This window comes from Cervus elaphus, chromosome 22, assembly GCF_910594005.1.
Source record: "Cervus elaphus chromosome 22, mCerEla1.1, whole genome shotgun sequence".
In the NCBI taxonomy this organism is placed as follows: Eukaryota; Metazoa; Chordata; class Mammalia; order Artiodactyla; family Cervidae; genus Cervus; species Cervus elaphus.
Genome location: NC_057836.1, coordinates 57,180,489 through 57,252,577, shown reverse-complemented (window position 1 = coordinate 57,252,577; position 72,089 = coordinate 57,180,489). Strand labels below are relative to the sequence as shown.

The following is a 72,089-nucleotide window of genomic DNA, read 5'->3' as shown; positions in this document are numbered from 1 at the left end:
CTCTCTCTCTGATTTTTCAAGATGGTCCACATTCTGTCTGTGGAGTGCATGTCTCTCTAAATAAATCCACTTCTTACCTGTCATTTCATCTCCGAATTCTTTCCAATGAAGCAAAAACCTCAAATTCACCAGCAACAACACCTTGGGCAGACTACTTATACTTAGAGCCTTGGTGTCTTTATGTGAAAAAGTAAAATATTGCTACCTGTTTAGAGCCAGACATTTTGGAGTGTGAAGTCAAGTGGGCCTTAGGAAGCATCACTATGAACAAAGCTATGGAGGTGTTGGAATTCCAGCTGAACTATTTCAAATCCTAAAAGATGATGCTGTGAAAGTGCTGCACTCATTATGCCAGCAGATTTGGAAAACTCAGCAGTGGCCACAGGGCTGGAAAAAGTCAGCTTTCATTCCAATCCCAAAGAAGGGCAATGCCAAAGAATATTCAAACTACCACACAATCGCACTCATTTCACAAGTTAGGAAAGTAATACTCAAAATCCTCCAAGTTAGGCTTCAACAGTACGTGAACTGAGAACTTCTAGATGTTCAAGCTGGTTTTAGAAAAGGCAGAGGAACTAGAGATCAAATTGCCAACATCCACTGGATCATAGTAAAAGCAAGAGAATTGCAAAAAATCCCATATACTTCTGCTTCATTGACTACACTAAAGCCTTTGACTGTGGATCACAGCAAACTATGGAAAATTCTTAAAGAGACCACCTTACCTGCCTCCTGAGAAACCTGTATGCAAGTCAAGAGGCAACAGTTAGAACTGGACATGGAACAAAAGACTGGTTCCAAATTGGGAAAGAAGTATGTCAAGGCTATATATTGTCACCCTGCTTATTTAACTTACATGCAGATTATATCATGTGAAATGCTGGCCTGGATGAAGCACAAGCCAGAATCAAAGTTGCTGGGAGAAATATAAGTAACCTCAGATATGCAGAAGACACCACCATGATGGCAGAAAGCAAAGAACTAAAGAGCCTCTTGAGGAAGGTGAAAGAGGAGAATGAAAAACCTGGCTTAAAGCTCAAAATTCAAAAATCCAAGATCTTAGCATCCAGTCCCATCACTTCATGGCAAATAGATGGGGAAACAATGGAAACACAGTTCCTTCAGATTGTGACTGCAGCCATGAAGTTAAAAGATGCTTCCATGGCATGGAAGCAACCTAGATGCCCATCAGCAGATGAATGGATAAGAAAGCTGTGGTACATATACACTATGGAATATTACTCAGCCATTAAAAAGAATTCATTTTAATCAGTTCTAATGAGATGGATGAAACTGGAGCCCATTATACAGAGTGAAGTAAGCCAGAAAGATAAAGACCAATACAGTATACTAATGCATATATATGGAATTTTAAAAGATGGTAATGATAACCATATATGCAAAACAGAAAAAGAGACACAGATGGACAGAACAGACTTTGGGACTCTGTGGGAGAAGGCGAGCGTGGGATGTTTTCAGAGAACAGCATTGAAACATGTATATTATCTAGGGTGAAACAGATCACCAGCCCAGGTTGGATGCATGAGACAAGTGCTCGGGCCTGGTGCACTGGGAAGACCCAGAGGGATGGGATGGGGAGGGAGGTGGGAGGGGGGATCGGGATGGGGAACACATGTGAATCCATGGCTGATTCATGTCAATATATGACAAAAACCAGTACAATATTGTAAAGTAATTAGCCTCCAACTAATAAAAATAAATGGAAAAAAAGGCAAAAAAAAAAGCAAAAATATTAGTTTGCCAACAAAGGTCCATATAGTCAAAACTATGATGTTTCCAGTAGTCAGTTGTGGATGTGATAGTTGAACCATAAAGAAGGCTGAGTGCTGAAGAATTGATGCTTTTGAACTATGGTGCTGTAGAAGACTCTTGAGAGTCTCTTGTGTGCAAGGAGATCAAACCAGTCGATTCTAAAGGAAATCAACCCTGAATATTCATTGGAAGGACTGATATTTAAGCTGAAGCTCCGATATTTTGGCCACTTGATGCAAAAAGCTGACTCATTAGAAAAGACCCTGATGCTGGAAGAGACTGAAGGCAGGAGGAGAAGGGGATGACAGAGGACAAGATAGCTGGATGGCATCACTGACTCAATGGACATGAGTTTGAGCAAGCTCCTGGAGGTGAGGAAGGACAGGAAAGCCTGGCATGCTGCAGTCCATGGGGTCACAAAGAGTCGGACGTGACTGAGTGACTGAACAACAACAGCCCCTGTTTAATAGACAGATATTTTTTGGCACATTAATAAGCAGATAAATACATATCTAATAATAAAATACTTTACAGATAGCTATGAGGAGTACATGGTATGACAGTGCCTGGAGTATAAAACCTGTGTGCTAAATCTTAGTTTGCCTTCCTTTTCTGAAATTGGTGGAACTGCTCATCTCAAGTCAGCTTGGGTGACGTTTTGCTTTTCATCCTGCAGAGACAGACTTTTTGAGATTTCCTAGGGCAGACACCATTGGAAATATTTCATGTCAATGTTACGTGACATGGAACATGTACTGAGAATTTTTTTTTTTTGTACTGAGTATTTAAGTGGTTTCTAAAATGACCCCTATGGTGGTTGGTGCTGTAAGTGACAGGAAAATATGCATGCTCTTGTGATTGAAAATTGCTGCTTACTGGTACACGAAACTTTTGTTAATGTATTGATGGAAAATATTTGCATACTAGGTTTAAAGTTCTGTCAGTTTAATATATTTGACTATCAACGAGAAAACAACACATTTTTTTTGTAAAAACCAGCAAGTCAAATTCAGTCTGCCTCATGAAGCAGATTAAATTCTTCAGAAGGCCATTGCTACATGACACTTGAAGAATATATCACTTCAAGGTGAAAAATTGCTTCAGATTCTGGCTTTTTCTACTTAGAACCCTATGGCCTTGGGGATCAGCAATAGAATTTAGTGGGATAATTAACACTGTCTTGGGCTTCCCTCATAGTTCAGTTGGTAAAGAATCTTCTTGCAATGCACGAGACCCCAGTTTGATTCCTGGGTCAGGAAGATCTGCTGGAGAAGGGAGAGGCTACCCACTCCAGTATTCTTGGGCTTCCCTTGTGGCTCAGCTGGTAAAGAATCTGCCTGCAATGTGGGAGACCTGGGTTCAGTCCCTGGGTTGGGAGGATCCCCTGGAGAAGGGAAAGGCTACTGAGTCCAGTATTCTGGCCTGGAGAATTACATGGACTATATAGTCAATGGCATCACAAAGAGTCAGACACGGTTGAGGGACTTTCACTTCACTTCACTTCTTCAAGTTCCCAGAACCATGAAGAAAGAGTTGAATTATCTTCCACATGCCATATTGTTGTGGAAAAGCCATTGGACTAGAAACTCAGAATCTTGCATTTTCTCCTACCACTCTTTTTGTTGTTCAGTCGCTCAGTCATATCCAACTCTTTGTGACCCCAGGGACTGCAGCACACCAGGCTTCCCTGTCCTTCACCATCTCCTGGAACTTGCTTAAATTCATGTCCATGGCATTGGGCAAGACCACCTAACCTGTTTTGATCTCAGTTTCCTTTTTAATAAAGTTGTAGACCTGAAGTAAACTCTCAGTAAAGGAATATAATTCTGAGTCTGTCTCAGTTACTAGAAAGATATTTTCCCAAGAGCCATGGGGATCCAGAAACTGAGATTCCATTGTCCCAGAAGGGATCCTATGTTTACACCTCATTCTTTCCTATTCTGTGTATTCAGTGTTAGTCACTCAGTTGTGTCCAACTCTTGGCGATCCCATGGGCTGTAGCCCGCCAGGCTCCTCTGTCCATGGGATTTCCAAGGCAAGAATACTGGAGTGGGTTGCCATTCCCTTCTCCAGGGGATCTTCCTGACCCAGGGATTGAACCCGAGTCTCCAGCATTGCAAGCGGATTCTTTTACCACTGAGCCACCAGGGAAGCCTCCTTAAAGCTCTTAAGGATGACATTTTGTACTCCCTTCCCACTGTTGCCTTTTCTAGGCCAAATATCCTTATTACTCTACATATTGATGTGGTTTCAAGTTATTTTATCAACCTGGCTGTGTCATCTGGATGGGCCCCCACAGCTCACAGTCCCGTCATATGCTGGATCCCTTGACTTCAACATAACACTCTTTATAGAGTGTCTCCAGGGCTAAGGACAGAGGCCAAGATTTCTTAGCTACAGACCTATTTCAGGTTTCTCCATCTTATCTGCAAGAAGTCTTAGGACAATGATCTGCTAGTTTGGAAAACTCCTATCAAAAAAGGAAGTATATTTTGTTCAGGATTACTCATTTCTTAAAGAATCCAGGGGGCCTTCCAATTTATTCTGTTTCCTTTGCTAATTGCTCATAACATAGCTATTCAATTATTTCTAGTAGCATTTTCTCCAGTAGTTGATGTCAGACTCACTGATTTATAGGCTCATAAATCTAGAGGACAAAAAATGATCCTACCTGTTCATTGTATTTGTGACTTGAATTTTTTTCAAAGTCCCTAAATGCTCTTTTTTTTAATCATCTCACTTCTTATTCCTTCTAAGCCAAACTAGTGCTTCCAGAAGCCTGAATTTGAATGTCTTTGGGTTGGTCATCCACTCTCCTATCCACTCAGTCCTTACTAAGCTTTCTGTTTTAATCTCTCATTTTCACACATTTCTGGGACAGGACTGGTTCATGGAGGATTTTGAATCTACAGGCTATATTATTTCTGTCCTTTTTATCTTGAGGATTATTTCCCTTGGTAATGAATATGGAATCACAAAAAGAGTTGCTACCTTTGCTCACAGTGCATTCATTCTCTGTCCAGAATCTTCTCCACTTTTCCTACTTAGACTCTTTCAAGCTTTATCTCACTTGAGAGCAACAATAACAACTATTTATTATGCACCTACCATATCCTGGGTGCTGAGAAATGAAAGGGGATATGAAAATGAATGTGTCCTGACCCCGGGCTCAGATTCTTGGTCCTATGTGATGGAGTAATGTGTAAAGCTGGACTTACAGTGTGGTGTGAATGATGTGTTTTTGCATGTGAACTCAGGAGCCAGACTACCTAGCTTCAAACCTAGGCCCAAAACCTAGTGACTGTTTAGCCTGCAAAAAGTTTTCAACTACTCTGTGCCTCAGTTTCTTCATCTGTGAACTAGGGATAAAATTAGCACCCCCTTGTAGAGCTGTTGTGAGAATTAAAGGAGCTAATGCATATAAGATATTCAGAATAGTACCCAGCATGTGTAATATTTCAGTGTTTGCTATCATTTCCATCATTCTTAAAATATAAATATAGTAAGGAAACCATTCTCTGATCACCTTCCTTCACTCATATAACCACTTCCACGTATTAGATGTTTCTTCTCTTTGCTGTACTACTCTATGTATATGTATATATTTATAACAGCCAATGCTGAAATGATGTAATGGTCTCTCTCCAAGGTACTGGTGGTATTATATTGAAATCTTTCCTCTTGTTTGTTTTAAAAAGTTGTTATCTCAAGGTTACCTTTCCATCCACTGTTCTCATTCACTCTCTCTTGGCAGCCCCATGACTTATCTCTGATATTCTTTGACTTCCTTAAAATATAACAACTAAATGTAATCAACTAAAAGTTAAATCTTGACATGGAAGGGTCTTTAGGATCTCACCCCAATGCTAGTTTTCATTATTTCATTCTCATTGGTCAGTGCCCCAGCTATATGGTTGCTAAATACTTTGAATTTCACTTTTGTTTTATTCCTCTGCAATTTATATAGAATAGTTAGTTAATTAATTAGTGTTAGTCACTCAGTTTTGTCTGACTGTTTGCAACCCTATGACTATAGCCATCAGGCTCTTCTGTCCATGGGATTCTCCAGGAGTGGGCAGCCGTTCTCTTCTCCAGGGGATCTTCCCAACCCACAGCTTGAACTTAGGTCTCCTGCATCATAGGTAGCTTCTTTACAGTCTGAACCACCAGAGAAGCCTTTATACAGAATAGAGGTTGAAATTCTTTTATTGATGATCCCTAAATTAGAAAAGAACTGAAAACCAAGTTTTCTCCCTCCTTATTTCTCTCCAGCTTCTTTCTTCCTTCTTTTCTTTCTTTCCTTTTTCCTCTTCCTTCCTTTTTTTTTTTTCATCCTTTCTCAGAGATCTCTCTCTCCTTCAACTTATACGAAAATACATTTGACCACAAGTCTACACATGAACTGAGGGATGGAGTTTATAATCTTTATTTGTTATTCCATTTAGTATTAAACCAATATGTTTCACTAAAAGACTGTTAATAAATATATTACAACCACTGCTTCAGACTGTACTGGGGATTTTTTGAAATAGTGTATATATTATTTTATATTTCCCCACATTTTTGAATTCTAAAACATATCTGTCTCTAAGAGTTTCTGATAAGAGATTTGTGGATTTTACAGAATTTCCCTTGACTTTAAACCTTGGCCCTTCTGTATAAAGGGCTTCCCTGATAGCTCAATTGGTAAAGAATCCGCCTGCAATGCAGGAGACCCTGGTTTGATTCCTGGGTCAGGAAGATCTGCTGGGGAAGGGATAGGCTACCCACTGCAGTATTCTTGGTCTTCCCTTGTGGTTCAGCTGGTAAAGAATCGCCTGCAGTGAGGGAGACCTGGGTTCGATCCCTGGGTTGTGAAGATCCTCTGGAGAAGGGAAAGGCTTACCCATTCCAGTAATCTGGCCTGGAGAATTCCATGGACTGTATAGTCCATGGGGTTGCAAAGAGTCAGACACAATTGAGTGACTTTCACTTTCACTTCTTTCTTCTGTATAAATTGTGTGATTTTGAACAATTTGGTTAACCTTTCTCTATATCAGAAACTCTCATCTTAAAATGGAGATAGTATTAATATCTCTCCATGGAGTTCCTAATAGAACTCAATAGCTAACATATGGAAACTGCTTTAAACGTTCCTGTTTCATGGTAGGCACTCATTTATTAGTAACTAATACTTTTAAATTTGTTATTGTTGTTGTTGTTATTTGAGGACAAGGTGTGCTTTCCAACTTCATGCCTGTATAATACCTACTGCACAGTGAGAACTCTGTAAAAGTTTGCTGGATAGCTGCATGAATGAATGACTTCATTTCCCCTCAGGAGTGAATTGATCCCTTTCCAGTTTATTTTTATTCCTGAAAAACAGGTTAAACAGGTTAAAATGCTTGTTTCTTTTTTTTTTTTTTTAATGCTTTTCACACACCTCAGCTTAGACTAGTCTTTTCTTTCTGATAGCATCTTATATTAATAGCTCTTGGCCCTCCTATTCTTTCCATCCTTGGATATATGTTTTTCTTTCTATCTTTTTCATATGACTGTATTCAATCAAGCACTTTAAAAATGTACACTGTCAAGCAACACTGCTTTCTTCAAATTTTCCTTATTCGTATTTTTTTTTTTTTGCTAAAGTTGTTTTAAGAATTTCTCATCATCCTTGAGACCACTTCCCTCTTGAGTCCTTCCTGCACACGCAGAATTCCATCTATATTTCCTTGAAACTTTCTGAAATCCGCATAACATAGTACATATTTCTTTTCTGTGGCTACTACAAACCACAAGAAATAGACATGCTCTTCCTAGGCTGCTGCTGCTGCTGCTGCTAAGTCGCTTCAGTCATGTCCGACCCTGTGTGACCCCACAGATGGCAGCCCACCAGGCTCCTCCATCCCTGGGATTCTCCAGGCAAGAATACTGGAGTGGGTTGCCATTTCCTTCTCCACTTCCTAGGCTACCATCATTTTAACCCCAAGAAATATTGTCTTTTGTCCTTAGGGTCTACTTTTGGTTTCCAGCAAAACACATAACAACATCTCAGTACATTTTTGTTTTAAAAAAATTCAGTGCTCCCTTATTGGTCAAAATGAAGTTCAGTGAATCTGCCCCATGCATTGTGTATTCTATCGTCTGAGAGTCTAAACTGTTGCAAGGGCTGACTTGGAGGTGTCTGGCTGTTCCTTTGGAAGAGAAGGAAACTTTCTGAACAAGCGCAGATCATTGGAGTTACTCAACATTATCCTGTCTTTCTCCTATAGCTATTTATTTTATAAATTGTCTTTTCTAGTAGGGATATCTGCAGAACACCCCAGTGGCATGAGTCTCCTTATTCCTTTTCTCATTCATTTTTATTCAAGTTCTTTTTGTCTGCCTTTCTCTACTGGCATCCTCTTTTTAGGTGCACTGTGTTTTACTTCCACCACTTCCATTAAACATATTGATTTTGAGCAAAATACACATTTTCATTGTCATAGTCTTATCATGACTCCTGTCATTTCAAACATCAGAAATACTTTAAGATCATACCTGTTTCTTTTGTTGACTGTCTCATTTCAATTTATTGTCCAAATATTGCTCATCCATAAATATGTATTGGAATGTACATTTATTATTTATGACACATTTCCTGTTACTTGAGAACTTATGCACCTTCTACCTACTGTTCACTAGTCATATGTACCTTCTTCTCTACAATTTTTGGGCCATTTTCCTTTCTCTCAAATGCAGTTTTATCACTCTTATGATCTAGTTGGAAAGTCTCTGCTAAGAATGTTCTTCTTAGAACACATTGTCTTTTACCAAGAGTTTTTTTATGCAGGAAATGCTTATCATGTTCTAGGAAGGCAACCCTGTTCCTTGACCCTATATAACTTTCAGGTCTTTAACTTCCTGTTATCAGTGGCCTGTTTCTTCGTTCAGTAGCAGTTATGTACTCTCATGGTCTTGATTGGAACTATTCTCCCTCTGATATCTCAGTTTCAGACTGCGGTCTCACATCTTTCCATCTCATTCATTCAGTCTTCAGCCTCATCAAGACCAACAGCCCATTAGCCCTCTCCATTCTCATTTGCGAGGAGAAAGGAAAGGCTTCTCTACCCTCCTTCTCAAGACATGATTCCATAGTCCATTAAAACAACACGACCTAGCAAATGTTTCTGATTCATTTTATCTAATATCTTTCTCATTTTTCTTGACAAAGTCCCAGACTGGTAACTTCTCAGATGAAACGGTTAAAGTTCATTGGGAAAAAAATCACACATGCATCCAGAATTTTATTTCATTTAAATTCAAGACTGTAAACCTCAAATCTGCCTGACAGCTCATCTATATTTATCTAGTAAACTCATATTTCTACCCCACCAATGACAAAGACTCTCAATGAATGACAAACTCTGGACAGGTTCCTCTGAGCCCTTTCATAATTAAGCCCTGACCTTGGGCTCTGTCCTTGGCTTGCTTAGGCCAGTTTTAGCAAAAATCCTGCTGAGTCAGTTTAGAAAAATCTACCATCCTTGGAATCTGATTAGCCTTTTTTGTTGTTCAATTGCTCGGTCGTGTCCGACTCTTTACAACCCCATGGACTGCAGCACGCTAGTCCCTGTCCTTCACCATCTCCTGGAGCTTGCTCAAACTCATGCCCATTGAGTCAGTGATACCATCCAACCATCTTGTCCTCTGTCATCCCCTTCTCCTTCCTCCTTTAATCTTTCCCAGCATCAGGGGCTTTTCCAATGAGTCGGCTTTTCGCATCAGGTGGCCGAAGTATTGGAGCTTCAGCTTCAGCATCAGTCCCTCCAGAAAATATTCAGGACTGATCTCCTTTAGGATTGCCTGGTTTGATCTCCTTGCAGTCCAAGACTCTCAAGAGTCTTCTCCAACACCACTTCAAAAGCATTAATTCTTCAGTGCTCAGCCTTCTTTATGGTCCAACTCTCACATCCATACTGGTAAAACCATGGCTTTGGCTAGATGGACCTTTGTCAGCAAAGTAATGTCTCTACTTTTTAATACACTGTCTAGGTTTGTCATAGCTTTTCTTCCAAGGAACAAGCATCTTTTAATTTCATGGCTGCAGTCACCACCTGCAGTGATTTGGGGCCCCAAGAACATAAAGTCTCTCACTTTTCCCTCTATTTTCTGATCAAATCCCTTATCCCCTCAACTCTTGGTATCTTATCACCCTGGTCTCCCTTCAGCAAGAATCCTGTCAAGTTGGTTTAGCTAGAATCCTCCTTACCCTTGATGTTTCTTTTGTCTTAAAAATTTACCACCCATTAACATCCACCATTCTCCTTGGCTATAAATTTCCACTTGTCCTTGTTGTATTGTGAGGTAAGTTGATCTCTCTTCCCTACTGCAAACCCCCCAATTGCAGTGGTCTCTCTCAAATAAAGTCTTCCTACTGTCTTTCATGGGCTTCCCTGGTGGCTCAGATAGTGTCTTTAAGAAGTGTTATGAATAATTTAACACAAAATGACATATTTCATGCTTTCTTTTCAAACTTCCAAATCTTTTCTTCTCCCCTTGCTCTTAGCTGATCACCTTGACTCACACTTTGTTCTCTTGATCTATGAGGAATGTCCTCCTCTTTTCAGCACCAAATCTACACACCTACATGCTTCTTCTTAGATCTTCCTTTTATTGCCTCCTGTGGTACTGGTAGAGCCGTGCCTTCTCTAGAAAGTTTCACTCTTCCACTTGCTCTAAATTCTACCCTTCTTGCCTTGTCAAAGGCTTCAGTTCTTCCCTCATTCTCTCTTTCTCCTCAATCAATAAACTCTTCTTTATACAGGGATGAATCCATCATGGTTAACATGCTCCAGACTCCTCCATATTGAACGTGTAGAAGGAAGCCTCCCTCAACTTCATCTCCTCCCCAACAGTTATTATACCGTCTGCTTCCTTTCATGACCAAACTTCCCAAAGATTTGTCTAAATGTGAGATCTCCACTTCCTTACCTCCCAGTCATCCCTTGACCCATTTCAGTATAGTTTTTACCTCCGGCATTGCATAATGTCACCAATGAACATTTAATTTCAAAGTAGTCTTTTTCATTCCTGTATTCCTTGACCTCTTCATAATATTCTGCCCAGATGGCCATTCCATCCCTCTTGAAATGGCTTCTTCCTTACCTTCTGGGGCCCGATGTCTCCTTGTTTTTTCCTCATCTCTTCAGTTGTTCCTTTTCTCCTTTTGTCATACCTTCTGATGTTGACATTTCCAGATCTCTAGCTTAGGACTCATTTTCTTTTCTTTTTTCTGTACAGATTTTTCCTAGATGACTTTTTCCCCTGGAAATTAAGTATCTTTAAATATTACCTATATGCTGAAAATTCACAGTTTTATGTTTCCAACCCAAACCATATCTCTGAGACATCCAAAGATGTTTCAATCTAATGTGTCCAAAAGTAAACTTTTACTCTTCCCACCCCATCAATTATGTCCCTTTACTGTATCCCCCTTCCCATAGTTGTCATTCACAAACCTAGAAATTGTTACCTCTCACTTCTGACTCACCACCCACACCAGCCTATCCATCTCCATGTGTTAACAATTCTGCCCCCTCCGTCTACTCAAATCCATCTTCATTTTCCCATCTTGACAGCATCTCCCTACTTTAGGGCATCAGCATCTCTTTACTGGGTCTCTACAATTTATTTGCTTGTCTCTACATTTGTGTAATTCTAATCTATTTGAAACATGGCATCCAGAATGATCTTTAAAAATGAACTTTGATCATGTCACTTCTCTGTTTAAACTCTTCAGTGATACCCTTATATGTTTAGGACTAATTGACTTGAAGCCACATTCTGTGCATGCTCTAATGAACTTATAAACCACCATCAACCTCACTCATCCTGCTGCATTCACATTGGTCTTATCTTCATCTTCTCCAAACAAGAATGCTCTATCTTTGTCTGGAACACTCATCCCACACAAGTGGTCTGTGGTAGCTTCATTCTTCAGTTCTTGCATTACAGATGTCGTTCTTGGAGGCACTATGATTTTATTTAATACCATATATATTTTATTTGCTTGTTAACCCTTTTTTCCCTCTATCTCCTCCTGATTAGAAGCTCCATGAAGGCAAAGATAATGGCTCTTATTTACAAATGTGTACCAGACATCTACCAAAGTGTCTGGTATGTGATGTGTTCAGTAAAAATTTGTTCAATGACTGAACCCAAGATTCTAGCCCTCAAGGTCTTTAGTGCTTCCTTGACTCCCGTTTCATTCTCTGTGAGGTCAGTAGTATGGTTCAGTAGATCAATAGGGGATTTCTTCATTTATTACTACTCTGTGTCTTGTCATACTCAACCATGCCACTAGCCAGGATAAGTCAAGGGAATCCCTATTCCTTGATCCTCAAAGAACTTGACTAAAGTAGCAGTGTCTACCTTGTTAATGTCTACTTTAACAATGTCACCTACCTTCCCACCTTTTAGAATTCTCACCGTATCAGTCAACTCATGGGGCTTCCTTGCTGGCTCAGTCAGTAACGAGTCTGCTTGCAATGTAAGAGTTTGATCCCTTTGATGAGAAGATTCCCTGGAGAAGGAAATGACAACCCACTCCAGTATTCTTGCCTGGGAAATCTCATGGACAGAGAAGCCTGGTGAGTTACAGTCCACGGGGTCATGAGAGTCAGATACAACTTAGTGACTAAGCCATTACCACTACCAAGTCAACTTACACTTTTCTCTTTCAAAATCCATATTGTAGCTACTTTATCTGATGAAAGTGGAATGAAAAGAAGAAGAAATCTAATTATGGCATATAATTTTGTTCACACTGAATAAAAGTTCAGAATAGCTAGCCTATTTAGGCTCTATGCTCTTTGGATATTTAAAAAAAAAAATCCTGAGATGGAATATAGTATTTGTTGTAATAACCATAGGGAAAAGTCCATAGATTTCTACATCTTATGGAAATTCAAAGGTTTTTAATATGAAATATACAAAAATATATTATGTAGCTTAAGTACTTTGATAGAAACATTTTTTTTTTCTAAAACGACTATATATTTACTGTCATTTCAATAGTTTAATATATATAAATAGAATATACACTTCTGTGGTAATTAACAATGGTGCTATTTTCATCATAATCTTAAAAACATATTTAAAGCTTAAAGTTTACTTGTAAAGCATCTATAGCATTGTGACGAATTCAATATATTTAATAAGTAGTTAGAGAGCAGACATTTGTCTTAGGAGTATAGCAACCTATAAGTAGGATTATTCAGGTGCCAACATTATTAAAATAACATGAAAGCTGAAAGAAAAATCAGTTTAACATTTAAAATTCATTTAAATGCTCAGTTTTAATAGGAAGAAGAAGTACATAAATAACAGTGTACAACCAGATTAAGTACTGAGCCATTACTTTATCAAGGCTAGAAAGAAATGAACAAATTTCTTCCCCAGGTTTTTTACTGTTTTGCTAAGGACAGTCTAGATTAATTTGAAAATGCAGTGCACTTTTTCTTAACAGAAAAAAAATTGAATCAGCTGAGAGATAAGAAGAATAAACACTGAAGTAAACATTGCAGCCGAAACTAAAGTAACTGAAGTGAAAATGTTTTCATAATGAACTTTTATGTTTAACAAGCCCAGACACTTGGAACAGTGTAAGCTATATTAAACCCTTTTATGAAAGGATTATGTTTTGTATGATGAGTGTTTTAATATAAGTATGGTACACAGCGTAAAATACAACTACGTTTAACTCAAAGTAATTACGAGAATTCAGGCGAAATTATTTTCTCCTGTACTATCACACTGATACAGGAAAAAAAATTCTTCTGGAACCTTTCACCAACATGTCTCTGTTTCAATTATTTTTGGCAGTATATATATTGCGTCTCTGTCTCAGCTACCTTTTATATCGACAGTTGGTAGCACAAGCCTTTTAACGCACAAAGGGTAGCAGCTCTTCAGCCAATCTGTGATAAAAGGGAAAAAATGAAATCACTATGGAAACTGCAGGAAGGATCTAAAAGCTCTCTTTATAAAGTAAACGTCTGATGTTTGTGACTGCAGGGGTAAAAAATTCATAAATCTGTGTGATGCTATCATTTCTGATTTGTTATCACTGCAAATGCCAATTGGAAGCAGCCTGACCTTAGCTTCATTAAGTGTTGTCTGTTCAGAAATAGTTACTATTCAACAGGAGGAAGACGGGGGCCTGCAGAGAGGTCAGGGGTTTAAGCGGGTAGTGTGGGACAGAGGGAAGAAACTAATTTGCTTCGAATGTTTCTTTTCTCATTTGATTGTCTTTTTCTTTTAAATTACAGTGACTTGATGGAATCGGGCACAATGAATTTGTTCTGCTCTATGTTTTATTTTGGTTTGCGTTTCATTCAGAAATGGAATAAACCTCAGACCCAAATTCAACTTAGAAAACTATGTCGGTTTTTGCTTTTGAATTGAAAGAAAAAAGAAAAAAAAATACCAAAAAACTACTCACCTTCTCCTTTCAATCAAAAAGCGAATGAATACCAAGGAGAAGTCTTCTCACTTCAGCACCCTGGACCCTCAGGAGTCAAAAAGGAAGGATCCTGACTATACAAGCTGTGATGAATTTGATTTCACAACAGACAGAAACAAACACCTGTGTCCAGGAGGAAGTTTCCGAATATCTCATCAATGCTCAGAAGTTAAGTGACTTTTAAAAGAGTTGTATGGATGCTGAAATAATGAACTTTTTATTTAATAATAGTTCACCTGTGGTGGAGGGATTATGAGGTCAAGAGGACACTGAAAAATTCTCCAGTGTGAAATTCTGCAAATTCAATAGTAGTCTTAATTCAGAAGAAGATGAATATTCAAGTAAGTAAACCAGTTTCAGCATTACATATGCTACGATGCTTGTCTTTTCAATGTTTGCAATGGAATACTACTTCATTAGTCAGATTCTCAGGCAACAGAGACTGTGACTTTTTAAAAAAAAAAGTTTATGGCAACTTTATCACAGTTGTAATGCATTGAAATGAAATGTCAAAGATTGATGTGCATGGTAATTGATTTCAGATCGTCATGCTCTATTTAGACAATTATAAACATCGCTAATCTAATGTTTCAAGGTACTTATGAACAATTAGTGATTCTGCACCAGCATCTCAAACACACTTTTGATGATAATAATATACTGAGGTGAGTTCTATAAATCCTAAAAGGGCTGTTGTGTAAATTATGATTAGAAAAAAGTTAGTTTATTTTTTCCCAGTGAAATGATTAAGGCTTTGAAAATAAAAACAGGAGCATTCTAGTTGTAAGCATGTAAAAATTCAGCACAATTAGTAGAGAGAACACTTTGCTTTATAATAATATACTTATTTAAAATAAAAGAATATGACATCTACCATTTCAACTTTATATAACTTCTACAATTACTAATGACTAACTTGGCTGTTTGTGCAGCCTTTCCAATTTCCATGGTGCTCTCATATTAAAAGGGTGTCATTAAATGGTCAGTGATACAGAATCGAATGAAAGTGTGTGTTTGGGTAGCCAAACATAAATATATGCAGGCTTTCATTTGAAAATATTTAAATGCCTCATACACACTGACTTCACTGATGCTTTTTGTGCATATAATGAAAACCAATTATCTGTGGAGAAAACTTGACTGGGTGGAAGGAAATTAAATTGGTTTTTAAAGACTTCCTTAAACAGCAGTAGCTAGGGAAAGCTCCAATAACATTTTAGCTGAAGATCGTAATGACTTTGCCATATTAATAAATCATGCTTTATCCTGACTTTTATCAAAAGACTTGGATGGAAAGACTGCACATGGCAGAGTGAAGAGAGGAGAGCACTTTTAGCTGAAGCTGCGGGGCTGTCCGCCACTCTCCCACTTCCTGTGAAGCTCTGCAAACAGCTGATGGAAAAGTCAGGTAGGTCCTAACTCACCCGAAAAGCAGGATACAGGGTACTTTTAACAAAACTTCCAATTGTAATTTCTTGAAGGGAATATTCTGTGATTTTTAAAATGCTGTACAAAATAGATGTGAGGAAATCTTGACCAACTTTTCTGCCTAATTTCCTCTGGGAGTTTCCCAACTTCTTCACAATGTTTTTGTGCTGAATATCAACTCTCATCAATCAGCTCTATGTTAATTTTTTTTTTTCTCATTGTGCTGTAAGTCTGAGACCACTTAAGGAGAACATTTATGGAAACATGGAAAACATATTGTTTCCTTTACACATGGAACAATGCAAATGCTTTCCCTTTGTTACTATTCAAAATATTAGCATTCTGTTGTCTCTACCTATGTTCTCAGACGTGACTTCCAACAGCTCTTGGAGAATAAGGAAAACAGAAGACTTTACCCTTATCTCCAAATATCTGGTTGCTTACTAATTAATGAGTAAAATATAGCATGGAGTTTTTGTGAAACCAAATGTTTCCCTAATTTAAACTCTGTATTGGAAAGTTGATTATGGAGACTCCATAAAATATGTATTATTCTGCTGCAGTGAGGGGACTGTTAGGGAAAAATGCATACTTTTCCTTCTATTATTTACCAAATGGCTGAACTGTAAAATACTGCAGGTATTTGGTTGGTGTAAAGTAGTCTCTAATATTTTCCAACAAATTTTCACTAACTTTTCACAACAGTGCTCCTAGAAATAGTGTTTTTCACTTAGTGAATTAAATGGAAACATAAGTAGCATTTATCCCATCCTGGATCTTAAATGTTGAGAAGAAAATTTATATATTCCACCGTATGTTTTCTAGTCAGCCAGTTGCATGATCATATTTTTAAGATATTGGTTTTGAATATGGCAATACTTTCCTCTCACACAAGAGAAATTTTGTTTCTCATGTTTTTTTTCTCTCCGACTCTCAAGAAAATAAAGCTCTGTGGAATACGTCCACGGGGAGTCTCTTTATGGCACTAAATACCCAGGACTAAAGGAGGTTTCTGAAGTTGTTCATAGTTTTGTATTTTTTCTTCCTATTAGAAATGCTTCGTGGTCCTGCCACACATTGCCAACTCGCAGCTGTTAGTGATCTCAAGCCCACCTGAGCTTTCACTCTGAACCAGAATTTACTCTCCAATCTCACATCAGCCAACTGAGATAAGACAAAAACTTTTAATTAGAATTTTAATATGTAATCCAAGCCATTTATAGATTATGCACAGAGGTAATCTTCTATGTATTTAAATAACTGTGTGGAGAAGTTAGATAATATTTAATTTGGTGGGGAGACTATTTTTAACTTTGCTGGAGTCTGGTTACCTGCGATGTTCCCGGAGAGTCACTTAGAAGTTCTATCAGCATGAGGTTTATTGTGTGAATGAGTAACTGAATGTGTCTATAACAAGTCCTGGGGGCAGCTTATAAAAATTGGACTATTCTGTAATATAATGAAGATATTCTGTTTTCCTTTCACATTTCTTCTGAGGAGCCTAATTTCACGTCTCCATGTTCGAGTGATGTGGATGAAAAGAGGGAGACACGGAGCCGGAGCCGAGAGCCAGGGAATTAGCCTACCCCTTGCTACTGTTAATGAGGGTGCCCCTCACCTCATGGGTTTATTCCTCAAAAACCCAGCACATGAAACAGTTTTTTCCCCTTTCCTTTCAAGAAACAGTTGGCACTTTATGGTGGACTTCTGCTTGACATGAATTATTTGGCAAATTGGGGACTGAAGTTGAATTATAAACTTAGGACTGTGTAACAGGCTCCAGGGGTGTTCTAGGGACAAAGTCTTCCTAGTCGAGTTTTCACAAATAACTTTGTTGAGAGAAAAAAGTGATCTTTTCCCTCACTCATAAAAGAACAACAACAAAAATGTATACCTTGCTCAAATACTGATTTCCATTTATACACACACACACACACACACACACTTCGCAGGAGTGCATCCTCGGGTTCTTTTATTTCCATGTGCACAGACTCTCATTAATGTTGATAACCTCTGCACATGCTTCCAGAAAATAATGGACCCCGACTGTGAGAACTGTCAATATTCAAACATGGTAAGAGCGGAATATTTAAAATCTGTTTGGCACACCAAGCTTGGTTTTTTGAAGACAACAGAAGTTGGACGGAAAGATCAAAAGAGAAAAAAAAAAAAAACCACCATAAAAGATAATGACATCTGGATGGGGCCTGGGTAATGCTCTAATTAAATGTACTTACACCTAAGTCTTATCACATGCTCAGGAGCAGAGCTTAGATGCCCCTTTTAAACTGCTGCATTAGAGGCAGTCGTGGGAGCCTTGCCTGCTAGCTGTCACCTCCTCTGTGATCCAGTTCTGTTCTATATGTGTACCTATAATCTTTCTTTCACTGAATGGCCTTCTGCTATTTTGCTGTTAAGACAGTCATGATAAATTGGATTATCCCTTAAGCTTACAAAGATATGCATGTTCTTTAAAATGGGTTTGAAAAATATGTTTCTTCCACCTAGCAAAAGCAGGCTACAGGATTCTCTTGTTCCGTTGCTGTCTCATAGGTGAAGATGAGTTTAGTAAGAGGCCTTGCATATTTTCCTTCCTGTTCAGGTAAGGTCTTGACATCCTTTTCCTTCTACGCATAATAGAAGTTCTCCCTGAAGACCATACAAGAGGTAGACTTCCAGAGGTCACCACATCGAGCAATTTTAACTTCTTAAAAGAGTTCTCTGTTAATTGCACAGAGTTCTAGGTAAATTGGCATAACTTGAACTGGTTTCAAAATGCTGGCATTTAGGCTGTGAGACAGTGTGAAAGGAGGGAACTGCGTTTGTTAGGTCTTTTTTCTCCCTTTTTTTTAATAGTCTTGAAACATCATGATGCAATCTCTTATTTGGTTCTTAAAAAAATAAAACAACCCTGGATATTTAGAAGAAGCTGCTGGGCAGCATGTAAACATGTATAGCATATCTCATTACCATTAACAGCCATGCATGATTTAACCTCCCCCTATAGCTTTGAGTATTTTCCCCCTGGCTTTGTAAAGTGATGCTTGAGTGTGGGTCTTACCAAGGAATTTCATAGCCATTTTATAGACCCGGCAGCACATTTGCTATATCAGAATATGCATACTGTTTCTTGTGCAAATGTTAACAATTAATAAAATTAGTGTTCTTTCTGGGAAAAAGTCCAAAGTGCTTGTGGATTAAGGCTTTGTGGGGTGCATAAGTCTATCTCTTATTTTAACTCAGTGAGAAGCTACTTTTTCTATTACCTGCCTGCTAATAGTGCTAAACAATCAAATGCAAGGGATTTTGCCTTCTCTGACTTTGCAGAAGAAAATTATTCAGTTGATACAGAAGATGAAGGTTAGAAACCCACTGTCATCTAGAAGGTCCAGGAATTTAGAGAATCAGAGGTACTCCCTGGATCTCAGGATCCATCAGGGGAAATAGAGCCAAAGTTATTTTTCTCTGAGCTTCCTTAATTTTGTTTTACTGCCTGGGGCATAATTAGGACAATGGTGAGGCTTTGAGGAGGGGAGATGTTTGGGGGTTGCTTGAGATGTCTAATGGGGTCTCCAAATGTCTAGTCTTTCTGGAGACCAGAAAGACTCCAACCCCTAGGAAAACAGAGGTCTCCTGAGCAGCTTTTTGTGCGGAAGGAATTTCGTGCGCCACACCCCTCTGCAAAATGTTGGGACCCCTTTGGCTCAGGTAACCCCCTTCACATTCTAGGCTGCTTTCCAGAGCCACAATTGCTCCCCTCCTTTTAAGACTGGCTGTTCTGTTCATCTTGGGTGCCAAGATTTTCTTTTACTCGCTAAGTCTTCCCCATATAATCTAATGCTTCATTTCTTCCCAGAAAAAAATAAGATAGTTGCTTCAAATTCAGCATTTCCATAATACTAGTAAAAAGTCCTTCTTTGTAAAAGGTACAGGGTCAGTTCCTGCCACAGAGCTCATTTGCATCATCTCTGTTTCTCTCTCGTGGGTGAGGAGAAGACCTTTGCATTTGACCAAAAAGCACTAGTAAATAAGGAGTTAAAATGAAGGCAGGCTCACTGGTTTGCTGAGATCTGTCAGAGTCTGACTGGCTGGCTACATATCTGTCTCTGGAACAATAGGTACCTGTATTCTGCACGGACTGCTGGGCAGCGCTGACACTCTGGAGAAGGTCTGCCTCCTCACTCTCCTGGTGAGAATCCCCAATGACAGTTCCACTTTTCAGTGGAGGAGAAAAAAATATCTGTCTGCTCTCCTGATGGAGGGCAGAGCTTTGATCATTTTTATTCAGGCTTGTCTTGGCCGGAGGTTTCAGGTTCTTAGTCTCAAGTCAGCAGTCTCTCTCTCTCTCTCTCTCTCTCTCTCACACACACACACACACACACGCACACACATCCACTCCCTCCCTCTCTCTTACTCTCTCTCATTTCCCCTCACAGGTTGTACGAAGGCAGATGAGTAGCCACAGCTGTAACTGAGGCACACGGCAATAAACACAGTGGAGCCGGTTTCTGCGATGGCAAGAGAGGGAGCATCAGAGTTGACAGCAACGACAAGGACCCAAGGACCGTCCTTCTGACAAGTTTCAGGTAAGAAAATATTTATGCCCCGATTCTGGCATTTTGCATCCTTGTGGCTGAGAGAGACATTGAGCTAAAAGCAGGAGTCTCGGTAGGGAAATATTTGTCTGAGAGTATCATCTGCTGGCACTTGCCTGCAAACCTGTGTTCTCAGAGCTTTGTGTTACTAGAATCATCGGAGGTGAGGTGTGAGCGGGGCTGGGCAGAAGGGTGAGTTGCTTTTTAATGTCTGTCTGGTGACATTTATCGTGCTGTTTAAATTCATATCTGGAAAAAATGCTGTTTGATGATAGTTAGCAATGTTTTGAGTAACATAGAACATATGGCCGTGTAGAATTCAAGGATGCTCTCTCATTCTTAATTTGTAATTATTTTTACACGCAACTGTACTGAGGTCAGAGAGTTTTAAAAATTAATGAGATTCCCTGTGGAGTTCAAATAGTAATGCCTACGTGAGCTGTTACAGAAAGATAGGATTATGCGGGTATATTTTTAACATAGATTTAACTGTCTTTTTTGAATGTACTCCATTTGAAATATTTGAATTGTACAGTAGTTTATGGAAGCTTAAGTATTTAGAGATTTTAGTCCTTAATTTTTGTTGTTGTTGTTGTTAATGATCTGGAGAAATTTTGTCAAAATTAGACTGTGGAAGATGAACATTTTCTGTGGAGTTATTACTAAAACTTAACAGATATTATTGTTATGACAATGGAGAATACCTTATACTTTCGAGGAAATGACAAATAATGAATGAGACAGATGCTAAGAAAATCTGCAAATTGCTTTCATCTTAAGTAATAGAAAAAAATTCAGGAGATGGGGTAAAAACTGCTGGCACGAACAAAGAAGCGAGTGTATACAGAGATGAGAATTCTTTGTCACAAAAATGAACCCAGGGCATGGATTTAGGAGGTTAAGTGATTTCTACATTCTTGGTGCCCCACAAAATGGGTGAGTCCAGGCATTTGAAAATGTACCGAAAACTTTCATTTCCCACAATTTAAAAACATTGTTTGTGTTCCTGATACAACACATTGTTTAAAAAGAGGGGAATTGGAAAGCAGTCTGAGTATACAGTAATCGGGGCTAAAGATGCTTTTTATCCCGAGTTCCCCATTTACAAGCCCCATTCTGAGCTTCCTGTGATATATTGTTATGTAAATACTGAGCAGCCAGGGAAAGCAGTGCTATGGAGATTCAATTTACTTTGAAAGTTGTTCATTATAGCGGGGATGAATGTTATTTATTTGATGTGATTCAAAGGCTGGAAATGACTTTTTCATTGTGGCGCCTTTTGTAATGGGTGCAGGGTGATCTAATCTTTTTAATTTTGGCTTTCACACCAGTGGAGATGAAAAGAGATCTGAACTCATTTATCGGTTGCTAGGTCCTTCTAGAGACCCAAGTCCTGTTCTTGGTTGCTATGGCCAGTCTGACCTCAATCTCTGTGGTTTTGGGGACTTAAGCAGTCTTTTTTTTTTTTTTTTTATTGAGGAGCATGTACCTTGATTTATGTCCAAAATTGTGGCTGAACGTCTTTGTCTGCGAGTGATAGATGGTGGCGAACCATTCATCAGTTCTTACAAGTAAACACTGCTGTCCCACTAAAAATATGTTTTGTTCTGAGTTAATGGTATGGAACAAGGCAGCCTCCACACTCAGCTATCTTTTATTGTGGAGGGGCCTCGGAAACTTGGAGCAAAGTGGAGGAAATTGGCATTCATTTTCTTGTCTGTTAGCATTTCATTCCTGATTCGGATGATGCGGCTGTAGGTGGATGGAGGATGAGAGGGTAAACCTTCCATTTCTTTACTTTCTCTTTAGTTGGGGCTGCTTATGAAACAGGCCTTCTTCAGATGCCAGGATTCTGCTGGGGCACTAAGAAGTCAGGAGTAGTTTCTACAACGGGGTTGGCCTCCGCTTGGCAACTGCCAGGAAGAGCCGAGGCGTAGACAGGCTGGTGTGCTGCGACAGGCTGCCTTCATCTTCATGCCGGCTGTTTGAGGGAAAGTTGTATCCACTGTTGGTGGCTCCTAGGAACGCTCTGCCTCCATGCTTACTTAATGGGCCCCGGACGTCCTTGCATTCTAGAACCTTGTTAAAGGGAGCCTTGGTGATTAAAGAGGCTGTGGAGTATACAGCCCGTGCTTAGCAGATGAGCCTGCGTGCATTTCCCCATTTCCTTAAAAACTGATTAATTGATGCTGCGGGGAGCACCCGGTCTGCTAATAAGATGAAGATAACAAAAAGGTATCAGGAAAGGCTTATAACTGCCGTCCGATTCCTTCCAAGAGAGATTGCGGCTTTGTAGTGTAGTTTTCTCTTTTAATAGTGCTATGCTAATGGTTTTTATTCTAAATCGGCCAACACTGAGTATCTCCAGGAAAAATGGGTTCCATAAGAAGTGGCATCCTCCTGGAATGGAAAGGTAAAAATTAAACATTCTTTAAAGTGCAATTTTCAAACCGTTTCCGTGTACTTCTTACCAGTAACATTAGAAAACTGCTTTCTAAATGAGTGTTTAAAATTTAAACCCTTGGTCTAAACATAAAAGGTTTAAAGAAGAAACTATCTTAGGGAATTTTATTGTTAGTCATTTGCTAAAGATTGCCTAGGTTTTATTAACAAAAAACAGCCAGACACTTTGTATGTTTACGTTCAGCCTTGAGAATAAGTAGATTTTTATATTTTAGAGAAAATGGTCATTTTGAGGATCAATTAAAATAATCTTTATCTGTTTTATGTATACTTTATTTCTAGAACTGGTTAGAGAAAACAGGATTTGGTGATATGGATGGTCTCTTCCAGCTTAAAAATTCTTCACAGTGTGTTAGTTTTCTGGAAATACACACAAGGATGCCTTTACTAGTGTAATTGGACTAATTCAACTAATGTTTAGCTCTTTAGTTGAACAACAATTAAAAGTTCTATGTTCTGTTGTACAGGCAATAATTTTGGTGGAGGTAATTTAAGAAAAATTGATTTTTGAAGATATTTTTACTTAACTGCTACTTTAGCGCTTTAATAAGAGTGAGGTTTTGCAAAGCTTAATTGTGGCTTCTTAACTTGGGTTTCTTACTTAGGTCTTCTTGAAGGTAATGCATTGTATGAGTGGTTAATTTCACGAGGAATATTGAATTCCAGGTATCTGAAGGCAAGTATTCCCCGGGATGTGGTATGTATGTATGTATGTGTGTATATGGACACATTTTAATATAAAATGTCTTATAAATTTGACATTGTGTTTTGCTTTACTGTTATTTCAAAAGATTTAAGTAAATGTCGAATAGCGCTCAATTTCCTGAAATGATTAAATTCAGTCTCTGAAGAATCTGGGGAACAGGCCTGTAATGACATTTTGATGACTTTCATTTTAAGGTGTAATAGAAATTGAGTAAAATATTTTAATAGCTATTGTCTAATATCTCATTCAAATACAATGTTTTTATTGCTCATTCTAGCTTACAATTTTCTGGTGATAATAACATTGGCTGGTGATTGTTTCTTACATAGAAATCATTTTATCCTTACGTAGAAGTATTTTAGAAATGTCTTTATGAATTTATCTCAGCTGAAGCAATTGTACTAAACTCTTGAGACAAAATAGTATTTCCCGATTCCTCCCATTTTAATTTGGTACTTCCTTAAAATATTTAGGTGTATCTTAAAGGTACATATTAAATATTAAATATTACATATGATAGTTTGTGGTTTAAAGAGGAAAAAACAATCATTCATATAAGTCAGGGAGGGCTGAGAAAAGAGAAGGAATAAATATTGTTACTAGCCACTATCACAAAATTGATTTGATTTTTCTTCCAGATATCATGTATTTTTAAAAAAATTTTAAATGGGCTAATAAATAAAAACTATGTGTAAAATACACAGTTATTATATCTCTTTATCGAATAGGTAAGTGCAGATATATAAACATATTGATTGCACCTAATGTTACCAGAAACATCTTTGCACCTCAATTCTTTCAGGAGATGTAGACACAAGTTAAGTTAAGCATATGGCTTTTAAAGAAATATTTTGAGAACTGGAGTTGTGACACATTAGATCAATTTCATGTTAAGTCAAAATGAAATCCTTAAATCAGTTTTTCTGTGTATGTTACACAAAGCCATTAGCTTTCAAATTGCATTGTTCTAAATGCTAATTAGAAAAAAATTATGTAATTTAACTTGATTGTAGTGAATAAAGTCAGAATATAATATTATTGCTGAATTAACATGCCATAAGTACATTTTTTAAAATGAAAATAAAGTTATGCTCTAGTATGAGATTATTATCCTCTTCTAATGTGTTTATTGAATTTCCCCAAGTTTGGTTTCTTCTTGTAATTAATATTCCTTTCCACACATCAGTGTTGCAGGGTTATTGGTTCCTCTTAGCTGCTTTCTGCCTCCTATAGTTTTGGGTTTTGTCTTTTTGGTATAATATTATCCTGTCACCTAGAAAGTTGTATTGACTTTGAAGGTATCTGTCTGAGTTTGGGGTAAAAAAAAAAAAAAGTAAAACACTAAACTTGTTTTATTAGAAATTGTGTATAAAGTGCTGAAAGATTTGAGATGGCCTTGGGATGTTGTTCAAGGGGTTGATTTTAGGATATAGGATTTTCTCAGTAGTGGCAAGTTACTTGTATAATTCAATAAAATCTTTCCTTCAGCTACATGAGTTTATTTTCCACAAAATAGTTTGCCAGGCGATAAACCTCAAATTACACTGACCATCAGCAGGAAATTTTATTATAGAGAAAGAACTGGGAAGGGAGGGGGCCTTTTAGACAGCTAACGGGTTTGCCCCAACTTACCATCCAAGCATGGTGGCAAGGACACATGGTAAGGTTTTATCTATTGATTAATCACCTCTGAGATCCAACAGCAGATTTTAATTTGCACAGCCAACAATCAGATATTTTTGTTTAAATGATATCAGGATGATTTGAGAAAATAAAAGTTTTTCTAAAAAGCCGAATTTCATACTCTAGCACTAATAATTAACTGAAACATTTAAAATTTGTTCAGATTTTAAAATGTGAAAATTGTAATTTACTTAATGGTGTTTATAATTTTTTAATAAAAAATGGCCTATATAGACTCATAGTGACCCCAATTCCTTCTAAAGGCTTTGGACTTTATGATCTTACACCATATAGTAAACAGAACCTTTTTCCATTTTTAATTATGTCTCTAAGCCATTATTTGTATTCTTAATGGTGTTTGGCATTATTTAATCATAATGATTCATAAATCCTTGAATTTCCTACATTTTTCTGACAATTGAGTTTACAGTCCAGAAGTAAAGACTAAAATATACCATAAGGCTGGGAGTGTCCTTAGAGAAAGGAAGACAAGGTGACTTGCCATGGTCAGGGACATATGGTGTATAGTTGAATTTTAACATAATTTACTACAGACATCTTTAAAAGTATTGGATTTTTAGGAAATGTTTGAAGACAAACTCAGTTTGCTAGAAGTTTGAAAGATAGGTATCTAGTAAATTATACCAATATCTTTCCATAAGGATTTAGAAAATATTCATTCATTCATTCATTCATTCCACCAACACTGATTCAGGGCCTACCCTGTATCAGACACTGTCTTTGTAGCTCTTAATTTAATATTCTCCATTGATTCAATATTCATTATTTGCCTGATTTTGCAGATGATAGCAGGCTCACCAGTTATTCATACATCATCAATCAATCACATCACAATCCATATCATTTTGGAACTTGTATTTCTCTTGCCTCTTCTTTAGCTGGCTTAAAGTAAATTCTAGGCATATATACCAGTTTAGAAGAATATATTGGCAAAACAGTCACAGTGAGTTTTAATAAGCTGTCTTATTGATATTCAGGCCCATGATGCAGCAAACAAGTTGGTTTTATTGCTTTTTATGCTTCCTTCCAATGCCTCTGATTCTATTTTAAGGGACCTCTAATTCTAATTCTTAGTGGCTAACGTTTCTTTTCCATTTGCCTGTCAATTTCCTAAGCTCTTTACCTTTGTTCTTTCCATTACATTATGAGAAAGGTGGCGTCACTGACCCTCCTTGCAGATGAGGAAAATGAGGCTCTAAGAAGTAACTGCCTGGGCGTCACCAAGCTAGTAAGCAGCCAAGATGACTTAAACCCCAGGTCGTTCAGCCTCTATTCATTCTTCTAGTCGCTAGGCAAATATTACTGAGCATTTATGATGGCCTTGGCTACTCAAGATGTTTAGAAAACAGAAGTGTCTGTACCAGGCAAACCTCTGCGTTAGAACAGATACCCACAAGCACCTTGATACTTCCATTATGTTATTTTCCTTTGCATCTATGGATTCCCCAGAACCAACTCCTTCAGAAATCTCACCATTTGGCTTAAGTCTTTTTTTTTTTCTTTTTCAATTGTATTATGGTCTATTTCTAGCCAGGAATTTTCTACACTGGAGGGTTAATCTGCTCATTGCCCCCACAAAGTTTGCCTTGCATTTTCTCCGATCATTCCTGCACCTGAAACACTTTCTGCTGCTTTCTCAATGCCTCCCATCCTTCAATGTCTGGGTCAAAGCCCATGGTTGCTACGAAGCCTGTCTTAGAAATGAAATCCTAAAATTCTTTTATCTGTGCTGATCATTTGACATGTAGCATTTGTAATAAGTAAAGTGACTTGTGGCTGGGCAACATCTCACATATTTCCTGTGTCCCAGTCACATCACTGTTTATAGATATGCCCAACTGACATGTTGGCAAAGAATTCAGAGAATCCTCAATAAAATCAGAAAGTAGAAAAGCTAAGAGTGGAAGGTTTGGAAGCAGAGGCCCCACTGCCCACTACAGTGCCAGGCATAGATCATACGGCTAATATACGTTTGAGGTGAGGAAATAGGGAAGAGAGACCAAAGGAGGGAGAGATGGACCACAGACAGAAAGCTCACAGGGAAAAACAAAATAATATTTCCAAATTTATAGCCCAGGGCGTTCAAAGAAGTTTAAATATTTAATAAGGATTGGGGATCCTGTTTAGGGTTATATAGCTATACACAATAATCTTTACTTTCATATATTTTTGCTTCTTCTGAGAATGAACTGTCACTTGTATCAATATATATCCATGAGACACATAATGAACTTTCTGATGTTTCTAAGAGAAAATACAATTGTGTCCTGCTTGTGCATGTTTTCACCACTATTAAGGCCCACAATACTGAAGTTGCTGGCCCTGCCTTTTGTTCCCCACCCCCACCCCACCACAAAACAGCCAGTCTCTTAACCAACATGAAGCTTTATTAGTTAATACTTCCTGTTGGAATTTTTTTAGCAAAATTCAAATTCAACATTCAAAATCCTAGCACAAATCTCTTATATCAACAAGCAGCTCTTGTGGTTAATCTTATTTATGTCTTTACTCAATTGTATTAAAAAATGTAGCCTTGAACTCTCAAGGAAAGTATTTATGTCTGTATTTTTATGGATTCTCAAACACAACTGCTTAAGTTAGGAAGTTTACTTCATAGGAAAATACAGGGGGATATTTCTTAAAGCAACTACTACATCTGACCTCTGCCATGGAGCTGTTTTACTGACTATGAGTCATGACCTGTGGACATAGATATGAATATAGGGCTTACTTCAAGAAGGTGTTATTAATACCTGGCACATACATAACATGTACTAATTTTCTTGGGTGAAGCGAGTTGGAAAGGTGGCATCCTGAGCCAGTGAACACGATAGCCAATGTGTGCCCTCTAATTTATGTGGAGGCCCTCTGCTGAAGCAGCCCCATTCTTTGGGCATCCCTACATGCTAATTGAGATAAGTGAGGGGGCAGCTTGGGCCATGAGGCTGTTAGCTTTATCCTGCTTTTAAGAAAGAAGAAACATTTCTGCAGTCAGTATTGTGACAGGAGCAGCTGAACTGTCAGTAAGAGTTCCAAATATGAAACTGTTCCAAAGGCTTATCTGTTTATCTCATGCTGTGTTGCTGTTGGTAAAATGCAGAGGATGAGCTTGCCTCCCTTTTAACCCTAACTTTCTTCGGTCCCTTCATTTTGACACTAATTTCAGGCATGAACCTTGGCACCCAGCTACAGTGTGTAATTGTTGGTATCCCGCTGCCACCTGGGTGCACAATGGAGAACAATATTTAGTCCCTGTGATTTGCCCGAAGAACACACCACATGCAGTTGGGAAGGGAAATATTTAATCACCCAGTTTTCTCCATGCAGTTTCAATCAGTTGAATCCTTTGAAGATTTTATTTTCTCTAAGTTAACTGGTTGTTTTGTTACCGCTCAGGTAAAACCTTTAGATCACTCTTGAATTTGGACTGGGTAAATTTGGGGATGTTACATATCAGTCTGAGTGGACAAACAAAGAGAAGATATTTTTAAATATGCTAAGTTAAGAATTCATTTTGGTCAGAAGAGTTTTTTAGAAAAGTTCCTTGAGTCCTCTGTTTCGTTGTTGGCTGTGGACTTAATATGTAAAATGCTCTAAGTGACACACGAATAATACCATTCCATTTTTAGGCATATTGTGTGATGATGCTGTTGATCTTTAGAGGAAATTCCATTTGGTGACATTTACAAAAATAGTTTCATGTTAGCAGCTTTTAATTTTAATTTTTTAAAAATAACAAGAATAGTATAACTTGCAAGTGACAAGAAAGTCACCCAAGAGGTATGTATAATTGCATAATGGAAATATGAAACATACCTTGTCAGCCACCTGATGTTGTGCTTATTTGCAGTCCAGGGAAATAGTTTTGACAAGTAGAAAAAATGGTATAAGAATGGAATTATCTGTGTAAACAGGCAGTGTGTCATCTTAAAGACTGAGATCTGTGTTTTTTTAATTTTTAGGGCTAGTGCTTTCAAAGTGCTAGAAAGATTTGAGTCCAGAGTTTAGTCTTCATTGTACTTTAGTCCTGCAAATTCAGTGCAATGCAATGCAATCCAATACATTTCAGTTCACCTCATTGCTTATTGAATTTCTAATATTTATGAAAATTTTACCTCCTCTAGACAGTTATCTCTTTAAATTTTTATTTAAATACATTAAATGCATTTATTAATACATGTATTAAGTACATTAATACATGTATTAAGTAAATACATTAGGGAATATCAGTACATATGGCGAAGAATTTGTGATTCTTCACTGCAAACAAAATATTTTTAAAGTTTGAGATTTCTACTGGTTTAGGGCATTTTATTTTTCCTATTCCAGGTTGAGTGAAAGTTGGCATAACATATGATCTTCCTAACTAAATCAGTCTCTCTTTTACTCAATAATCATAATTATGTCATAAATTTGGGAAGAATTCAAATCATTTATTTACTCAATTATTCAATTGGTTTTTCCCCCCTTAATTATCTTGTCTGACCAGTGTTGCTAAAGGCACTGTAGAGGATTTTATAAAAGGAGAAAATATGATCTTTCTCTCATCAACTATAGTATAATTGGAGAGAGAAAAAAGAACTCTAAAGAACTAATTGGATAATATAATAAAATTACTCCTAGTTATCATGCTTCAGTACTGTGAAGGGAGAAGCTATTTTCTCACAGGTGGAAAACAGTATTAACTATCAAATATAGCTTTTGGATTCAGAAGATTGCTTCAGATTATTTGTTGTGAGAACAATAATGAGAACATTTAGGATAAAGGCTAACTTCTTGAAAATAGATTATACATCTTTTAATTGATTTCATCAGCAAAAATTTTCCTTTCATGAAGATTTTAAAATATCAAGTGTGTTGCATGGTTAGTCAACTAATTCAACTGTCCAAAACTTTTAAATGCGTTACTTTAATCGATTATTTATAATAGAATATGTGTGTGGGGATTGGTAGAGTTTACCATTGCCTTATTTGCACTTCATGATAGTCTTCTGAAATTTGGACAGACATGTAAATTGAAGTGTTTTTTTTTTTTTCTAATACTTTAGCTTCCTTGCTATCTTGAGAAGACAGGCTAACATAATCTCTAAAATGGAAAACTTTTCAAAGCTGTCTTTAACAGCATCCCTGGTTGTTTAAAGCCCTGCCCATAGTTTTGCTCTCTTAACAGAAATATTACACCCATTCACCCACAATAAAATAAAAACACTATTCCAAATAAAATCTAACATTAAGCAAAGAGCTTAGGGATATGTTCAATTTTAGTTCCTATCTGGAATATAAATTTTTAAGATTGTAAGAAAAACCAACAGTTTTGCTTGCATATTGATTCTCATCTTCCAAAGCCAAAGACTAGTCAAAAAATTTTAAAACTTAACAAGCCTTGAAATGTTTATCCTTAGTTACATTGAGAACTGTGTTGAGAAACCCAGTAATAATGATTCTTTTATCTTGAGTAGTATATATCTTGTAGACATAGAGAGAAGAACCTTGACCTTTTCTGTTTTCTCAGGAAAGGAAAGAATTGGGGAGGAAAAAAATGCACTCCAATCCCAGCAGAACTCCCCGTGGACAGGGTGTGGCAGCCGCCAAGCAGGGGAAGGCACATGTCCTGTCCTAAGGGTTTAGGGGAGGCAGCAAAGAGCTGTTTCTCCTGGGGATCCTAGTGTGTGGATGGACTTATAGACACTCATCATGGGGCAGATCAGACAGAAGGACACTTAATGAGACCCACTTGGAGAGCAGACAGGAGCACCCTGTCTAGAATGCAGCAGTTCTCGGTTCTCGGCGTCTTTGGGAAGCAAGGCTCAGCATCTACCTGTCTAAACAGGGAAGGAGGGCAGAGACAGGACACGCCCCCTGTGACTTACAAATTCCTTCACTGCCCAAGTGAGGAACTCCCCTCACTGCTGTCTGCTCGGAGCTGTATTTCATCTTGATAGCTGTTGGCAGTAGAAACTTTTGAACTCCATGCAATGTAAAGTTATGGTTGAAAAATTCCTCAGTAGAATTTCTATTTCTCTCAGGACAATTTGGAACATGAAGATTAGAGAAGATTAGAGCCTTAGAGACAGTCTATCTAGTCTAAAACTATACATTTGGGCTCACACCATTTGAAGAAAAATGAAACAAATGAAAAAAAAAAACACTTGAGAAGGTCAAAGAATTCTACATCCAGGAATATGGAAAATGGTTAAATTTGTGAACCGGAAGAAATAAAAGAAAGTGTCTAGGGAAAAAGAGATCAAGTTTGTGCTGAGTTAGAGATTCACTGTTCTCAGTTTCATTTTCACTTGCTGGATCCTGATGGCTTACTGTCTTCTCCAGATGTAATTTTAGCATCACACTTCTCAAAGTAAATACGTTTGAGTGCGGACATTCTCACCTTGTTCATTCTTTCAGGGCTTGGCATGCCTCTTTGGTCCATCTCTGGCAGGCTCACACTTAATTTAACTTCGGCACAGCTTGCTCATCATCATACAGTTCTTTCCCCCAATAAAGTAGCCAAGGTGTTTTGATGGATGATGCTTCTAAGGCCAAATGCCACATTTTATGTTTCGTTTGGAAATATGAAAAGGCGAAATTGAAATTAGAGTGTCCCGTCCATGTCCAGGAGCACAGAACCTTTTTCCTTGCACCTGCAGTGAATTCACATCTTTCCAGTAATCTATGAGTATCAGATTTTTCAGGTTTATGTTCATTTTTTAGGCTATATTGACTGGCCATGGTTTTGGTCCTTTTTACTTTTGAGTTTAGAGCTCCATGATTTGAGGACCTTGAATAGTTTCTGAGAGTCTAATATTCCAGTGTTTGAATATACATTTTAGAAGAAAGGTGTATTAGAATGCAGGCTTCCTAGAATAATCATCAGGATGGCATGTAGAGGATCTTATCAGCTGATGTCTCCTCTTGTTCACTTCAGGGCTCTAAGTTAAGCAGCAGCCTTTGAGGCAGGAAGGGTAGAGACTTTGGAAGCAAATCAAATTAGATCCAATCCCAGACCTGCTGTAACCTTGGACCAATTGTTTAGCATCTTTGAAACACCATTTCTTCCTCTGCAAAATAAGGATTATAACACCCACTGGTGTTTCTTGGCCATTTCCCTCATTCCAGATATCATACCCACATGCCTATAAGGCAAGTACTATTATTATCCACAGTTTCCAAATTACCACACTGAGCTTGGAGAGGTAAAGAAAACCTACTTAAGCATACATGGTTGTTAAGTACTGGGGCCTCTTTTTGGTTCTTTTATTTCTGTAGTATTTGTTTTTAGGAAAGAACTTGCAGGATCAAAAGGTAGGCACAAAATAAATTTAGTTAATTTTCAAAAATATCATTTAGTTTCAAGTGCTTGACTCTGAGAAGCAGTGTTAAGGCTGTAATTTATATTTTGCCACGTTGCGGACCGAGGCTGTTTGAGAGTGGCTCTGTAAGTGGCCGTGGAGGGCTATATGCTATGAGAGCTGCTTTATGCTTTTCTTCTTGAAGATGGTGACGGTGCTTCTCATTCTGATGAGCACAACTCCTTCTCAGTAAAGATTCTGGATAAATGGCTGTTACCTGGAATTGAATGCCCGTCTACAAGGTAATTGTTGTGCCTCAGAGGAAGAGTGGATGCCATTTCCAGAAGAGCTTGACATTCTCAGGGAAGAGTTTTCTAGCCTTGAAGAATATTATATGTGTGATTTTTATGACCCTTGATAAAGAAAAAAATGAGTATTATTTACTAGAAATTTCAAGCTTTCATTCTGTTGTGGCTTCATCTGCTGCACGTTCCTCATTCAAAAGATACTTCTAACTTCAGCTTCTTCTCCTACTTCATCTGCAGGCCCTTGAAGTCTGTGGGAAGCCCAGGTGTGTGTAGAAACACGGAAATAGCACAGTCTCTTTGGTTGAGAATAACATGTCAGTTTTCTTTCCTTGCTTTTGTATGCTCTCTGGAGCTCACCCATGCATGATGTTCCAGTTGACTTCAAAGACAAGTCTGTGGTTGGATTAACTCCACAGGACTGGGAGTAAGGTTTAAAAGAAAAAAGCAGGCTTAGTGCTTTCCAAGCTCACCGAGGAGCTGACAGAGCTCTGTGGTTACTAAGAACACATAGCTTGTGGTTCATTATGTCCTCCTCGAGGAACAGGTAAATTGGCATACTAGTTTCTAGATTATTCTCACTATTAAAGTTATGTTTTAAATGATGATTGCACAGTACCAGAAAGGGTTGACTTACAACTATATAATACTTGCACTTGGGAGCTTAGTGTCTAATAAAGGAAATACAGATATAATACATTTGGAGTGGGAAAATACCACTGAAGTTATGAACATATAGGACATGCAGATCATAGGGTAATTTTAAGTGTTGAAAAAAAGGATGGTGTAGTGAGTGGTATGTGCTTGAGAAATTACAGTGAAGGTGTGTTTGCTTTCCAGACATTGCCAGCAAAGATAGACTTCTTACAGAAGGCTAAAGTCAGAAATTGCTGAGGGAAAAAGGGGAGAAGACTGAATGAGTTGAAGCCATCATCACAAAGTTGGGACACACTTTGGGAGAAGGCCTAGGAATGAAAGAGTAATGAGTAGATGGGTGGGCATCAGGATGGCTTGCTGGAGAAGAATATGGCCGACTAGAGAGGGTGAAGAGACAGGGCAGAGTGAGGTGCCGCTATGGACTGTGAAGCTAGGAGAGCCTATGAAATAAAGCATCCACATGAAACTTTGCCTATGCAGGAAGTAGAAGTGATGGGCTTCAGGGAAAATAGGGAAGCAGCCCTAGCAGTTCTGCTGTATATTGACCATAGGCTTGTTCGTGAAATTTGAAAGCCGTGTAAAGGTACATGAAGAGTTTTAATTTTAAGAAATCAGAGGACCAGATCAAAGAGGCCATAATAATTCAGGCAAGTGACTGCCAGGCTCTAGACTGTGTCTGTAGATGTGATGTGAAATAAAAGGGGGAAAATTTAGTAGACATGAGTTTGAGCAAGCTCTGGGAGTTGGTGATGGACAGGGAAGCCTGGTGTCCTGCAGTCTATGGGGTTGCAAAGAGTAGGACATGACTGAGCAACTGAACTGAAGGAAATAATCTTACAAAATAACATTAATGAAACCCAATACCACTGAAGGTGCACTCAGAAACAGTGAAGGACAGAAAGGAATTAAAAATTGTTCAAAGATTTTGCTTATTTGATGGAAAAATTACAAGTAGGGCGAGACTGAGTGAGGGTACATAATAAATTCCAGAAAGAGGACCCAACATACTCGCTGCATGTTTTTTCCTTCTGTCTCTGGAATGAAGAAGAAAGAGACTTAAGGCTATTTCTTTGCACTTTGGTTTATCCCATTTTAGATCCAGGATCACGAAGTATTAACATATACTCACATATTGAACGCTAAAACATTTTTTTATTCCCCAGCTCCCACACACCAGAGTTCCCCGAGGTCCTCTCATCCGGCATTGTCTAGGGAGACACGACAGAAACTGCAGCCTGTGTGGTAACCAAAGGCACAGCCTCTGTATTACTGAACCTCAGATTGAGTCTCAACTGTGGTTATGTTCTAGTGAATAGAGCGGAAAGAGAAACGAATCATTTGTCTCCAGAAATTGTCATTCTGACTCTGCCTTTGGAGACACTGGCATGTGTACTGTGGCTGGAACAATCCTGCTTTGATTTGTCATCAAACACTTGATATTGGACTTTGAAAGCAAAGAAAAATATTGTATGATTCAGATGAGCTTTTCATTAAAAAAAAAAAAAAAGACTATGTGTATAAACTCTCTTTTCTAATTCTTACCAGTAGGCATTTCTCTCCCACGATATACGCCATAATTTAATGACCTTGGAACTGTTGATTTACTTCAGAACATATTTGATGTGATTTCCTAAATCTTAGAAAATGTAACGGGAGTTTTGGTCATAATTTTCTTTGACCTGGAAATTCTGGATGAGGAAACCATCAGATTTAAGTGCCTTATTTCATAGTTAAAATGAAGACTGAACTTAGAGGGAGGACTTGCATAAGGTCACAGGTCTAGGTGGTGACAAAGCCAGGAGAATCTCAATTCTATTTATATCCAGATGAGCCTCTATTTATCCTGTGCTGGCCTTTCCCAGTGTAGGAGACTCTAAACTGTAGAAAACCAACAGCATGTATATTTGCCATCAACCAACAAAGCAGATCTTATTTTCTGTGTCTCATAATGTGCCTGCACATCTATCACAAAGGCATTATTATGAAGTATTATCACACTAGTAATAACTGACAGGGCTTAAATAGGAGTTAAGAAAGAGATTTTTTAAAACAATAATTATTTAAGAAAAAAAATCTCTGATTTCTTCAGGAAATATCATAAAAGAATTGTGGATCTGCCTCTATCTTATTTCATGCTTGCTTGCTAAAGAACCTTCAATCCCAGGACTAGGGTTGATTTTCCAGAAAGTTTCTCCGTGTGAATGTAGTAGAACAAAAAGGACAGTTGGAAGAGAAAAGGGAATGGGGTGGGACGGACGTTGATGGAGCCTCAGCTGAGTTTACTGTGGTCTGGGCTGGCACTCAGGCATCTAAGATGACTCAGGTCATCTGTTCAAGTGTACCCCTGTATTTTTCCTGTCCGAAACGTCCTTTCCTTTGCCCTGTCCATCTTCATTCCCATCTCTCTACTCCCCATCTTATTCAGACCTCTTGAAAATGTGACCTGTACGTGCTTTGCTCTTTGTCTTGTCTCTACTTTACAATTCCCAGCATCTAAACCTGCTTTAACTTCACAGTGGCGCTAACGATTCTTGGATTGCTACATCCCGTAGGCTTTGAGATCTTTCATGAATCTCTGAATTTCTTTCCCCCTCAAAGTTCCCTACTACCCTGGCTTCTATGGTGCCATTCCCACCAGATCATCTTGTTGTTCCTTCTCTGTCTCTTTCATGGCCTTCTCTTCTTTTTCTTCCCCAAGGTTCATCCTCAGCCCATTACTTTTCTCACCTACCACGCTTTCCTTTTATTTTATTATTTTTTTTTATATTTTATTATTTTTTTATTTTATTTTATTTTATTTTTGAATCAGCCATGGATTTACATGTATTCCCAATCCCGATCCCCCCTCCCACCTCCCTCTCCACCCGATTCCTCTGGGTCTTCCCAGTGCACCAGGCCCGAGCACTTGTCTCATGCATCCCACCTGGGCTGGTGATCTGTTTCACCATAGATAGTATACATGCTGTTCTTTTGAAATATCCCACCCTCACATTCTCCCACAGAGTTCAAAAGTCTGTTCTGTATTTCTGTGTCTCTTTTTCTGTTTTGCATATAGGGTTATCGTTCACGCTTTCCTTTTATACTCTTATTTACTGCCGTGATTTACGGTTACTCAGAAATTATAAATGTAATTTGAATTTCCTTACTGCAATTCAGACTTGAATATCCAACTGTCTGCCCTGTCCATTGGGAACCCTCCAACCAAACATGTGTAAACAAACCTCCTCATTGTTCCTGTAACCTGGTTTTTCCATCTGCGTTCTCTGCATAGTCTTGTTTCCACAAGACTTCTGTCTACTCATTCACCCAAACTACAGACCCCAGAGTCATGTTGACTTCTCATTTCCCATCTCTGTTGCTTTTCAAATCAAACCCATTACCAGGACCAGCTAACCTTCCATCCTAGATACTTCTTAAATCTGACTGTACTGACCATCCTTATTACCACTGTTGCAGGCCAGACCTGCCACCACTTGCTGTGGTTTATCTCTTGCTTGGGCATCTGTGCTGTTTAATGACTTTTCTTCCACCAGCCTTGGCACCATCATATCCATACAACCCAAAGTCAACCTGCCACTTGCAAGTTTAAAACCCTCCCATGTTTTCCTGCCATGCTGGATAAAGCCCCAAATAGTCGCATCTTAAACTCTATTCATAAATGTTCTATTTCCTGCCTCTTGAAAGTCTTATCTCTAATGATTTCCTGTTTTAAGCTTTGCTCTCAAGAAGCACACAATAGCTGCAGATTCTACATATAAACCACATCATTGCTTCATTTTTACAGACTCCTCGGCCTCTCAGTCACTTCTCACTCCCCTTCCCCAGCCCCGCCCCCCAATCTTCCTTCCACCAATACAAGTATGTCACCTCCTCCAACAACCTTCTCTTTACATGTCTTGTCACCCTCCACCTGTCTATTCTTATCAGTACCCTGTGCATATGCCAGTCATTGAATTAACTCTGATTTTCTAATTTGTATTTTTGTGAACTGTACAGTCCACCAGTAGCTGTGAACAACTTGTTAGTTACTTCCTTCCTTCAACTAAATTCAGATGTTCTTTGATAAGAATTCAGTACAGAAGCAGTTGGCCTCACTGCTGGCAACTAAGTCAGGAAGGTGAACATTTAATATATATGTGTGTGTGTATATCTTTGTATATGCATTGTGACTTTAATTTAATTTTACTTTTCCTTCTGAACAGTACCTGAGTCACAAATATACAAGTATCTTTAACCTCTCTCCCAGCATCCATACCTTACTTACATTTTACTCCCCCAGAAAAGCTGAAATTTAAAGGCTAAGTTTATTGACGTGCACAGAATACCACAATTCATTTAGAAGAGTCACAAGAGTCAGTTACAATGTCAGAGCAAGTATTTTGCAGGTTTATTTATCCACGTTTAGATATACATAGTTTTTGTACCAATAAGTAGCACACTGAGCTTTGCTGTCCCCAAAATATGACAAATGTTATTTTCTTAGGGAGAAGAGTAAGGTTTATTTTTTGTTAATGAAATGCCAGACAAGCCCAGCCAACTTGCGGGGCATAATTAAATTGGAGCATCTTTGGCAGTTAGCTATGTAGCTCCATCCATGCAAATGTTTTGCAAAAATTTATCTTAAGCAATTTTTTTTTTTTTTTTGCCAGATTCTTTTCAGGATAAAGTTGGGACATTCAGGAATTGGGGCAGTTCTCAAAGCATCATAAACATATCTAAAGACTGGTTAAATAAGCTCCATTATTGTCCTAATTATTCAACTCTAGCCTTTCTTCCTACTCCCCACTACAGACACCAGAAATTTAACACTCGGCGCATATGGGTGTGAATGAAGTGGCAAAGTTGAGATTTAAAAACTTTGCTTGTAAAGTCACTCCAATTTTAATTCATATTCTCTCTACCTATGTTTTACAATGCTACTTATTCACTGTAGCTTTTTGTTCTTCCTAGTATGAGAGAGGAAGCACACATTCCTTAAGAATTCACTCTTAGGAATATCCTACAGGAATAGATTTCCTAAAAGAACACATCAAAGACTTTTCTGTCAGTCCAGTGGTTAAGACTCTCTGCTCCCAGTACAGGGGACACAAGTTTGAACCTTAGCCAGGGAACTAAGATCCTGCCTGCACACTCAATGTAGCCAAAAAATACAGACACACACACACACATGCACCCCAAGTGGAAAATAGACAAATAAGTACATTCTGTTTTATAAGCACATGGTCGAATTTTAATTAACTTACTCTTTGTTCTAGCTATTCACCACTTCTGTTGTGGTGCAAAAGCAGCCATAGGTAATACATAAACAGATGAGCATGTGTGCCTTCCAGTGAAACTTTGCTCAAAGAGGGGGCAAGCGAGATTTGGCCCAGTGGTCCTATTTTACAAACTTCCCATTTAACCCACTGCTTCTGTTCGTAGCTCTTTTATTTTGATTTTCAAAGTGTGGACATAAATATTAATGCTCACTTCTACAATGAGTAAGATTTTAGGTTATACTAAAGACACACACATGAATTCTTCAAAGGTTAGAAAAGATGGATTTTTAAGATCTTTACTGTATTTGAAGTTATTGCTTGTACAATTGTAAGTTTCTTGAGGAGAGTGAATAGAGGATAATTTGTCTTCTGCTCTCTCCTTGACCAAAGTGCCTGGTTCATGGTAGAGGCGTATTTTCAAACAAATGAATGATTAGGGCCAACTCGTAAGTCAAATTGGTCATATTGTAGATAATATGTTAGACCCAGTTTTTAAGACTCTTAGTTCTTTGTGCTCTGTTCTGTCAAAGGATCCTAGCTTAGCTGCACTGATAATGGGATAAAGAACTGTGCCCTTGGAGGTGGGGAAGCAGTGTGTGCTACCTGGGCCCGTGTTCTAAAGCTTGCGGGTGCACATGCATAGGTTTGTAATAAGTAGGGTACAACTTTTACTCTAGTGCCTTAAATCTATCCCATTACAAACAAGAAGGAAAACCCTTTTAGCTGTGAATGTGGGCTGACAAGCATGATGGGTTTACTACTATTTTCGATTCCTTAGATTTGAGGTTATCGTCGGCATGGTGTCTTGGGTGAAGCTTTGAAAGCTCCTGTGATGGCTAAATGCCAGAAAAGGTGCTTACATCAATCAAAAATAGCTCTTCTACAGAACTCAGTTACCACCATGGAGTAGTAGGCTCAATTATAAAAGACATGTGTATATATATATATATGTAGGGGCTTCCCTGATGGCTCAGATAGTAAATAATCTGCCTGCAATGCAGAAGACCTGGTTCAATCCCTGGGTCAGGAGGATCCCCTGGATTAATCATTCCATGCTAGCTGGAATATCCCTCATTCTTGTTTATGAGGGTATTACCCATTATAAAACCACTTCATAGTTTTCTCCCCCCGCCCCCCACCCCACAATAAGCGCTGTGAAGTGCTTACAGCAGTATTCCAAAGATGCTTGCGTTAATTACTTAAAAGAGATAAAATAGTCCTCACGGTAGGGAAATGAATATATACTTTTACTCATCTAGTTTTACTTTTCATTGGTTCATAGATGATCATTGATAGCCTTGTGCCAAAGGTGTCCTGTAAGATATTTTTCTGAGACTATTTGCATTTGTAATTATACCACTATAAGGGCCCATGCCTGCATTTGCACATACATGCACATAAGCAGATTTATTAATTTCAAGGAGACAGTTCAGATGGTCAAGCTCAGAGCAGGGATCATGATGACATGTATCTGCCCTTTGTGACAATGGTGTGCTAATAGTGTGCAGACTTCGAGCCTCAGAATATTCTACCATCCTACAATAATTGCTCCATGCTTTTAGCCATATTGAAAAAGAGCATCTTTAGCCCTTTATGAAAGTGAAAGTCGCTCAGTCATGTCTGACTCTTTGCGACCCCATGGACTATACAGTCTGTGGAATTCTCCAGAATACTGGAGTGGGTAGCCTTTCCCTTCTCCAGGGGATGGATCTCCCCAACCCAGGGATCAAACCCAGGTCTCCCACATTGCAGGCGGATTCTTTACCAGCCGAGCCACAAGGGAAGCCCTTTGCACCTTACTCTTCAGAGACAGTTATTTTTACAATTTCCAAATTCACCTGCACCTCTGTTCTCTACGAGATCTCCCCATCTCTTCCAGCTGTGCCAGACTACGCCAAAACAGGAGAAAACGAGAAGAGACTATGTGTGTCATTCATGTCAGCTGAGAGATAAGCTGAGAAAGCAAAAATCGTATGACGGAGGAATAAACTGGACCATCGTTTGAAAAAAAATTCTTCTCTTTCAAGCTATATATAACTTATCCTTTGTAAACTGAGTGAGACTATTAATAGAATAATTACAGTAACAACTTTCCTGACATTCCTCTATGTCAGTAACTTCAAAGTCCTCCTCAAACTGGAACTCATTTCATCTTTTTGACAGTCTCATCCATTAGTCAGGACAGAGCTTATTATTTTCTCTCTGCTTCCCACCTCTGCAGTTACTTCCTGCTGCTCTTTGCAAACCTGATGCACCAGATGCAGAGAAGTAGAACTCTCCTGCCTTGAACACCTAGATGTCATTATGCTTGGGCAGCATGCTTGGGATATGTTAGAACATTTCTGCTGTGGTTAGCATCGCCTTAGAGCACAAATCACTAAAAAGCTCAGGTCAGGTAACTTAGTATTACTGAAGTGATGCTACTTTTTTGAAATAGAGACAGATGACAGTATAAAAATGGATAGCATGACTTAATTCTTAAAATTTTATTCTCAGTTATATCACAGAGTGATTTCAATTCCTACCATTTCTCCAGTAAATTAGCCACTGATAATCATAATTATGACCCTTAGGTGCAATGCGACAATGAAATGTCTCCTGAATTACTAAAAGAGTGTTAATTTATGTCTACTCTGTATGTCATTTTGAGGATTTTACTGCATTATCATTTTTTGAAAATTGGTCACCTGTCCATATGATATATACATAAGATTAAATTTTAGTAATGGTAATATTTTTTAGAAGAAAGCTGTATTCCTAGTGTTGAATAAACATGATTATATTTTATGTGGATTTGTCCGCTAGATTTCTGTTTGGTGTCCATGACATATTTGCTCATTAGGTCTAGGTTGTTATTTGAGAAGAAATAATGCCAAGCATTTGTATGAGGCTTTATTATGAACCAATGCTTTCATTGCCATATACACTGCCCAATTTATTATGTAAGCTTCAAGAGGTATTATTACCAGCATTTTATAAAGTAAGCCTCAGGGAGTATGTGTGGTTTGCTCAAAGCCACATGGCTAATAAGTGGTAGAGAGGAAACCCAATCCCATCTGTTCAAGTCAAGAATTTTTTCCATCAAACCACAGCCATCTCAGAAACTGGTCTCCCAGAATTGTGGCAGGAGTTTCAGCCAGCATTGGCCTCTCTACTCGTAAACCCATCTGGCAGAGTTCTTTTCCTAGAGCTTGTCAGAGGAGTTCATATCAACCAACAGATCCAAGATTCAGAAAACTTGTTGTAATCCCGATTATCAGTGAAAAGGGATAATGTCCCCAATATTAGATTGCATTCCATCCACCTGGAGAGGTGCACAGAATGCAGCATTTCGCAGAGAGATGACTTTATTTATCCAACAATACAACCAAGACTGTGATAAAGCGGGACCCTTTGTAATAGCTTTTTACCATATATGAGAATAGTCAGCTTTGAAAGGAACTGGAGATGTGGGCATTCTCCATTTACCTTGGATACAAAACAGATTTTCGGCCTTTGATGAAAAGAACAGGCAGTGCCCATTCTAAGGACAGAGTAGGAAATAAGAGAGAGCTCTGAGCGCAAGGTTTTATCATCACCTCCTGGTTTTATTTTTTCCAGTCTAGTCAGAATGCTGCTTTGAAACAAGCTGCCCTGATATTAAAAAGTGACATAGGAAAGTCACTGCCTTGAACTTGCTCATATGAAAAGTGGTACAAGAAGGTGAGGGTCACCTCAGAGGGAGAAGTGCCTTCACCATTAATAATTATCCATAAGGAACAAGCAGTGTTTGGGAGGTAGGGCTGAATTCAGAGAAATAGAAATCTGAAACATTAGGGCGAACCTCTGCTTGTTCATGAGATATGACTGATGCTGAATGCAAATTTCCAACTAGAATAAAACTCATAACAAAGCTTTCTGCACTCATTCATTCTGGAACAGTAAAGAGCATGGTCTCATATTTATTAAGCCATTTCTAATTATTTCTGACAAGTCAAATATACTGAGGACATAAAGAAGAGAAGATTGGGGAGCGGGGTTATGTGATGTCAGTCTTCAAAGAATTGAACAAGTGGCCCTAGAAATGAGGCCCCATTTCCTTAAGACTGACACTACCACCTAATACACCCACAGAGAAAATACTGAAAGGAATCTTGTCAATATTCAAGGACTAGTGTAATTTTGAACAATCAGGCATAACGGCAAGATCAAGCTTGATGTCATGCTGTACGGCTTGTCATTTTGTGAAATTATAAAACTTGTGAATGAAAGGGAAGGAGAAATATTTAACTGTGGAGTAGAGGTAAGGAGATGAATACAGGAAGCCTGAGATTCCAGTTCTATCTCATCTGACCTTACTGATAGGCAGGTTATTCTGCTGAGTCAAAATAGTAGAAATGAAACAACCAAAGTTTCCAAAGAAAATAATTTCTAGTTTCACCACAGATAAAGGTAAGTATTGTATTTGGAACATCTGAGATGTGTTGTCTCCTTAAAATTTATGATCAGAATTAATTCACATTCATTCCACTAAGAACCAAATCACCTGGGTTTAATCTGTGTGAGCAATCATAAAAAAAAGGGTAATGAGAAATGACAGCAGGTCCACAGAGTGGTCAGTGAGGACCACTCAGCAGATCTGAGTTTTCTCTTCTCCTTTTTTTTTTTCTTTTGTAACTTCCCATTTGGCGTTGGGAAATCAGTGTCATTGGTTGATGTTTGCACATGATAAGAAACAAGTGACATGCTTTCTAAAATCACTCTGGTTAAAGGATTTAAGTTACCTTAGTGAAAAGTGAAAGTACTAGTTGCTTTAATCATGTCTGACTCTTTGTGACCGCATGGACTGTAGTCCACCAGGCCACTCTGTCCATGGAATTCTCCAGGCAAGAATACTGGAGTGGGTAGCCATTCCCTTTCTCCAGGGGATCTTTCTGACTCTGGGATTGAACTGGAGTTTCTGGTATTACAGGCAGATTCTTTACCATCTGAACCACCAGGGAAGCGTTCAGCTCAGTTCAGTACAGTTGCTCAGTCGTGTCCGACTGTTTGCGACTCCATGAACCACAGCACGCCAGGCCTCCCTGTCCATCACCGACTCCCGGAGTTTACTCAAACATATGTCCATCGAGTCGGTGATACCATCCAACCATCTCATCCTCTGTCGTCCCCTTCTCCTCCTGCCCCTGATCCCTCCCAGGATCAGGGTTTTTTCAAATGAGTCAGCTCTTCGCATGAGGTGGCCAAAGTATTGGAGTTTCAGCTTCAGCATCATTCCTTCTAATGAACACCCAGGACTGATCTCCTTCAGGATGGACTGGTTGGATCTCCTTGCAGTCCAAGGGACTCTCAAGAGTCTTCTCTAACACCACAGTTCAAAAGCATCAATTCTTCAGCACTCAGCTTTCTTTACAGTCCACCTATCACATCCATACATGACCATTGGAAAAACCATAGCCTTGACTAGATGGACCTTTGTTGGCAAAGTAATGTCTCTGCTTTTTAATATGCTATCTAGGTTGATCATAACTTTCCTTCCAAGGAGTAAGCGTCTTTTAATTTCATGGCTGCAGCCCTAAATAGCCTTAAATGAGACCTAAATATATGGCAATGAGGAAAAATAACACTGCTACAAGAAAATGAGAATTTTATTTGTGAAGGATAATTTTGTGCCTGGCACATCACTCCCTTGATTTAATTATGCTTGCAGATAGAAAGCCTGAGCGTGGGATAACCTTCCCATAGCGCTGCTGAGACAGTCCATTTCTTTGCTCCGGATGGCTCAGCATTTCAAGAGAGAAACCAAATTGTGCTCTTTGGCTCCTCCTCACCCGTGTTCTCCTCATCCTCTTGGTTGCAGAACACCAGGTAGGACATCTCCTCACACCTCTATCGTTCATGTAGATAATTCCCAGCTGAGGCGGCTGACCTGTCTTGCCAGTAGAAGACAGTTGTTTCCAGGACTTTCCATTTTCCTCAGAATAATTGAATTGCTATCAGGAAATGTACTTCTTCTGCAACACTTCAGCAACCTTCTTCTACCTTCATGAATTCTAATCCTAGAATTGCCCCTGACTCGATGATCTTTTAGGCTGATGGCTTTCTGGGATGCACCATCGTTATCTGGAGAACTGGAGACTGATTATTGCTAAAACTTCCTTTCAGAAAGAAAGGTTTGTGTGTTTGCAAGTCTGAGCCTTCTGAAGGTTGATGGTGGTAAGCTTCCAGGGGTGCACATGTAGGATCAAAGTAAACACCTTGTGTATTTGTCTTACCATGCCTATTGCTGTCTCTTTATGCCAGATGAGACTACACTCTGATCCCTTTATTTGAAATTTTAATTCTTGACTAGCTTTTTACATCAATGCTTTCTTCTCCTCAGGATTGTCAGAGAGCACCTATCCCATGTGTGAGGCACTGGGAAATGAGACAAGTGCCCCCCACCCCACACCCTGCTCACTGCTAGCCCCTTGGGGATCAGCAAGTGGTTCTCAAGTCCCATGGTCCCTGGAACAAAAAAGAATATTCACTGTATCCTGGGAATATTCAGTGCATCCTGGGAATATCCAGGTGAAAGTGTGAGCTTTACCTCAAATAGCTTCTCTGTAGTTCTCTTTGGGGACCTCCAGGCTGCTTCTTCTCTCTCTGGTGACCGTGTCCATTTTAGAACTGAAAGAAAAAAAGGTTCCAATCTGTTCCTTTTTCTTTGTATAATTCACAGAAGAGCCCGATGCTAGTGGGCATTCTGCGAGTCATCTTCTTCTAGTGCTTACATTACTCTCTCTTCGATGGAAATTTCTATTTTGGGTTCCTAAGTAGCCATTTCTAAGTCTCCCTTTTGACCTGAAAGAGTCAGGGCTTAAGCATAAGCGTAAGTTTTTAGAATCTAAAGAAAAGAAGGGAGCAGAGAAGGAAAGGACAAGTGGGGAGTGTGGATACTTCCTGCTGCTGAACTGTGCAGTTGTTAAAGTTGCATCTTTGTTGTCTGCGTCAATGTCTCTTCAGTAATTCCGTGCAAAAATATGAATTGTGATATAAAAGACAAACAATTAAGCAAGTCATCCTTTTATGCTACTTAAAAGTTAGCCATATAGAAAAGCCTACTGGCTCTTGAAGTGAGTTTCTGACAAAATTTTAAGCTCTGATGATTTTTTCATATTCTGTAATTTGTCTGTGCTTTCACCAAATAGAGGGGAATGAAATTATTTGTGGAGCTATGTCACGGTGAATTTTAAAAACCAAATTGTCCCTGGGTTGAAAGAATTGCCTGTGACCACAACCAATATTCCTAAAATCTATATTAATGCTTTTACACTGAAATGGTAAAACTTTTGATGGTACGTGCTTAGTTGCAGCTCAAGTCTAGTCTATACAAACTAAATGTAATAATAACAAGACTATATATTTTTTTTTTGAGTGCTTGCTACATGCCATGCACTAGGTTAAGCATTTTATGGGGATTAGTTTATTTAATCCTCATAACCCTCAGTGGTAATACCATTTTTATTCCCATTTTATAGATGAGGAAATTAGGTTGCCGAGAGATACTAGTAAATAGCTCATGCAACTTGTCAAAAGTAGTACCATTAGGAATTGACCTCAGGAGGCCTGACTCCATTCGGCTACAATTAGGTACATGCTCTACTGAAAGTCCCCATTCAATCATTTTCCATTCTTGCAGTTCCTTTTATGATTTGATATATATCTTATGTTCAGTGAACATCTTCCAGAATTTAAATTTTAAAGGAGTAAATAGTATCCCAAATGATGATCAGTGAGAATCCGTTTTGCTCCGAGGTACATTGAACTTGTTCTGACAGAAGGAGATGCTGGCTCCATAGAGACAAAAATGTCCCAGGAAGAAGTGGATAAATGAGCCTGGGGCTCATTCATACCACGTTTAGATATGAATCTCGATACAGAATGACATTGGTTTGGTGGCTGTGGCCGGGCAAGGACAGGAAAATCAGTGTCACATGACTCTGAAGCCAGACTGCCCGGATTCAAATCCTTCCATTTTCAAATCCTATCAATTTCTGACCCAGAGTGAGTTCTGGCTCTGGAGTGATCTGGAGTGAGTTCCTTGGTGCCTCTGTGACTCTGTTTCCTTATCTGTAAAGAGAGATAGTAGCACCCACCTGACAGAGTTGTTATAGGGATTAAATGAGTTCATGTCTATAAAGTATTTAGAACAGTGTCTGGCACACAGTAAGTACCAAGTTTGTTTGTTGTTTCATCATCATCATCACCACCATTGTCATCATGATATCATCGTCACCATCATCGTCATGACGTCATCATCACCACCGACGTCATGACGTCATCGTCATCATGACACGATCAACATCATGAGGTGCTCAGACACGGTGTGGCAAAAATATCAACAGTGGTTTTATATTTAGACATTCTTAGGGCTTTTGTATGGCAAAAGATACCAGATTCAATTTATCTTAGATAGACTTGGCTATGTAAAGTGATTCTTAGATCACCTAGATTTATTTTGGTTTTAGAATGAGTGGTAGTTTAGAAGTTAGCCAACAAATGTCTTTTCATGACTCGTTCTGGAGGTGGGATTTTGCTCCCAGCCAAGGGGACCTTAGCATCTAACTCGAATGATTATTTAATGGAGAGACTAACCCCAAACCTAAAAATCTGAAGATAAGAGTAGCAAAAAAAGGGGGGGATGAGATAATTCTACCTGCATTAGGGTAACTAGAGTTTGGGGGTTACATAGCATAAGCATGGCTAATTTATTTTGGGGGACTGTAAAGTGAAGCTTTGAGAGCACAGTTCTGATTCATTCCCACACATTCCTCCTTTCTTCAAAGGGTTGGAATGGATGATCCCTAACACACTCTGAGGCATCTGTGGGAGTGAGAGAGGCTTTATTCCTTCAAGGCAATTTGGTCCAACACTCCCTGCTCACCCATGGGGGAATTCTGGCAAAATTCCAAACGTGATTAATGTTGTATCTATTATTTCACAGGGTGGAGTGTGTTTGGGTGGATGGAGGGGGAAGCCTATAATTTCATAGCTGTTAGAAGAACATTTCTGCTAAATCTCTTTTTATTCTAAAAATTAATGAAAGGATCTCCATGTTCAAGATGATTTGATGGTAAAGTACTGTCCCCAGAATAGAATGCAATCCTGGTTGCTACTAAATCTTAATAGTGCAAGTTAGAACAGTGTAAATATTTCCTCCAAAATATCAGTTACCATTTTGACTCATTTTTTTGTGAGGTTGAACTAATCTTTTTAATTAGTTGAACTCTGAAGATTGTTTTCAATAAATATAAAATCAGAGCCATAAGCTTTATCTAGACCAGTTAAGAAAAAGTACTGCATTTTAAAATCATGCCATCACTGTCTTGTTTAGGAAGAATATGACTTGGATTCAACCAAATGTTGAATTATCAACTATTTTAATATCCACATTCAGGGAGAAGGTGAGGGTGGGATGTTTCGAAAGAACAGCATGTATACTATCTATAGTGAAACAGATCACCAGCCCAGGTGGGATGCATGAGACAAGTGCTCGGGCCTGGTGCACTGGGAAGACCCAGAGGAATCGGGTGGAGAGGGAGGTGGGAGGGGGGATCGGGATGGGGAATACGTGTAACTCCATGGCTGATTCATGTCAATGTATGACAAAACCCACTGAAATGTTGTGAAGTAATTAGCCTCCAACTAATAAATAAATAAATAAATAAATAAATAAAAAAGAGAGAAAAAAAAATACCCACATTCATTGTCACCTGTGAAGTGTAAGCATTCTTATTTTTTATAGGGTCTTTGAATTGCATCCTAAATGACTACCATGTAAATAAATTAGAATAACAATCACGCCATGCCTTATTTGTCATCTTGGGTCGTTCTCATCAAATGCTTGTGTAATTAGGTGCAGAACCTCCACCCGAGCCTCCGTGGATCAGCTATGTGGACTCTAGCTGCCAAAGGCGCTTCTCCTTCTGAACCGAGCGCTTTGCTCAGCCAGTGTAGACATGGCCTGATAAACGATGGAACTTCTTTGAGAACTGGAGTCTGGACTGATCTGTTCTTTAACTCAAAAATGTGCACAGGTTTGATGAGCAGTTAAAATGCCTATGTTTCAGTGAAACAGGAGCTTAAATGGACAGTAATGTGAAGAATGCCACAACTTCTAATGAACTTGAAAGGCAGTAGCACTCACTGTTGCGCAAGCTAATCAAGGGACGATCCAATCAAAGTTTTAACATGAGCTTAAATATCTGTGGCAGGGAGGTTGTTCTTGCAGGTTTATATCTGTCAGGTCTCACCACTAAGCCTGTCACGGGCAGCGTGGCTATGTCACTTTTCACCAAGATGCCACATGTCACGTATATTGGGAGAAACAGCCTGCTTTGTTTTCCTCTCTAGGATTTTACAAGGAAAAGCGAAGGAAACGGGAATTTGTTTTAACACTGCATTTTTTATCTTGCAGATTTGCAGCCTCATGGAGTGAGTGACGGAGTGGTTTGCCAACTTGTAGTGACTCCACTCAGCGGCGCAGAGTGGCTTCGAGAAATGTGTATTCAGATAAGCCCAAAGAAATCTGCCCAGGGTGAAATATGTACCTTTGAAGTTTAAATCAGGTGTGTGAAGAATGCTGGAAACATGACTTCTTGGGTTTAGATTTTTTTTTATGTATATATTTATGTTCCTCAAGGAAACTGATGACTCTTGCCTGTTCTCCTAGCTCTTTTAATGTTAAAGAACACACCCCGAAGTGTAACCCACCCTCTCTCGTAGGATTCGATATGCTCTATTCCACTGCCTGGAAGGGTCTTCTGTTTTATCAGAACTTTTGATTTTCAACGCATGATTGTGATTTTTCATTTTTAAAAAAGGTTTTTATTTTGGACGTATTTTTAAATTGGGAATTGAAGTTTGATAGGCTTTACCATTGGTCTATTTTCTTAGAAAAATAAGTACTAATTGTAACATATGTGTTAGTTGCAACATACTTAAGAAAGTTAACACTCAAGTTGTGTTTTAAAACTTTATGTTCATGTTATCCTTGAAAAGTTAAGTGGCTCAGAAAAATCAAGCGAAGCTAATGATTTTTTTTAGAAAGTGTAAACCACATTTCCTTGCAGGATGAAGTTGTGCTTAGTAGCCTCTTTAATTTATTCAGAAACTATACAACTTTTGTTGCTATATTTTGTTAGAAAGGAAGGAGAGGCTGTTTCTACAGGTGTCAGAGAAAAATCGATATTGAGGCACGGATTATTGAATCCCGTAGAACCATGGAGGCTTGGCAGTGAAATTCTTCCAAAGGTGAGTAAGGGCATTGATTTTCCTTCTCATACCAGAAGAAATATGACACAAGGAATGGAGGCTAAATTTAGACTGGAAACAAGTCTGACTTGAAACTATGCCTTTAGAAAATTGGTGACTTTTTTTCCAAAAAAATTAAATGAGCCAATCCAATGAGAATTTGGACCATATATTTTTCTCATATATTTTTCTTAGATTCACTTCTTTTCTTTATTCCTTTGGGGAAAAAAAATTGATCTTTTGACCAACATCTTATCTATAATTCAGATCCAGTGATTTCCTTGTGGAATACTTATATTGTACAATACAAAACAGTCTCTGTTATAAATTTATAACCAAGGAGGCAATATTCCTTCAGTTTCTAAGAAAAGGCATGTCACTTATGCAATCAAATTTAAAAATATGTGCCCATTACTGATCTTCCTAATTTAAACTGTGTATTCTTCCTGCTAATCTGTGCCAGAATTTTTAGACACGTAGTTGCTTGTTTGTGTACTTATTTTAGGGTTTCTTCTAGCTTTCACAAAGTTGAAAAACTATACCTAATGCATCGGTGGTTTGACTGCATTGCTTAGCGTTCCGTCCATGCAGGCAGACGGTGTTCCTAGGTTTGGAAACATAAATCCCAGGGGACGTGAGCTGAAGAACATTTTATGCATCACTCATCCTATTATGAGCCCTATGCTGCTCCATCTCTACAAGGTAAGCAATATATTGTGAGTTGGCTTCCGGCAGTTGAACATGATATATGCTCATGGCTCTTGCTGCCAAGCATATGTTTTTGGAACTCATAATGGGGAGTATAGAAATCATTTTATAAGTAGAAGAATCACTGGAGCAGTTTAAGGTACTCACACGTGCTCTAGCTTGCTCATCTGTCCCCAGGTAGCATTTGATTGTTCTACCCTGGGACCTACATTCTATGGTATTGTCTTCCTCATGTGAAGTGAGGTGGTAAATTGCTCATTTTCATAATGAATTTGAACAGAGTAGATGACCAAGGAAGATAATTCAGGCCTCCAAGTAGAAAACTGCCAAATTACCACCACTTTGCCATGTCTGAGGGTGGATAAAATTAGGATTTTCACACTTTGTGGGATCAAAAATTGATTATAAGGAAGTTAAAAATATGAAATGCTAGCAAGTTTGTGGTAATGTATAGCATTATCTTAATATTTCTTTCTATTTTGATATCCAGTGGGAAATTCTTAGCACTTTTTTTCTGATCTTGAACTTTCAGATTGGCTGAAGCAATAGCAACCGCAAAAATTGTTCATAATTTGCATTCTAACTTTCCATCATTTGGTTAATACCCTGACTCTGATTACCCAAGAAAACAATGTTCTAAAAGAAAGACTATTAGAAAGTTGCCACTGCATTATTAGTGAATAACATGGAAAGTGCAACATTCTAGATGTCCCATCGTATGAGGTAAGATTTTATTATGTCTCATTAAGTTGAGATTACAGTTAATTTTATTTATTATGATCCCAGCCCAAAGAAAATTTTGCATTTCAGTTTGACACAGAAAACCATAATATAAAACTTTACATGCGTTGTCTCAGAGGTGACCAGTTTGAGGGATTTAAAGCTAGGCTGTTTAATGTATTTTATTTCTGCATAAATTATATTCTTTGTATTGTTTTCCCATCCTTTCCAGCTCAGACAATTATAACTCAGTGTATCATGCATATTTAAGCAAAAATAAATTATGTACATGGTAATTCTTTTGGGGGGAAAAGGCAAACTGTTCTCTAACCTTTGAAGAAGTTTAACTTTTGATGTGTGAATTCTTAAATGTGATCAAACCAAAGACAATGAAATGCTTGCTTTGAAGTATTCTAAAATTAAAGTGGGAACTAAAGATTTCATGGTAAGTGGGAGCCTTGTGTTTACTGTTATAATAATGTAAATTCTGCATGGGAAGAAAAAAAGTACAAAATATGATGGAGAGGTGATGAAGGAGTCAAACATATGGAAAATTCCAGGTGCCCGTAGATACAGTGTGAAGATTCTCAAATATCTAGTTGTCTCTATTTGGTACAGATACTGTCATACATCAAAAAAGATATCATTGACTCTTTTTTGAAGCCCAGAAAGCTTAGTGTTTTTAACATCACTATGCTTTATGTTTATACAAAATTCTCCCACAATATGTACAATATATCTTATCGAAGTCTGAGCAGTGTAATAGCAGCCATTCTCTCTTTGGATTAAGTACATCCTATGACTTTTCCTAACATGTTGCAAAGAAGAATTTCCACTAGATAATTTGTAGTTTGTAAAACACGAGTTTTTGAGGGGGAAAGTGGCAATTAATGGAAGCATAATTATCTTCAGTGTGAAAATAGTCTGGGAGGCCAGCTTGGGTGAGCAGTCTTCGGCTCATTACCATTTCCTTTGCTTGCTTTGTTCTCCTCCTTCGGGTTCTTTCTGGATCCATCTCTCTTTTGTTTCCCTTTGACTCCACTGTTGTACTCCAGTTGGCCCTTAAAGAGCAGAAACAGAGCAGTAAGACTGCGTGGCTCCATTTTCCCAGCGCCCCCAGCTGAGAGCTAAGCTGACTAACGTGTTGAAAGCCCAGCCCATTTCGTTCACAGCAGGTGCGGCAGGTAAAAGCATTTCTGTATTAAAGTGCCTGCTTTCTTTCTTCAGGCTCTTGGTCTCATTTCTCTTGTTTGCCAGTTGGGGGGAGAAGCAAAAGTAGGTTGGGGACCAAATGCCTGGGGTATTTAATCAAATGCCCAGCGACTCTTGATTATAGGATACAGAAATTTCACTTTTGAGGATTAACTCTGGTGGATTTTGCCAATCCAAATGGGTATCTCCTTCTACTCAGCATGTTATTGGGCTACTTCCTACCACTGACTAAATCAGATGTCATGGAAGAATCTCAAGTAGTTTTAATACCTCCTGGGTTAGCAGAAACTAAATGTGCAGGGTGAAAATTACCATTAAATATAAGTTTTTGTGAGGGTTCACATTTTACGTGTTATTGTTTGCTTCTATTAAAACAAGAAATTGAGAATTGATTTCTCTGTGTTCTGTTAATTTGACTTCTCTTTCCTAAGTGGTAGGTATAAACCTCTTTAAATATTTTATGAAGATCACTTAATCAAGCAAATACCCTAACATATATCACTGTATTGATCCCTGACCCTTTGACCTGTCACTCTGCCACGTTGGATGCCTTTTTCTGATATCCTTGCAGAGGAGAGTTTAGGGAGCAGAAGGCATGAGGAAAGGTGTTAGTCTTCTCCCTGAGTAGCAGTGGGTTGTGAAATTGTCCCCTCGGAGGTGATTTCCTTGTGAGTGGCGAAATTGGGATCAATAATATCATTTTGCATTTGTACTGAATATATTTTTAAGGAGGCTTAAGGGTACGATGTAAGAGTCATCTTGGAGGGATAAATGTAATATACATGTAAGGTGGGAAGACTAGTGCTCTGCGATACATCAGATTATTGAGATACAGCTATAGCAGGCTTTATGAATAAATCAAAATATTCCTCAGATGGTGCCCACATGCCATATAATAAATGAATTTTACAAAACCTCTTCTTTCACTGGAGTTAGAGGTTATACTTGTACCTTCTTACAGTGAAGTATAAATTTAGTTTCTTTTATGTTCTATGACCATCCTATGGCTATTTCTTATCAGACTCAATCAAAAGTTAACAGAGAGTGCCATGGAAAAATAACTCTCCTTTAAAATGTTAGCAAAATTTCAATTGATAAATATATGTTTTCACATATATTTTTTCATTTATATATATGTATGCATACACATGCATACATATATATGAATGATGAGACGCCTAAGGATATCCATGCCATGACTATATCTGAATTTTTTTCAGGAGTGTGAGGTCCCTCCATTTTAGCCATTAAACAGATTCTTTAGCCAATTTGACCTTAAGCTGACAAAGATTTTCTATTTATAAATATCCCTTGGGGTCCTTGAAGAATCTCGAACACTCATTTATTTTCTAAAGAAAGGTTTAGGATCAATAAGTTCAAAATATTTCAGATTATCATGTAGTTCTTTGCTTAGCTAAACCAACGTTGTCATGAGGATAGCCAGAGTCTTCGGGACACTTGAGACGGCTGGACTTTAGTGGATGAAGTGACCTCCCAGTGGCCTAATAGCATGAGATTGCACATCTGGTTAGTTAGTGCTTTCTGGTTTTCAAAACCCTGTCCCAGTATAGTCATGGTTGATAGCCATCCCTTCTATAGGCAAGCGATAGAAGGGTGGGGGATAAGAATGATTTTTTTTTTTTTTTTTACATTTCTATCTTTTTGTATGTGTGTGTTTCTTTTTCTGATTTGTTGAATGCAACATGCTGGAGTACTAAGTGTCTTTCTTTTGTTTTTGGATCAAATGATTGCATGAATTATGAATCACAACATAATTGTCATGATGAGGAGAGAGGGAAAGAAACGGTTACGTTTTAGCTACTGTGGTTCTTAGGGGCCATGGTGCTGCCTGTTAATGAGCTAAGAGGAAAGATGCACCATTTCCTTCTAACATAACATAAAGACAACAGATCCTTTAAGCCAATTCATGTTTAAATATGAAGGTCAGTGATCCATGACCAGTTTGCATATGTGCACACACATATTCATATGTATATACTTGTCCAGATTTTTCAGCCAAGTAATAAAAATGGTGGAAATGAGAGAACAGGGACTCTCTAGAGCCTGGGGAGTGGGGTGCTGCCCCAAACAGGTGCCAGAGCAAGCCCATTTTTAATTTGAAGTTTTAGGTTAGACATTCACTTACATTTTTAAATATTTTATTCGTTATGTATAGTGATTGCTTTATTATTTGACAAACTTTTAATTTACTTTTCTTGGGCTCCACATTTACTGAGCTTCTCCTATGTGCCAAGCACTATCTTACCCCTCCCCCAGCACAGTCACATACTCTGGATAGTCCCATTCAAGTCTGAAAAGCAGAGAGCAGAGATATATGAGTTTGTGAGCCAGATGAATTGGCAATAGATAGGTGAAATGTAAATCACTATAATTACCCGCACTGTGTACATTTTCTACCTAGGGATTTTAGATGAGCATTGTCAGAATTTAGTAAAAAGCCCCATCAAATCTGTAGGATTTTTGTTGCACTAAAAGCAATTCCTTTAGAAGGTTACATTTTTATTGTCTATTTTTCAGAGCTACAAAAAGTTCTTTTTTTCCCATTTCTACTTTGATAGATGTTCCACACTTAAAGTTTTATGTCCTCCCACTTTCACTCTTTCTCTCCTTGTTTCCTGTTTTTCCTGCTGCATTCTTTTGCTTCTTAATCCAATTTTTGTATACTTGATGTATATTAAACCAGGAGATTAAGAGTGCAATAAGTGGAAGGCTCTGGCTTCTTTGCTACTGAGTGCTAAGTTGCTTCAGTCATGTTCAACTTTTTGCGACCCCATGGACTGTAGTTCACCAGGCTCCTCTGTCCATAGGATTCTCCAGGCAAGAATACTGGAGTGGGTTGCTGCGTCCTCCTCCAGGGGATCTTCTGGACCCAGCGACTGAATCCGCGTCTCTTACATCTCCTGCATTTGCAGGTGGGTTCTTTACCACTAGTGCCGCCTGGAACTGGGTCTAGAATATTGGTGTGTGTGTGTGTGTGTGTGTGTGTGTGTGTGTATCATGATGAAAACACTGCAGCTTAAATTTGGTGCACAAAGGTAGTTGTTAAACTGAAATTAGATTGACTGGTTTGAATTCTTGTTTTACCACTTACTAACTGTAAAAACAGTTTCTAAACTTACTTCTTCAGCTATAAAATGAGGAAAGCAGTCATACCCACCCCCATTTGGTTGCTGTAAAGATTAAACAGAATAATGAGTGTAAAACACAGTGCTTGGTAGATAGTAAGAGGTCAATAAATACAAGCAGTGATCAGATTATTACTAATTTTTCTTGCATGTCAGTGCAGATACATGCATACGCTGTTTACAGTTTTCTAACCAGTGCCTTATTCAAAGAATAATGGCTAATCTGAGGCAAAGTTGTGAAAGGTCAGTAGCTACCTTCAGCATTGCCAGCTTTTATTGAGTAGCTGCCTTCTCTCCTGACTGTCTTTGAATGCCCGGTGCTTGCCTCTCTTCTTGCCTTTACTGGTAATACCTCCTTTCAAGTAAGGACCTGAAAGTTATCCCCACAAAGGCCTGGATGACTGAGAACATTTGAGCCATTGTGTTCGTCAGGGTCACGGACCTCTTATCAAAGATCAGATGCAGAGCTGATGAGACTCCAGGCGCCGGGGAGCAGCTGGAGAAGTTTGCTCGACAGTGTGATGTCTCCTTTGCCTTTTGGAAGTCTCCCCAGAGTGGGAACAGTTAACTGAGCCAAGGAGTAAGGATCCTTCTGCTGCCCAGGCGCCTGCATGGGCTCTTCTGGAGGTTGTCTGACATCCTCAAAGGCTGCCTGTCTCTAAGCCCTGGGGCCATTTAGGAATGTCTGTCTGCTTTCCATTTGTGAGTATGGGTTTTGCATTTAGTGATGCCTTAGACCACATGCATTAATCCTTTGAACATTTTTTCCTAATACTCTTCTTTACTTTTAGATATATATCCACTCATGTATTCATTCTTGGTTATTCACTGTATTTCTTTCACTAAAGACTGTATTCATGATGTAAAGTTTTTTACACATCAAACTATTGTTCTGAGACATGCTCCTGAAATAGTCTTCTTTTTTAATGTACCTCTACTTTACCTATATTTTCTGTGCCGAGGCCTGAGGATTTGAAGGACTAGGTTCACGTTTCAGGTGTGCCTACACAAAGGACTTCTGGCTGGAAAATCATTTCTCAGCTTCAGTTGGTCAATGGAGGGGACACTGGTTTGCGTTGTAAGCCTCAGCTGAAAGTGTCTTATAAACTCACAAGTGGGGTAGAGGCTGTTTTGGTCTTCTTTTCAACCATTGTGATTGTCTTCTCAAGCAACATTTCTCTGGAAGGACATGAAAAGATGCATTATGTTTAGTAATTTGTGAAAGAGGAGACAGGATTCTCTCCCTTTGACTTTTTTCCTTATTACCTAAATTAAAATAGCTCTTTTGTGTATTCTTATGATACCTCTGTCCATTGCCTTTTGCCAGCATCATGCCCTATAATGCAGAGACAGCCCAGACAGAAATTCTTAGATGAAACTGCAAGAGGAGACACGCCTACTGAAGTACAGAAGGGGCCTGTCTGGATGGGCTAGATCCACAAACTGTTTTCTCAAAGGCCCCAGATCTTTCTTTTGAGCATCTGTGTGCAGCATGGTCAGTCTGAAATGCTCCTTGGTCACTCAGAAGTTTGGACTGAGCCCATGAACCATAATAAGATCCTCTACACAAATGAGAAGAGATGATAGCTAGTATGTATCAAGTACCTACTATGCTTAAAAAAAAACAAAAACACTTTCAATAATAATAACTGCTAACTTTGGGGTTTTAGTAGATTCCAAGTAGGTGCTGAGTTACAAACATTACCCAGTTAGCTAATCCTTATAGCAGCTTTGTGATATGGTATTATTATATTCATTTTACACTCGAGGAAACTGAAGGCAGACCCCAAAGCCAGTGTCTTCGTTTTTTTCCCCACAGATCCTGGGATATAAAAAGCATTTCATGCATTTTGCAGATAAGAGCTGAGACACAGGGGGTTGAAACAACTTGTCCCCGTGGCTCTGGGTGGTAGGTAGCACCAGAGTCTCCTGCAGGCCTGCCTGACCCTGCACACCAGCCACCGCTGCGTTCTGAGTCATGTTCCCTCTTCATTTACAATCTGATGCAGATTAATGCTTTCATAAAATAGGATAAAAGTGAATGGCCGGAAAGATAAAGTTAGAAAAGGCGTCTAAAACACAAATAATTCTTTATTATAAGATTCAGCGAACATTGACTTGCTCTTACATGGCTCCAGGCGCTTCCAAACCCTTGCTCGCAGTTTCTGGCCGATCTCATGGTGGATCAGTAGCAACTGCTTGCTCCAGCACGCATGCAGACAGTGCTTTGGGGAGCGCTGTCTTCAGCCTTTGAAATATGAAGATGAGACAGTTTCCTCACTCAGCAACAGAAGTCTTATAGCCATAGATTCAATTTAATAATACCCAGGTTGGAAATATACTTTAAAACATGGTTAAAAGTCAGGGCCCTTGTTTTGTGTGTGTGTGTGTGTGTGTGTGTGTGTGTGTGTGTGTTTTAATCTAACTGAAGTTAAATAGAATGTCGTAACAACATACCCACAGGAACGAAATTAATTTTGTATGGAATGTGGCTATTACATGAAGGCCTATCCTCTTGTAACCTCCATAACTGAGAAATGTAGACCACTATAAATTAGCTTATTTGATATAATAGAGATAGCCCCGTATTGAGAGTATATCACTTTCTCTCCAGAGGACATGTTCATTGTTGTATAGATTCATTAATATTCTCTCCCACTGTCTCCAAGTAGGTGAAAGAAGTGAAAAGAAGTATGATAACAAAGCCAGCAAAGCAAACAGTTCTGGTTAGTTTCCACTGTGACTAGAGAAATGCTTGCCACCTGCTTCTTCTTGCTGGGCAGAGCAAGTCAGCTTCACCATGGTCCCTTTTTTGGCATTCCTAAAAGCGAGTCTTAAATAGAACGGCCGTGAAAACAGCGAACACATGTTTCCCAGGGGAGGACGGGGTCTGCCGCAGCTGCCTGTCTCCACGTCCATCTGGAGAAGCGTCTGCAGGAGATGGATGAGGGGGAGAGGCTTGATAAACAGAAGATGTCAGAGTCGCTGTTTTTGATGTTAATTAGCAGAATTGTATCCCGGATTTCAAGAAAATGCTTAGTTTTTGCCTGATTCCTAGCCCACCTTTCCAAGCGTATGACGGCTGTTGATGCTGCATTTACATGGTATTAGTGTTGGCTATGGGGCTTCCCTGGTGACTCAGCTGGAAAGAATCTGCCTGCAATGTAGGAGACGCAGGAGATATGGGTTCGATAGGGGTTCAGGAAGGTCCCCTGGAGGAGGGCATGGCAATCCACTCCCGTTCTTGCCTGGAGAATCCCATGGACAGAGGAGCCTGCTGGGCTACAATCCACAGGGTTGCAAAGGGTCAGACAGGACTAGAGTGACTGAGGATGCACAGCGTTGGTTATGGTTAATCTTAATTGAGTTTTAGCTTCTCGGAAGAGGTGCTAGATTTGAGGATCTGTTTGGATCGATCATCGTGTTGTGTTGTGTCACTGATTCTCTGCAGCCAGTGGAGGTAAAAATAATGGCAGAAAATACAGAGGATCTTTATTTGTTCTCATAATGGAGCCCTTTGCTGACCATGACATTGGCTATCTCAGTACCCTGAAATACTAATGAAACGCCATTCTTGTCCTTAAGCAAGGCCCTATCTCGGTATCTAGTTTGTTATTTAGATTTGCTGCAGTCATTCCCACAGTGATCATTCATTTATGGAGTGTATACCATATGCTGGGTCATATGGGAGACACAATTGTGAGGGCTTGATTCCATCTTCAAAGAGTTTCCAGCCTGATTGGGGAGGCAGAGGGATGCAGAGATAGATTTAGAGTTTTGTAGCGTCTGCTACAATAAACAGGGATGGACTGACCTGTGAATGTAGGAAAAGTTACTCACTTGGGGTATAGAGTTGGAAAGTGCTTCACAAAATGAGTGACATGCAGCCTAGGTATAGAAAAATCAAGAAGCATTTTAAATTTAGTAATGGTAAACACATGGGCTTCTCTGGTGGTTCAGAAGGTAAAGAATCTGCCTGCAATGCAGGAGACCCAGGTTCTATCCCTGGGTTGGAAAGAGCCCCTGAAGAAGGAAATGGCCACCCACTCCAGTATCCTTGCCTGGAGAATCCCATGGACAGAGGAGCCCAGAGGGATGGGATACAGTCCATGGGATTTCAAAGAGTTGGACATGACTGAGTGACTAACTCTACACTCCTAAAGACGTATCAATACTTTTGCACAGTGTCACTTTCCTTGGGTTTTCATTCATGATGTGTTTTCTTAGGACTCACTAAGTCTCCCAGTGGAATTAGGAGTGGTTTAAAGCAAAATTTTATTTATGATCTCAATATCTCCCTACTGACTATCTTTGCCATATTGATAGCCAGCAGCTTTCTTCTAGTTTCAAAAATTTACCATCTGCTGATGGTTTTTATTTCCTTCTTCCCCTACAATAAAATTCATTAGTAGTTAATGAGTTCCTACTGTTAAGTAGGGCTTTAGCCTTGCCTCAAAGATCTATAAGACATACCTAAGATAGCGTTTTATTTTTTAGAAAGCTTATAGTTAATGAGTTTTGGCTATAGGAACCTTGACAAACAGCGGCTTCTGTTTAAAAAAATAAAGAAAATGAATAAAACTAGAAGGAGATTAGAAAATGTTTTAAAATATCCTTCCCCCTGCCTTATTTTGTTTTTTTGAGGATCCCAGGAAAAAGTATGGTACTTTTAAAAAAGTAAATAAGCACTTTTTAAGAATAAAGACCATTTATTGCTAACTGACAGTTTAGACAAAGCCAACAAAGAAAAAAGATTATATTAAATAACAGGAAAATTTCCCAAGTGAGTTAAATTGCTGTCTCAGAATTCTTGGCTACAAACTAGACATTGGGTGAGGTCACAAAGAATTTAAGTGTCATTGATAAGAGATGCCATAACTATGGTATATGTCAAATAAAGCGTGAAGGTAGCACATCCTTACACAAGCCGAGAAAGTGGTGAGAGTGAATCCCAGGATTGTATTTTTGAACAGACACATACTCTGTTCCCATCCAGAATCCTGCCGTTCTGACATCAATAAAGACGTCTGAACATCTGAAGAAGCTGATAGAAAATGCTCGATAAATGTCAGTCGCTGTTCACTTATTAAGTTAGACTGATATAATTAAAACACTATTTTTAAACACAAAACCAGAAACTTGGCACTAGACTTTTACATGTGCCAGACACAGTTCTTCTAAGGGTTGGAGACACAGCACTGAATGAGAAATAGTGCTTCTTATCCTGTAGCACTTAAGACCCAGACAGGGAGACAGACACTCATCCAGTGTAAAGCATGTGCCAACAGGTTCAGTAGAGGGTACAGTGGGTGCAACCAAGGAGAGAGTACATACGGGTCTCGGGGTGTCTGTAAGAGTCTCCTTAGGAAGTAAGGTTTTAGTTTGGAGTTGAAATATCAGTTAAAGCTAGAGGCTAGATTGGGTGAAATATGGAGTCTAGGGATAGGATGGAGTAGGGGAAAATGTTGAGCAAATATGAGAGATAGGAATGGATTTCCTAAGACAGTAGATTCTATAAACTCCAGAATATAAGCATTAGAATATAGATCGGGTAGCTTTGATGAGCAGGAAGACCAATTACCAGAAGATGAAAGATCTAAGACCTAATGTCAACTTGCATACATACCAAAAGTCAGCTTAGGGATGTCTGCATCTCATAGCAGATTCTCCGAGCAAGAATACTGGAGTGGGTTGACAGGCCCTCCTTCAGGGAATCTTCCCAACCCAGGGATTGAACCCAGGTCTCCTGCATTGCAGATGATTTCTTCACCAACTGAGTCACCAGGGAAGCCCAACTTCTTGTCTTTCATCTGTAAAATGGTGGAAATGATATGGACCTTGCCTAGCTTATGGGATCATATTAATATATGGATCATATTAATATATGAAAATTCTTCATAAGCAGTGAAGATATTTGATGATGAACCTTGTTGATTAGTACTTTACATGGAAAAGGAAACTACTTGGGAAAAATTGTTCCAAAACATAAATCCGTTTTGTAAGATTTAAATCTAAGATTTATGAATTCCAATGAGCCACCCTCACATTAATAGTGAAGGGAACTCATGGCAATGATATAGAATAGTGGGGACTGTGGCAAAATGGAAAAGGCATGGCCTGTCTGAAAACTAAGACAATGCTTTGTTATCTAAAAATATGGCAATGCCAGGTCTTGTGATTTTAACTTTTAAAGATCTTCTGGTTATAAAGTTATTCAGATGTTTCTGTGAAACTAGTTGGTAACGTTCAAATATTCAACAATGATCCTTTGTGTAACAACCTTCTCCCTCTAACACACACACACACACACACACACGAGAGCTGTGAATTCTGACCTATGGATTGCGACCTCAGGTTTAAATGAATAATGGAGAGTGGATGTATCTCTAATCATCTGAAATTACTGTCAATGGCATATAAATCAACTCCACACTTTGGTGCACAGGGCAAAATGTGTGTGTGTGTGTGTGTGTGCGTGTGTGTGTGTGTGTGTGTGTGTGTGTATGAGTCGCTCATTTGTCTCTGACTCTCTGTGACCCCATGGATTGTAGGCCACCAGCCTTCTCTGAATTCTCCAGGCAAGAACATTGGAGTGGCTTGCCGTTCCCTACTGTAGGGCATTGAGCCCAGATTTCCTCACTGCAGGCAGATTCTTCACCATCTGAACTACCAAGGAAGCCCACAGGGCAGAATACTAGGGTAGAATATCAAATGATGTAAATGGCGGTCTTTATGTTCCTTGTCACTAGATTCCTAGACATGTTGCTTACCCTTTCATTTTTTTCATGTCTGTAAAACCCATTGCAGCCTTCAGAGTCATATTTGCTCACTTTTATGTTAAATATGTCTCTCCCTTACTCAAGATCTTTTAAGTATTTCCCACACAGGCATCAAACTCAAAACCTTCTTTCTCTTTCTCTTGCTTTGTGTTCCTTTTCACTCATACCACCTGATCCCTTCTTTCTGTTCTACTCTTTGCTCTCTACATCTTACTAAGAGCCAGCTCTGTCTTCTTCATGTACATTGAACCTTCTGAGCCCATTTTATTAACTGTCAGCTCTCAGAGTTCTTTAGAACCACAATACGCAATTGTGGAGCTTATAGTTATGTTTAATGAACTTCCAGAAATTTTCTTAAGCTGAACAAGAAATCTCAGTCTGGTTAATCATTTATTAGTATGTCCCTGTCTTACTAAACTATATTGTCTCAAGCCCAATGGAAATAGATGTCAATACCTGATTCAGAATGCACACACACACTCACTTAATTACTAGGTTTAGTCCAAATTTAAATGGCTGCATTTCCTAAAATATACTTCATACTTTACATTAGCATTAACATTATAATATTAAAATATTGTCCTAAAAGTATTATTAGCACAATAACTCTCATGTGTAATGGATGTAATATCAGAAAACCCCAGCTTTTATCTTTGGCTTTTATATTCCCATAAAAGGACTTTTGAGTATTATTGTGTGTCATTTTAGAAATATGAAGAAAAAGTTCTTAGACAGAATTACATTTGTCAAAAGTGGTCAGTTTTATTTATTCTTACATTTATTTTCACTATATCTTCGAGGTGGCTTCCCAGGTGGCGCTAGTGGTAAAGAACCTGCCTGCCAATACAAGAGACCCAAGAGACTTGGGTTATATTCTTGGGTCGGGAAGACCCCCTGGAGGAGGAAATGGCAACCCACTCCAGTATTCTTGCCTGGAGAATCCATGGACAGAGGAGCCTGGCGGGCTCCATGGGGTTGCACAGAGTCAGACGCGACTGAACATGCACGCACACACACATATTTTGGATATCCTAATACGTATGGTTTCAGACTTCAGTTTGTTTTCTCTCTGGGATATGAAGGTAGGGAGGGTGAGAGCTTCACTTTCACTTACTGCTATACTGAATTCTGTCCTTTGGGAACATAGCAAATGACCCTCGGACTGACTTACTAAGATTAGAGAAGGAAATGGTAAAGGAAGTAATATAAGAAGGATTACCTACTTGGAAACCTTGGCCACCACTGTTGGGAGAGCCTCTCATTCTGATTTTCATGTTATGTTCACTGTTATTTCACTTTGCTGTTGATGGCTTGTGAAAGATTTTAATTTAAAAATATTAGGTTCTCATTGTCTCTCTGAAGTTTATACTTTCAAATAGGCGAAATCTTGTTGTCAGGTATGTGCAAATTATTTATAGGTGTCTAAAGCAAAACCAATCAAGGTAATGGTTTTCCTTAAGATACAAAGTGATTAGGAAAATATTAATACTTAATTCCTATTATTATGCTTATAGAATCACAGGTTAGGGTAGAAACAGTTCTGACTTAAGAATGCATAATGAGTGAGAACGCAAATCTTCTCAAATGAATGACTGCTTGCCAAGAATTCAGGCTTTGTCAAAAGTTTAAAGAAAAGTTGACAGCTACATAGGATAGTGTTTAGATTTCTTCTACTGTAATACAGCAAATACTTGGATATGACAACAAAGACTGAAAAGGTTTACAGTGGAAACTGAGATTCTCAACACTTGTCTTCTGCAGTAATGACTATTTCAGGCTTCTTACTGTGACTGCAGATGGTTCCTTTCATGAAAATCCTAACAATATATGGTAACAATGCCATGTATTACTAACTCTCATTCTTTTGACCCACCCACTAACAAAATGTACACACTTGCTCTTGCCTATTGATAATGGGTGGGTAATACACAGGTGGCTCCTGTTTTACTAGAATCACTTGTTTTTATTCTTCTAGAGATTTCAATATAATATAAAGAACAATTTCAGAAGTGGGCTTCAGTTTTGAGATCACTGCCATGGCAGTTTTTAAAATGAATTTAAGAAATATTCTACTTATATTGATTTAATTGCCAAAAAAAAGTTAAAAGTTTGATTTGTAAATTTTCTGACAGGACAGAAAGAAAGTATGTTCAGATCTGGGTACCTGAAAAGCAGTTTATTTTCTTATGCATTGTCAAGAGGATAAATACACAATGAATTTTATATATGAAGGTATGAACTATTTAAAACATTTATTGACTTCTGTATATATGAAGTCATTTTAATATTAAAAATTATTTTAACAAAAGAGACCATTATAGCTATTGTAAATACATTTAATGATAAATTATATTCTCAATATATAAAAATTAGATAAGTATACTGAAAAATATAAACATATATGACTATATAAGATTTTATAATTGACAGCAATATATTCATTATCAAGCAATCTTAATTGTACAAATATGCCCCATAAATATAGTTTATAAATGACTTAAAAATCTACTGTCTTTATAACATATTTACCTAATTTGTAAAAGTAATGTTTGTGTTTAACCTGGTAGACTTATTGAAATGAAAATAATGGTGAATTTCTTTACCTTACTGAATTCCTATCATTAATTTTCAGTGATTAATGTAAAATATATATGCATCAAAAATGTATTAATTTGATATTTACTGACTTCTTTCTATAACTGAGGCACACTGCTAAAGCTCTGAAGATACAGAGATGAGTGAGATAAATTCTCTGTCCTAAAAGACTTCATTGTCAAATCAGAATGACAGGAAAATGGAGACATTGCCACACCAGAAGTTAGAAACATTTATTGGTTTCAGTAACTCTGTGGGTAACTGAAAAAGGTTTTACCTAGAAAGATGAAATTCAAGCTGTTTACTGAAAGATACAGAATGAAGACATAGTGAGAAAAGCATTCTAGGCAGAGGAAAAAAGTAATACCTGCAAAGGAACCTCACAGTTACGGTGGGAATTTCAATATGGTGAAGCTTGGAGTGTATGTGGATGTGAAGGAAGAGAGGTAATGAATTAGAAAGATGTGATGAGGCCAGATGGCAATGAGCTTTGAATGCAAAGGAAAGGAATCTAAAATTTCTAATCTTGTAAAAAATAGTCAACCAAGGTATATGATTATATTTTTGTTTTTTAAACAGTCTTGTGGTTTGAAATGCTTTGTTGTTATTTTTCTAAGATGGTTTACTCTGTCACCATGGGAAAAAATGTGTTTACTGGCTAAAAGGAAAAACAAGAGGGAACATTAAGGAAGATTTTATAAGCTTCTGGTGGTGGTTTAGTTGCTAAGTCATATCCAACTCTTTCAGCCCATGGAGTATAGCCTGCCAGGCTCCTCTGACCATGAGATATCCCAAGCAAGAACACTGGAGTAGGTTGCCATTTCCTTCTCCAATAATTTTCTAGCCTCCCCAAATAGTAAAAAAAACCTGATTTTAAACATAATTGTAAAATGAAAAAAAAAAAAAGATCAGATACAATAAACATTCCTGAGTTAGTATTAATAAATGTTAGTGAGTGAGACAGAGAGAGGGAATCTCTAAGGGAGGCGCTGAATGTCCAGGTTTAGACGATTTGATGGATGATAATGCCATTATGGTTAATACTGGATATAGGGAAATGTACTGGGGATAGGGAGGGAAATAAATACTGAATTTGAAATACTTGAAAGGAATCCGAGTAGAGGTCTCCAGAGATTAGCGTTGTGAGTGTGGAACTCAAAAGAGTTGTGACTATTCATTATTATTTGTGCCTTTTGAGGAAGGCAACTCTATCAGAGGATGTAGTGTTTATTTAGCAGTTGAGAGCCTTTCCCCCAAACCCCCAGTCAAAGGGAAGGGATGAAAGTATGGAAGAGTCCCGCAGCTAGAAATTTGGCAAACTAGCTCACATTTAAAAGATGAGTAGAATGGAAGTCTTCCCCGGTGGCTCAGTGGTAAAGAACCTGCCTGTCAATGCAGGAGATGCGGGTTCGATCCCTGAATCAGGAAAACCCCCTGGAAAAAGAAATGGCAACCCACTCCAGTATTCTTGTTTGGGAAATCACATGGACAGAAGAGCCTGGCAGGCCACAAACCATGGAGTCACAAAAGAGTCAGACACAACTTGTTAACTAAACAACAATAATGACAGAATGGAAGAGTCTGTCAAGGGAGACCGAATGAATCCAGCGAAGACTCAGGGGAAGAATGGATTTTGAGCAGAAGGGAATCTTATTGATGCCAGATTCCACTAAGCTGCCAATCAGTATGGAGATTAAGCATCAGCCTTTGATCAGGAATAATGAAATTTATGGTCATCTCAAAAGATTGAATTAGCAGGAATGTAAATCATATTATAAGGGGTGGAATAATAAATAGAACTTGAGAAAGTGAGTCAGTAAAGGCAGGCCACCTTCATTTTCTACACATTTGGTATTGAAGGAAAGGAGGGAAATAGAATGGTAGCTACCAGTACTGGTGGGATCAAAGGAAGGCTCTTGAAAAAGTAAGTGATTTGAGAACATTTTGTTGGGAGTGATGTTTGTAATGAAAGAGAAACAGAAGAGAAGCAGATTACCTAATGGAGCAACTCCTGGTGGAGATGGACGAGGATACAGTCCATCTGGAAAAGGGATCTTGGAAAAAGAACCTCTCTCCTCCCAGAGAGGAAGGAAGAAGCTTAAGATAATTGTCAGATGGTAAAAGGAAGAGGTTTCTACCTCTTTGGCTCTTTCATTCTTTAGAAGGTAGGAAGCAAGGTAGTCAGCTGACAGTTGACAAGAGAGGAAGAGTAGTAAAGGTCTATAACAGCCTGCCTGGAGGACCAGGACAGAGAGATGAGTAAGTAAGTGTAAGCAAAGGAGTTTTAAAGTTATCCCTTTGTAGTGGCATCAACCTGCCCAGTAGTGCAAGTTTTTTGAGTATCGCTGAATAACATTGGAGCAGAAATAGAGCAGAGCTATTAGTTAAATCATCCTAAGTTAGAACTTGATCCAGGGGTATGAGAAGGAAAGTAGGGCAAAATACTGAAGTCTGAAAGTGGTCATGTAATTATATAGCGAGGGAGAGACTAAATAATCAAGATTTGTAACATTGTTTCTATTTTGCTTCCATCTTGGCAGTTTTAGGCAGAAAAACTTAATTTATTCTAAGTCAGCTCTAAAAGAAGACAAATATTTAGACAGGGAATCAGCTTGCCTTCCCTTCTAGATTCATCATTGTGTAAGGCAGCATAAGTGGAGGAAACCTACACTCACTGGCTTAATGTTCTCGAGTTTTTGTAGTAAAATGGGTTCTCAGAAAGTTCATCATTTGACTAGGATTTTAACCAGGAGACCGTCGTTACTTTGTCTCAACAGCTATCTTTGTAATTGCCTGAATTCACACTTTCATTCTCGTTAGGAAGGGATAATAAAGACAAACCTTTAAGAAGGGATAATTATAAATTTATTTAGAATAATTCCATTGTGGAATACAGCTTTTATAGGAATAGAGTTATAGGAATTGTGGGAATAGAGTTTCTTCTGTTGGCGGTCGTAAGTCGAACCTTTAATTTCCTGTCTCAGAAATCTGTTGAAGTCTGCCTTCAAATAGAAAGAGCTTTGTCATTAGCACATTCTCTGCGGTGTGACAAAGTGGCCTGCACACTGGACTTGCTGGTCTGATTTCTGCTCTCAGCCACTTAAATCCAAATATGTTGCTTTCTATCTTAGGGCTACAATGTAATCAGCATAAAAATAACTGCTTTCCTCCAAGGTTCAGGCTGAGAGTCTGCAATTTAGGAGAAATCATCTTAAAATAAAATCCTCTTAGACAGACAATTAAGATGGTTTTACCTTCTCTTAGCACCTTTCCCTTTCTCCTGCCTCCCCCTTTTACTGAGTGAGGTCCGGATATTGCAGAAGCAAATACAGGTTGAATCAAACAACTCTTCCTTACCCATCACTCCAATCCCCAGCACAAGTGCCCAGGCTTGATGTAGGTGCCTCTCCTCTCTGTTCTTAGTGCAACGTGATGCGTTCGCTTGTTCCTCTAGTCAACAGACATCTATTAGAGTGCCCTGTGATAGTCGTGTTTCTGGGTACCGATGACATCTGTGAACGTAAATGATTCTCTGTAATGCTATTTTTACCCCCACTGTGTTGAAAGTTTACATTCATATTTAGGTCTTACCCACTAGACTGAACCTACCTGAAGGGGAGGGATTAAACCTTATTTCTTCAAATCCACATAATCTAGCACAGTGTTTGACACATAGTGGGTGACCAGAGCTCTGTTGAGTACATTAATTATATTGTAAATAGCTCAGCTGACATGAACTTGCCTACACTCTGAGACTTATAATGGAGGAAGCATATTTATAGAAGACTTGGATTAACTGTCTAGTAAGACATAGTGATCTGCCATGTTAGAATCAAAGACATACATTTAATTAATTTGATTTGTTTGGTGGCATCAGAAATGAAGCAACTTCATAATTTTGATGAAAGTTACAGTTGAACTATGAGAAATATTTTCTGAGAGTGACAACAAAATATGGAAGCATTAGAAAATCCTATTCATGAAAACCAGAGAGGAGCAAGTTAAACTCTGAGAGAAAATAAAACCTTTGATTTTCATCATTGCCATCTAATAGGTGATTTCTATGAGTCACTTATTCATTGTGTAATTGAAAAAGTCATAAATATGAATTGAATATTCACAAAATCTGTTGGAAATGAAGATGAAGCCATCATGTACTTTCATTTTCTAAGAAATTGAATTTTCAAGACAGTTGAAAGCCTTGGTATATTGTACAGTCATAATGCCATGATTCAAACAAGTGATTGTCTAGTTTGTCTCAATAGAGTCCTAGCCTATTTAAGGGGAACATTTTTACTAGATTGGCATTGTTTGAATTATTTGGTCAAAATCACCTTGATCTTTTGTCACTAGGGAGTTACCAAAAACCTGGTAAATGATGAAAACTTTTGTCATGCATGTTTACTCTATGTGACACCTACCAAAATGGTTAATTAAAAAAAAAATTCAATTTATTGCTAGCCTATTTTGACTTATTCCCACCAAACAAATAGATGTGCTGAATTTTTATGCACATTTTTTTATGCACATTTTTTTACATTGAATTTGGTAGTTGATTTGTGATTGCACAAACGGAATTTATTCACATGGAGTCCATGACTGGGATCTTGTTTCTCCTCTTGTAAACTTTTTTTTCTGCTTTCTACCTCTGTCAACTTCTTCAGTCATAAAGACTGAAAATTCAAATTCTGACATAAATGTCAAATTTGAAATTTCTTTTATTATTTTGATCTCTAACTGAAACTCTAGAGCAGAGAAGGAAAGTTATCTTAATAAGAATTGTTTTCTACTGAGAACATGTAATAAACTTTTTGGTAAATCATACTTCTCATTATCAGGAATATACAAATTATTCTAGAAGGTCTCTCTTTAGAAATCCTTTGCCATTTTTCCCTTTCATATTCTTTCAATTTTCCAAAGAAGAAGAGCATGAAATAGTGAAAATGTATCGGACTTGGCCCGAGGTACCTAAATTTGAATCTCACCCTGAAATTTTCTTATAGTGTAAGCCAGGGCAAGTTGCCTCAGTTGTCTCATGTATAAAATGATGAGTGTCATTTTGAAAAGTAAATGTAATAAGTAATTATAGCAGGACTAAAAGTGGGATGAGTAACCTATAAAAGGGGGCTTCCCCATGGCTCAGTGGTAAAGAATCGCCTGTGATGTGGAAGGCCTGTGTTCGATCCCTGGGTCAGGAAGATCCTCTGGAGGAGGGCCTGGCAACCCACTCCAGTATTCTTGCCTGGAGAATCCCATGGACAGAGGAGCCTGGCAGGCTACAGTCTATGGGGTCACAAAGAGTCAGACACGACTGAGCGACTACGCACAGCACGTTTATAAATTGGAGTATCTCAGAAGACAATGCCATGAATTTTCTGTAACCGTGTGTATGGTAAATTGTGTGCTAAGAGAAATGGATGAAGAAACTAGATAACGTCCAGAGAAGAAACAGGTCAAAAGTAGTGACAGGTGACCCTAAGTATTTAGGGGGTTGATTCAAAGGATAGGCAACAGACTGACTTTACATTGTTCTGAATATGGGACTAGATGGGAGATTGGAATTGATGTGTACACACTCCTATGTGTATGAAATAGATAACTAATAAGAACCTGCTGTGTAGCACAGGGAACTCTACTCAAGATTCTGTAACGACCAACTGTTAAAAGAATCTAAAAAAGAATGAATATGTTATAACTGATTCACTTTGCCACACAGCAGAAACTAACCAACATTGTAAATCTACTCCAATTAAAAAAAAGGCGGGGGCGGGGGGGACTAGAAGCAGGAGTGACAGCTCTTTAAAAAGGAGATTTCAGCTCAAGACGGGGAATATTCAAGGTAGATGAACCTAAAACCTATTTTACAGAGTGAAGTACATCAGAAAAAGAAATATCATATATTAACATATATATATGAAACCTAGAAAGATGGTGCGGATGAGCCTACATGCTGGACAGCAATAGAGAAGCAGACACAGTGAAGAGACTTGTGGCCACAGTGGGGGAAGGGGACGGTGGGATGAACTGGGAGAGTAACATTGAAGCATGAATATTACCGTGTGTAAAATAGGCAGCAGTGGGTATTGGCTGAATGACAAGGAGCTCAAACCCGGTGCTCTGCGAAACCTTTGTCTACTATGCAGCAAAATGAATCATCTAGACGTGTACACGTGTGTATTCGTGTACATGTGTCAAGTCGCTTCAGTAGTGTCTGACTCTTTGCGACCCCATGGACTGTAGCCCACCAGGCTCCTCTGTCCATGGGATTCTCCAGACAAGAATACTGGAGTGGATGCCATGCCCTCCTCCAGGGAATCTCTCTGACACAGGGATCAAACCCACGTCTCGTCTCTTAATGCCTCCTGCATTGGCAGGCAGGCTCTGTACCACTAGCACCACATAGAAAGCCCCAGCTTATACATATATTCCCTCTCTTCAACTTCCTTCCTGTTCAGGTCACCACAGTACATTAAGTAGAGTTCCCTGCATTATACAGTATGTTCTCAGTTATCTATTTTAAACATATATGCTATACTTCAATTTTTAAAAAAGCCCCAGAGCCAGTGTATTTCCATTGAGAGTATATCTATAGGTTTCTTGTCTTTATGTTTTCACACAATTTTGCAACTCTAGAAGTATCTCTTTACCTGGTACATTTTATAGGTAAAGAAAAAGAAACTTTTCCTATTTATCAACCATGTTCAAGAAATGTTTTCCTGGTCTGTGATTTCACTTTTGTTTTTTAAAATGGCAACCCCTTGGAGATTCGCCTGTCTAAATCCATTTTCTTGTCAGGATTGGAGATGACAGGTTATTCTAATACCTAAATATTAATTTCTATGGCATATCTATGTATTTCATGGGCTAATCTTCTGTGAATTTTCTGGATTTCGATTAGCTTGTCCTAAACTCCTGGCAAGCTAAATTTCTCTAACAGTTTTCAATTCGTTGCATTAAATGCCTGTTCAGCCTTGGAAGATATATTGGTTTTTTTTT

At 38.5% G+C, this 72,089-nt stretch overlaps 1 long non-coding RNA gene across 1 annotated transcript; it reads left to right on the top strand.

The window, feature by feature from the left end:
- The first annotated feature begins 20,090 nt into the window (after positions 1 to 20,090).
- On the top strand, positions 20,091 to 51,357 carry LOC122680324. Its single transcript, XR_006336677.1, has 5 exons — positions 20,091 to 20,271; positions 49,098 to 49,248; positions 49,825 to 49,933; positions 50,525 to 50,635; positions 51,174 to 51,357. It is a non-coding gene; the product is annotated as an uncharacterized LOC122680324 (long non-coding RNA).
- The last annotated feature ends 20,732 nt before the right edge of the window (positions 51,358 to 72,089 follow it).